This window comes from Psittacula echo (genome assembly GCF_963264785.1).
Source record: "Psittacula echo genome assembly, chromosome: 1".
Classification (NCBI taxonomy): Eukaryota; Metazoa; Chordata; class Aves; order Psittaciformes; family Psittacidae; genus Psittacula; species Psittacula echo.
The window spans coordinates 107,294,271-107,355,218 of record NC_137735.1 but is presented as its reverse complement, the minus strand read 5'-3'; the positions used below and the strand labels follow the sequence as shown (position 1 = coordinate 107,355,218).

Here is a 60,948-nt window from a genome sequence, read left to right as displayed (position 1 = left end):
ATCCATCAAAAATAACCTGAATCCATACAAAAAACACAAGTAACACTAAGGCACAAATAAATTCATACTGAAGTCTGAAATAACATTTAGCTTCAAGGCAGTGTGGAAAAAGCATTTTATTCAATCTCTAGGGAAGAAAAAAAATCGATCCTCATACTTTTTTAAATGAAATTGTAATCAGAAAATCTGTGAATACGTATTTCAAGCAAGAAAGCAGACAAACTGCTTCACAAGCTATACAGACAGTCCAAACAGCATATAAAACTTAACTGACTCAAGTACAGCACTCAAGATGTAATGACTTATAAGCAAGTGTCTTTTAATAATTGAAATAAATCCACACAGACCCATTCTGACTTCAATGTCCTATGTATTTATAAAGAAATGCTTAAATTTGTAGCCCAGTAGAAAATGTCAGCCTTCTGCAAAGTAAAAGGAGGCTGGGTTGTTTGAGACAAGGACAGAGCCTGTGGCAACAGAAAGTAATATTACGCACGCTTCAGAAAACCCAGACCAAAACTGAGAGTCTTTTTGAGTCACATCACGATGGTTCAAACAAACAGTGCTCTTCTAAATAGGAAATGAAGAGCTTGTAACAGTACTTTCATCAAGTGTGTGTTGGTCTTTAATAACTTAACTGGCTGATGGCCATTAAAACTGACACAGCTGCTGCTGCTGCATGAGTGGAATGGCCTTTAGTTTGAAGTGCATACTCTGTCTAAAGAGAAAGAAAAAGGCAGCCAGCTATGTTACTTGTTTAAACCTTCCATACTGAATGAGCTACCAGCACTCTACATCCCAGAAGATGCTCCCTGGTGCCCTACCTCTCTCTCATCAGGGATGAGATTCCTGTGAGCGAATATTCATTAAGAAAACTGCCGGAGCATAAACATGTCTTTTCAGAAATAATTACATTGGAAAGACTAAACCTAGTTCAAAATCTGTTTTTAATTTCAGCCCTAAACCGTCAGCTTTAATGTTTAGCTGAACATTCAGAAGTCTGAATTTACATTCGCTCATTTTAACATTGCTCACCTTATTTTTTATAGAGCTGTTGAGTTTCCTCTACCTCAGCCTTATTACATTTTAGACTATTTTCAAAGTTTTAGGCAACCTGAGATTACTGTAATTAGATGTATCACAAAATAATGGTGACATTGAATATATGGTCTTTCACAGTTCTTCATGTAGTGAAGCAAAGCAAAACCACACACTTTTTAAAGTAGAAAATCATTACATACAGTCTTGTTCTACTGTAGTAATATCTGTATTGATGTTCCAAGATGATAGACACCTTACAGACACAAGACACTGTTAACAGTTACGTTTTTTTCCTGGTCTTCCAGATGAGTGGATGAGTGAAAATGTATTTGGGAGAGGGTTGACGTTTGGGTTTTGTTGTTGCTGGTGGTTGGTTGGGCAGGATGGGGTTTGGGGCTTTTGGTGTTTTGTGGGTGTTTTTTTAAATAATGTTTTAATAATATTCAGTACTGAGGTAGAAATGTACCACGTAACTGACCTGCTTCAGAATACTTTCCATTCTGCATTCTATTTAACTGAAAAACCATTTATCCTATGCAGGCATCAGTTCTACCAGCTACAGCCCAATTGCATTTTGTGCTTAACAATGGAAGAAAGCTGAATGCTCTGGCTTGCACAGAATACACTCAGCATAAGGTCTCATCCCAATTAAGTTAAAATCATCCAAGAGCACTGCAGTTGCTAACAGCGACGTTGCACTGTTTTCATATAACACACATTCAAGTACACTATTTCAAAAACCTTTCTGTGGTAGAGAAGCTGTGTAAAAGTCCTCCTGAAAAGAATTGTTACCGCTGTGGCTGCCAAGCTCCATCCCTTTTAAAAACAAGACAAGAATGGTAGAGCAGACCTACAATCCCGTACACTCAAATTCTGTAATTTTAGGATGATTTTCTGATGTTATCCTCATACAAAGCTCAGGATGATCTCCCAAACATCTGCCCAACTTCTTAATATTCCCATGAAGGAGTACATTTTTTTTTCCCCTGAAACATCACAAGGGATGTTTTCATTTGAGTAACTGCTCAAGCACCCCAGAGGAGGGAGACCCAACCTGAGCCCACTTACTTTTCTGTGGACCTGTGCGTTTTATTGCACACGGAAGAGGAAGACTCTGAATGCCTCCCTCAAGGAGCACAACATGGACAGCAAGTTCAACACAGATGCCCAACAAAACCAACAGGTATTTTTGAAGGGAAGTACGTATCAAACATTAGTTGCTACATGTCTGCAGAGGTTTCCATTGGCAGCAAGTACAGAACTGTATTAAAAACAGCAAAAAGCAACCCAAACATACTTATGTTGAGGCACGCTTCTGTATTATTGAGGTCAGCATTGTATTTTATTTTTAAATCAAATAGTTCTGCTCTTAACAGCATGGCAGCAAAACTGCCCCATGCGTTCTAACGACCTCGCAGCTTCCTCTTCCACCTTCCCCAAAGCTCCCTAACAGCTTACTCATTAACAGTACCTAATACCACCAGATCTCCCTATATAAAGAGCATTTTCGACTTTTTAATGTAAGTGGAACAGCTCCAAGAAATCACCATCTTAGAACTGGTGATACAAGTACTCGCCCTGCTTCTGACACATCACTGCTACCTTCCCAATGGCTTAGCACCAAGGCTGTACAGCCATTGTCCCCAAAAGCCCTCCTCTCCTCCCTCGGCTTCCTTTAGCCTCTTGAGATGACTGAAGAAACTGTGCTTCCAGTGGCATTTGCATCCTCAGCACTGTTCACATAAAATCAGAGTTCACAAGCACATGGGTGCATTTCAGGTGTGCTATCTGGAAGTATTTATCACCATCTTACTGTCCCTAAAGCTGCACATGGCTATAAAAGCAAGAACACCTTCACTACACGATAGGTAAAGTGACTTCCAAAACTATCCATTTAAGGAAATACCATGCTTCTGAATCACAGATATGACTGCAGGCCATCCTTGCACCCTTTATCCTTTCACAGATGTACTCAGGACAGACATGCAATCAGCCAAGAGAATTGCTTCAGATCTGTCCAGAGCTGTTCTGCCACAGAGTCTGCTTAGCAGGACAGCAGCTTCTAGTAGGATTCTGATCTCTATTTTTTTCATGCCTCTGCAACAAATTTTCAATGGGGATATATTAATCACATCAATATTCTATAGAAGTAACAGTTGTAATCCCAGGGAATACAGGAATACTTTATATACTGTAATAGCTTTTGTGCACTTGTTATATGTTCTAAGGAAATGTTATTTGCAACAGAGGTAGGGAAACAGTGACCCAGATAAAGGCTCACGTAACATAGTTTTTCTCCCTTTATCCTTACTGGACAATCCTCCTCTGTGTGATACAGCATGATCTGTCAGCAGATGTGCCTGAAAGGCCTCTTCAGCCTTCAGCATTTCCCCAATTCATCCCTTAATTTCTCATACGGATCACAGTTCTCTCAAAACTTACTTGTGGACGAGGTGGTTCTTGGTGTGCAGCCTGAGGCCAAGGCTTTCTGTAGGCTTGCTCAACTCAGGAAGATGACTATGCCCTCTAAAACTGATACTTGCTTAGGGTGCTCTTGTGTAATATTAAAGTATTACACTTGAGCAGCCTTTAGTAACAAACGTGCACAAAAGAGTTCTTAAGGCCATAAAATACATCTAATTTTATCAAAAGGACCAAAAAAATCTTCAAACTACTGGAGAAGATCCTAACAGCATTTTGATATCTAAACATTCCCCTTAAAAATACTTTCATATGTCAAAATGTAGATAGTGCTGGAGAAAAACTAGTAACATCTGTTGATATTCTTAACATAGCGCCATGTTTTATCTCATAACAACAACAAAACATCAGAAAGTATTTGTTAAACATGAATTTGATACAGTAGCTGTTAGAGACATGCACTGAAAAAGATTTTTCATATTAAAGTTTGTTATTTTTAATAGACCTGACTTCTGTCATTCCCACAGTTTTGTTTCGAACATCTGTGAGCCTTTACAAGAAGGTAAGCATGTTTACCCAGGTGGAGCTCTGCAAAACTAGGCGGAAGTTTCTAGACTTTGTATTTTAGAAAGTGAGTTATCAAAAGATTTAATTACTGTCCTACAGCAACATCAATATATACCAATGCTGAAGCAATGTATAAAACTGTGCTTTCTTTAAAGAGGGTGGGGTCCCAGTGCTAACTTGACTCGGAACAAGATATCGTGGCAGTCCTGGTAGCATTCAGCAAAGTAGCCTGCCAGTTATGTCCAAATCTGTGTCTTTACCACAGTAGAAGAAACCAGGTGTGTAATAGCTTGTGTATTTCTGTTCTACTCTTCCAGAATCTTCTTTGTATTACGATTTTAAATTTACTAACACTTAATAACAAAAAACGTGAATTCAGTTGCAGGGAAAGTGGACTCGAGGTTCAGATTCTCTTAGGATTGACAACTTGGGATTAAGACATATAAAATAATTAGCATGTAACTACCTTCAAAGACTATTTTTTAGGACTACTATTGAGTTAGTCTGACCTTATAGAAACTGGAATATATGCCAGCTGATAAAGTAGGAGGTCACTTTTAAGTGTAATCAGCAACTAAAGAAATCAGTAGATCAGCATGCCTCTCACACAAAATCAGACAAGGCAGCATCACGTGATCACGTATATACATCCCTTTTTGCAACTGCTACAAAAAGATCTGTTCCAAAGACCCAAATCAATGGTTTCGCTGAGAGCATCAAAACACTCAAAACCACTGCAGAGTTGAGAACTCTGAATCTTTCAAAGGCATTCTTGAATTTTAGTATTTACTGTGCTAGACAGCCAACTTGAACTTTTACAGTATGCAATTCAGATTGTAGAAGGCATTTAAATATAGATGATTTACAACAGTGAAATAGGGCAGATTTACATTAGATTTTAGGAAGAAGTTCTTTCCTGTGAGGGTGCTGAAGCGCTGGCAAAGGTTGCCCAGAGAAGGTGTGGCTGCCCCATCTCTGGCAGTGTTCAAGTCCAGGTTGGACGGGGTTTTGAGCAACCTGCTCTAGTAGAAGGTGTCCCTGCTCATGGCAGGAGGGTTTAACTAGATGATCTTTAAGGTCTCTTCAAACCCAAATCATTCTATGACTCTAAGATATTCAAATCAGAACATTTAAGTTCACTCACAACCACTACTTGTGTAAAATATTTTTTGATGAGTAATAGAATTTTTTCAGGGTCACTTGCTCACAGAAGTTATGATGGAGGAAAACTGCTCCCGCTCAACTTCCACTTTTAGCCATACTCACACTTGGTTGTCCCAACACTTGTGAGACTTGTGGCTGGAAGAGTGAAGACTATGCAGACCAATGACAACTCTAATCATGTGAACTGTATCCAAGAACCAATTCCTGACACAAATTTTTAAACTAATACTTAAAAGCTTTAACTTAAAGTAGCTAGAATCCTACAAACACTCTCCCATCTTTGATAAGAATCAGAAGTACAATGAACCTTTACAGCATAATTCTTTAATGCAGTTTCTTGTGGAGCCTGAGGTAAATCACCCAGATGTGTACTGTTTTTCAAAAGTATCAAGCTCTATTATAGTCTTGATTTCAGTTACAGAGCACAATTTCATATACTGATGTAAAATGTTTCTGTATTATAGAAATCTGATTCCTGCTCCAAACTGAACACCATCACATATCCTGAAAAGAAACAAGTAATAAATAACGTAAGTGACATATAAAATACTGATGAAGTTAAAATCAATTCTCCCTATCCGCAAATTTCCAAGGTTTTAAAGCTTTGGAAAGTAACAATTCAAATTTTAGCTGATAAAGGCTTTTTAAGTAAATGCTTTGCCACTGCATCAATCATACAGAGCATTTACGTTTGCAATATCAAGCCCATAATTTTCACATTGCTGTTATTAATTCACATTTCATATGAATGAGAAATAAAAACATAGTCCAACTCCTGTACCAAATACAGTTTCTCACATAGCCTTCACAGGTAACAGCAGGCCCCCTGAAGCTTTCTTATTGCTTGATGTAGGATAATTCATTGCTAACAAATTAATTTGTTCTCCCTTTCTCTTTACCTATAGTTAAACTTGTTTTCATCTTTCAAGCAGACATTAAACTCGGTATTTATCCACTCATTTGTTTTCGGAAGACTTGAGAAAATACCATGATCTGTTTGAGCGATCATTTCCCATAAAAAAATAAAACCTGCTGCACAGCTATTCATACATGTCAACAGCTGATTTCAGTGATGTTTGAAACTCGAGAAACAAAGTCTTCAATCAAGAAGTACTGTGAAACCAGTATGAATATAGCAAGCAGAAAGAAGAGCATCCAAGTGTTGAAATATCTCTGAACTGGCACAGAATAAACAAAATTAAAGGGCAGCAAGTCTCTCTGACAAAACTAGATATAAGCGCAGTAACCTTTAAAAACAGTTACTACTAAAGGATTTGGTGTAAAAAACAAACCTGTCACCAGACTGTACTCCCATGGGGAAACAGTAGTTAAGTTCTAATCTAGCAATGTTTCCAAGTCGGAGCACTATTCCAGCACCGTAAGACCATCGGATATACTCTGCTAGCTTCTGCAAGTGAGCTCTGGGACCATCACCTAAAAGCAAAAGAGCAGGAGAAGAAGAATCAAAGTAAGCTGTCGAGGTGGTCAGCAGCTAACTGGATTTTCAGAGCTAGAAGCCAGACCATTTAGGAGCTCCACCTGCAGGCTCAAAACTTATTTACTACCCGCAACTCTCATAAACTCCAACTGTCTCAGACTCAAACTACTACGATTTTAATTGGATTGCTGGTTGATCTTCATTTCCCACTATAGGGTATCTATCTGCATGAATATGGAAGTGAATACTAAAGACTTAAATGTCTTTAGTAGGTCTCTTATAATCAGTTAACCTGCTCTTCAATTGCGCATAAAGTGTCTCACTGCCATATGGATGCTGCTTCTCTTCCATCAAGTGAGGCAGGCATCAAGTATCACTATACCCCCAAATTGATTAAAATGATATTGAAAAGTCATACACTGATACACTGAAATACATCTTGAAAAAAGTTGGGAATGGGAGAGGGAAAAAAAGTCATATCAGCTACTGCACCCTCACCTACACTCATGCCACCACTTTTTATTTAGTTCATCCAAGGAAACATTAGAATCCCACTAGAACATCATCTTCCAGTCTCCCTCCAGAACAGTGCACAATAGCAGGTGTTAATCAATTACCACATTAGTCTGAGAATATCAACTATTCACAGATATTACTGTTACCATTCCAGCTCTCTTCTGTACAAGTTGTGCTTGAATTTATGCAAAGAGCTAAAAAAAATTACTGGCAATCTGTCAAATATACAAGTTAATAGCAGTAGCTTTTTACAGGCACCAAAATATACACAGTAAACAAACTGCTTCTGTGTAAACAGACACCGAAAAGCTCTCCTTTTTGCTTTCATATATATAGAAGAATTATACATAGTTCTACTGAGTCTTACCATAGTTCAGATTGCAGAGGTTTCCGGCATTAAGGAAGAAATGTGTTCGGAAAAGGTCTCCAAACCCTCCCCTGCCTGGCCGGAAAGGGAGAGGGGTGTATAGATGCAAGCCTCCAGCCCAGTAGGCTTCTCCTCCCAAGTAATCACCTGTTTTGGTAAAATGTTAGAGTAAAAGCATATACTGTAGAATGTATTCAAAGAACCAGTTATTAAAGGTACAAGAACACATCCTTAAGTTGCTTTAGGTCGCACTTCTACCCTTTCCAACTCTTGCCATTCTCTTCTAGCTCTCTCCAACCTCACCGTTACCAAGTAAAGAAATTAGCACTTACACAATTCTTTAAACTTTCCAAGTGAAAAGCCCTTTTTCTTCTCTCCCTCACCAGGACAGCCTGAGACATGCACCCACTTGTGTTTCATCAGAGACTACCTCCTGAACACTGAAACACCACTGAAATACCTGCCTTAGTTCTAAAAATGGGAAATTGATAAAATTAAACAATTAGCTTTAAAATATACTGAATACTGAATCCACTGATAACAGCAAGTCAATAGCAATAAAACTGAGGAAGCTCCTGGCTCTCAAAACACCTTTGTTGATCAGATTACCTTTCCCCTAGGCTACCTGAATATACACCATAGCAAACAGATTTAATGTGGATGTTGCTATAACCATCTTTTGGGATCCTATTCAGCTTGAAGGTTGCTTACTAATTAAATTGACATACTGGAAGTGTGCAAGTTGGAACACACAGTTGGTTTATAAAATTAGCTAATGGCCTTACTTAGAACTACCAGGCTGTATTCCATTGTGAACTAATATATAATGACATAACACTTCTCAGATTCAAAATGCAGAGTGGGAGCAATTATTTTTAAGCCATGCAAAACTTAAGGCCAGAATCTGACTCTTTGTTACACACTAGTATTTACAGTATTGTCAGAGGAGTGGGATTTAAGCATGTCAGACCTTCACTCTGGGGTCCGATGCTGTACATACTGAATCCACGCACGCTTGTTGGTCCACCAAGGTAAAACCTAGTGAATACAGTCAAATTCAATTTAAAGCTTCCGTTGAAAGGATGCCTTTGAAAATATCTAGCCAAAATTCTGTCATTGCTTTTCAGAGTTACAGGTAACTTTGTAACTGGTTTAGTAAAGTGTATTTAAAGAAATACAAGAAATGATATTTAAATCCTGATGCATTTGATAGAATTTTCAAAATAAATGGGAGTATTAACAATAAAAATAAGTCTTCCATCAGTTACAAAAATCAAAACAGAAGTATCCCCAGCACTAAAGAAGAATCAGAATACTGATTCTGTCTGTTGTAATAATTTTGATAGAAATACTATAGTTAAGATCTATCATATGTGACGTTAACACTCAGTATTTAGTATTTATTGCAAACAAATTTAAGTCTAAATGGCTTCTGCTAGAGATATTTAAACACAGGTGTTAAGAGAGCAAAACTGCCTAAAAAGTCAACACTTACAATACAGCTTTATGTCTAAAAATATCTACAGTGTTACCTATGCCTGACAGAAAATTTTGAGACGATAAGTATCATTTTACAACAATAAATATTGGCAGGCAGAGCTACTACATACTATCCCAACATGAAAATCAAAACCAGAAGGTACAGCTTGAGCACTAACATGCGATTAAAGCTAACTAGAAACGTTTTATTCTCCTCCGAAACCGAACTACTATGGCTTTGCTCTTCTACTATAGTTTTCTATGCTACCTATAGAAAGAAATTAAGAACCATCTAAAAACTTGCCTGTCAGCTATACTGGATGGCTTGTCTCCAATAGGTACTAGCATTCCACCCCAAAGTGATGCTGAAAAAGCCTTTGGAGAGAATAAGAAGTTGTTTATTAATACATGCTACTTAATTTCCCTAAAAACAGTATTAGCAAAATTTAATTGCTCAGTAACAGGCAGAGCTCCCCTTAGTCTGACAGAAACTAACAGATAATCCCCGTGTATGCATAGGTATCAACAGCAGCAACGGCATTTTCACGGAACTCTTGATCACTGCTGCCCTCTTTCGTTTATTCAGCGCTACACCTTGAAAAAGTTGACAATAGCACATCTCCAAGGACTAGTTTTACTATTGCTAAATAAAACACTCATCCAGCTCCTGTTTTCTGATGAATTTTCATGTCTTGAAGTAAGACAACACTGCTGCCATAAACTAGACCTGTCAATTTTAAATCCATACAGGCTAAGTCAAACAAATAACTAGCAAAAATGTACAATTACTACCTGTCTTTAAATTAGCCTTAGAATTAAATGAAACCACTTTCTGCAACTCACTATACTGACATCAAACACACATACAGCATTACTGCTGATATGCTGTATACTGCTATACAGTAATTCTTGGGAGACAAATCATTATAATAAATAGATTCAATGATTTAATCATCTGCTTGGTGTCTGTGTACCAAGTAGAAGTACTACTGCCAGATATCTGGTGAGATCTTTTGGCAATACCTAGGCTAAAGGTGTTGGATAATATCTCTAATTTTACAGCACACTCCTGCTACCTTCTGCCCCGAGTGTCCCCAGATGCTTCCCCTGCCATATTCAGGCAGTACACATGCGTCTGGTTACACAACACACAGCAGACGCAAAAGCCAGCTGCATGCCAAATCTACATTCATGAACAATGGGTGATATAAAACTATGTACACCACATGATGAGATACACTTCACTTCCATTCACAATGTAGGCATATTAGCAGTCATGGGTAAGAACAAGTCCTCTTTGGGCAGCCATGAAGCCATTAAATTACTTCATAGGGGAATACACTGTCTTTCTCAGCTAAAGGTCAGCAAATAAATGTAAGATGATTAGAAGTGCACTCATCAGGCAATGCCTTTTCTCCTACCACATGGAAGGTGCAAATGTAATAATGTAATAAGAAAGGGATACAGAAAATAGCCTTAAAATGTCCTTCTATGTTGGCTTCACTGGTCAAACCAAGTTCCTCAAATTAAAAGCTTTTTCATTCTGGTCTGGGTTTGGTTTTTTTCTTTTGGTATGTTGGGATGCAAATTATTGTAACCTCTGATTTTTAAATCTTCATAATAGAAGTTTCTGTTTAATTTCCCGTTCAGCTATGCAACTGTAAAGCTGCCTGCATCTTAAAATCTCTATGCTCTCATAAAGTTCATTAAACATGAACAATGCTGTTTCCTCTGAAGGAAATTGAGTTGGGATACACAAGAACAGCTCTGCTAACCAAACCAAGACTTTAAGTGATGATGATATAGGAATTTCATTTCAAAACCACACAGTGACTCTAAACCACAATACTACTACTACAGACACTGCACCATAAAACCTGTGATGTGCACTGCCTATGGTGTGGCAGACTAGGGTCTCATGTAAACTTCTCATGGCAGGACATGCTTTTCTTATTGGAACTTAAATTGTTCATTGAGCACAAAATGTTTAGTGTAGGCTTAGCGCTGCAGTGAAATTAAGTCTTCCTATTCTTTCCCAATAATTTTACATAGAAGAAATAATTACATGCCATGATATCAAAATTAACAGTCAAATATTCATAATTTACCATGACAAAAGAAAAACTAACCCAAGATTATTCAGAATATTCATAATCAGGTGAAAGAGACAGAACAAAGGCTGTCTTCAGGTTTTGAAAAATCACTCTTTATAAAGATCACAAAGAACAGACATGCCCAACATTACTTCTGACAGGAGAACAGTTCACATCGTTAACTGTCAGACTAGCCATTCTTTCCAAAATGCCCACTTCTCAAGTGACTCTACATGGCCGGAATGTCAGGTTAAAAGTAAGAGTATCTCACTTTCAAAGAAACAAATCAAAGCCATCCACCTTTCACTTCTACAATCATCTTCTTATCCATGGTGAAAAATCATCGTAAGACACAGACAGACTCAATAACCTCATTTGCTAAGCCAGATCAATTACTAAAATATCTTTAAAAAAATTACCGAATCCCAGATAAGTTGCTTATTGAACTGAAATTCAAAATCCTCTTTTAGAAAGCTCACGTCTCCACCTGTATAGCCAGCCAACTCCTGCAAAGACATAAGTTTATGAAAGTTGTAATGGATATTACATGTTTCTTCCTTCTAAAAGTTCATCATGTCTGCATCAGCACAAGCAATGCTTTCTGTACAAGAAATACACTGGTATGGAGAGAAAACTGAATTTTGGACCAAAAAAACCCCATGCATGACCCTTAGAACAATGAATGGCATTTTTTTCCTCCATATATTAAATCAAGGTACTGCTTTCTAAGTCATTGTTGCAAATGATGGCAAAATAGAATGAAGCTGGAAAATTCAACACCCAAAATCAGAACTCTCACTGTATTTACCTAGACCTGAAAAGATTTCATATGCACTAAGGCAGCGCTGAAGAACCAGCCAGCCTATTGCATTACACCAATGCAAGTTGAAAATAACAAGTTACTTGAATCAGTGTTAGAGGCAGCACCTAACAAATGGTATGTTAACAAAACCCCGAATTATGACCGCCTTTTTCACTCAGAAACAGAATAGTCCCCTGCTGCTTACAGAAACAGTAGTACTTCTACTTCCAGTGGCATTTCAAAGCAATCTGCTTCTAAACCATTGCAGAAGCTAATGCTTCTGAAGTTGTAACTCATACACCAGAAAAGCCAGCTTTTCTGAAAGCTCTGAAAGTAACAAGAGTGAAAACCATTTTCTGTGTTAAAATGATACCTGTGTATGACTTTGAGAGTTAGTTTTACTCAGTCTTCCATTTTTAAATCTAAGATTTACAGACTTTGTAAGTAGCAACAAGACCACAGTCTGGTAGTCTTACATGACAGCATTAGAAAGGAAGGACTAATACCTACTGTAAAGTGTAGTCAGGGATAATGTATCTCAGCTAGTAAAATAATTTAATGCTAATGGCGAGACAAAATGGCTGTGCTGTTTTAGACCAATGGTCTTAAAATGAAAATTTGCCATCATAAAAACAGTTTCATGATTTTAAAAAGCACACATTATAAAAGTAAATACTGGTCATCACTGTCTCCTGGTCAATTTATGATTAATTTTAACTTTGTAGACATTTTTAACATGAACATCAATTAGGTGAAGACTTATTCAAATACACTTACAGATAAAATCCAATAATAGCGTTAAGTGATTTAATACTACCTGATTAATTTTCAGCAAAGCACCTCGCCTTGGCAAGATTGAGGAGTTCCGGGAATCAATTACCATGGCATGCTGAAAAGAATCAAAAAAAGTATTTTCAGGTTCTTATATCTGCTGAATGCCCCCGAGTCACTGTATTATTTTCTTTCAAAAACTGTGCAAACAGCAGAAGACAACCACAGCTCCAGCTAGGGCTACCATAGCTCCATGGACGTGGGAACAATGCACCTACAGACTAACTTAGTTCTGAATTTAGAGGCCACACTAAATGCACACATTTGTATCTTTTGGCCACGGTACACACCAGAAACATAGCAGCAACAATGTTCTAGTGTAAATCACCAAGCCTATGACAGAGGGAGGCCCTGCAGAAAGAACAAGCTGGCCTATGCAACAGTCAACTATGAAAATATGTTCTCTCTTTGGACCTCCTGGATGACTCTGTGTGAATGAGCAAACACAGCAAGAGATGTCTGAAGTAAAACACAGAACCTGCTAAGACAAAAAGCTCCTTTGATGTAATTTGTAACTATTAGATGACTCAAAATAATGTGTTTTAAAAAAAATATCATGAAAAAGCCTTACAGAGAGAGAAGATTTAAGAGAGTGTCCACTTTCTTCTCGAACAGAAAAGGATGCTGTTCTAGCAAGGCAGCCAAGCTCTCTCCACACACCCTCCCACTTCAGTGTGTGATTGGTCTTCCAGATTGGAAACTACAAATAAAGAATTGAGTATAACATGAAAAACTTTGCTACAAAATGAAAATCATAGAATCATGGAATAGTTAGGGTTGGAAATAAACATTTCCCTGAAAAATCTTTCTAATGAAAGTTGTTTTACACGTAAGTATGGTTTTTCCTTTTCAAATTGCTTGGATCAGAGAGAAATCCATTTTCAGGGAGCTCCTGCACCAGCCAAGAGAGTTTCTCCCAGTAGGTGCACATGACTTACTCCATCCCAAATGAGAAATATCTTCAATTGGGTTGATATAGAGAGCTAAGGAGCCAGCCACCTCTCTGAAATGACACTTTAAAGATTTAAAACTTGGAGAAAAATTCACTGGTATTTTTATACAGCCAAAATAAAACTGAATTCTAACAAGACTAAGGTTTATTATCTCCATCATTTTAAAATCTTTGACCTCTTTCAAAAAATGACAAATTATCCCTGTGCACAAGTGTTTCAATCATTAAAAAAGTAAACTAAATATTTGCAAAAGCCAACTGCGACTTGAATTACATGTAAATGAAGCATGACTTCCACAAACACTTGTGCTGAACTTACATTGAATTCTGTTGACATCCCTCTATCAGTTTCACGAAGAGAGCTCCAAGGGAATTGTCCAGTTACTTTGTACAGGTTAATTGAAAAGCTGAAACACAACATTATTGGTAGGTTTGAAAGTGAAACTAAGTAGGTGGAATTTTCAATTCTCAAAAAAACTTAAGAAACCAGCTCTGCCACATTATTAACAGATCCCCAGGAAATGAATATATTTAATTATTACTCAATGAAAGATCTTATTATATTCCTTCAACTAAAAGAAAAGGTAGTCAAAAATGTATCCCCTACTTTCTTTCAAAGCTTCCAGGCTGTGGTTTGAAGAGTGACAGGCCATACGAAGTTTCCTTTGTCCCATAGGAGAACTGGAAGGTTACCTTTTCTGCACGACCAAAGAGATTTGGGAACTTGAGACCAAGTACCTATGGAAAATTAAAAACAAAACAAAACAACCCTCACACTTCATATAGTTTGCAGTCATGCATCTTAATCATATGCTGAAGACAAGCATATCTATGATGAGAATGAGAAAGAAAGACAATATAGTTGTAACTGAATGTGTTTTTTCTTTTAAATTAGATTTCTCTTTGTAGTGTTAGAAAAAGCCATCACAATAGCACAAGTTACAGTTAATCATCCAATTGTTATTGCTGGCCAGTAGTGGCTGACTTAATCTCTATTCTCACTGTACCATCAGTACAGCTATTACTTCGAGCACCATCTCCCAGCGAGTTTCGAAGCCCAGGAGAGTAAATCTTTGGCATAAGCAGCTGCTCTACAGCTACAGACTTTTAGCTGATCATCAGGTAGGGTTCACTGAAACCACAGCAATAAGCCAATGGAAAATTATTAATACAGAGCCACTTTCCTGTATTTTTGTTTTGAGCAACAAGATACTTTTGCAATCAGTCCTAATGGCAGTATGACATTAGCATTACAGTTCTCCAGAAACTAGTTAAACACTTTTGCCTGTTCTGGCACAAATACCTTTGGCAGCGCTTGGTTCTTTGGCACAAAGGATGGAGCAGGTTTCCTCCAAGCACAGACACTACCTGTGCTAGGACTGTTCTACTCTTGTGTGTTCTATTTTAAAAGTATGTGAAAAAGCTATAAAATGCTGATTGCCTTTGTCTAACAGCTATTGGAAACAAATCAGTCACCTGAACTTTGTGATGATGGCTACAACGCAATTATCCAACTAACCAGAAACTTTAGTACAAAATGTTAGACCTATAGGCTTCAGATGAGTTTAAGGGATTAGAATAAATGTCAAATCTATTCAACTTTTAAGGGAACAATCTCTGCTGTCAATACCAGCATCATGCCTTTGTATCATTCAAACATTTTGCTTCTCCACAACGAATTAAAATCAAATAAAAGCTGAGTACAAAAAGAGAAACCAAAGTAGCTTTCAGACTGTTTCCAAAGGCACTAGAACCAACATGGATTTCCTACTGGTTTTATTCAGACGAGAACATCTGGACACTGCTCTTGGGAGAGGAGCTGCATAAGCAGCTCTCAACTCACTGAATTCCTATTCATCTTGCACTTGCAAAACAGCATCACCTGAGTCGTACACTATTTCATCCATGTTAAAAATATCCCTAAGAAGAAAAGGATGAGTCCCTTGATCTGGCTTATCTACCAGCCCCAGGCACAGCTGCACTGTGCACGTAAGACAGAAAGGGTGCAGGAATGAGCACCTGAGAGCACGATGTACTTAACACCAGCACTTCTGTTAACAAGACATTAGTAGAAAATAATACAGCTGTTACTTTTTGTGTCAGCTGATAAATATTTTTCACGCAAGATTTTAATTTGATCCATCCTTAACTGAATCAAATGGAAACAAGTTCCACAATTTATATGGTTCCGGAAAACCTTGCATTTTGCAGCCCGGATTAAGTGGTACTGGGCTAAAATAGTAAAACCCAAGAACAATTTCTAAGTTAAATATAAAGCATTTCAACTGAGAAGAAAAACACTCTAAACAGATCTCACAGAAACGAAATGCCAAACTCCTTACAAGCCTCTCCACTAGATAAAGCATCTTAAATACTATAAAAAAATAATTTACTTAATTTTAAGAATTAAAAGATTAACAGACTGAGTTGGAAGCTATAGCATTCTTCCCTAGCTCAAAATAGGCTTTTACTGAATGAAAGCCTGACTAATACAAAGACTCTTTAGAGACAAAGGTCTGGCAAAGCCTTAGTAAAGCTGGATCAAGAAAATAATTTGGCTTTGATCCCCAAATTCCTTGCTAGGTTTGAAACAAGAAAGAGGAATATCAAAAGGAATTAATAAATTATTGGAAATAATCCATACCATACTGCCTTCATTGTTGCCAACCATAGTGTTATAGCTTCCGGTTAGTCTTCTCAATTCTGTTACCTCAAAGGTTACATCTAAACCATTTGGAAGGGCATCATCTCCTACATAAACAAATAAACAAAGAAACAAATCTATGTTGTCTCCAAAAAGCTATTATAAAAACCCGGAGACATAAGAGGCCTTGAATTATCTGAAAACTGGTTGAATTAAATGATAACGTAAGTCCACATTACAAAGAAAAATGCTTGAGAAAAAGATGTCTTTTGGATATGAGCGCAGAATTTGGTTCAATTGCAGCATGACTAGCTTTAATTATCAACATGTTAGTTTAATTATGAAACGGTAACATTTGTTTGTTACCTACCACTAAAAACAAAGATGTATGTAAATTCTTACATTAAAATAATCAGAAATTAAAGTGGTCCTGACATAGCAAGAAGAACATCATCACTAGGGCAGAGCTCCCAGCATTCTATAGTCAAGTGCTGAACAGCAGAAGCTGCTCAGTAGCCTCAGGGCTCTGGCTACAGCAGCTGTTTGAAAACACAGCTGTCAAGGGTACCTAACTCTGCTTGAAGTAAATGTGACAGCAACCTGTGGGACTGCTCTGCACTTCCTTCTCAATAACACAACTTTCCTTTGCTGAAGAGAACAGCAACGAGTTTGAAAACCAACCTCCAGTCCAAGAATGCAAACTGAGCCTTACTTTGAAATCTGCACACATTCAGCTGTCCCACATATACTATAAGCTAATTTTTAATCACAAGCACTGATACAATTACTAGCATTTCCTCAAGCACCAGGAATGTGCTGATATAATATCAGTTATGTGATGTGTAATACGCGGAAGTACAAGACACATTTTCAAGCTTTTCTTCAAGTGTTCCTCTGATACTTTGTATGAAGGAATATGTACTGTAATTATTATAGTGCTGGAAAGTCTCATTTTTGCATGTATACAAGTGCTATTTATATATACACACATACATCTACAGACACATACACTTGTATATATAGCACACCTACGTGTACATCTAAAATACATAAAGGTATATGAGAGAGTAAGTTTTATACACAGAAAAGTCCAACCTATTACACAGGAAAATATACATTATAGGTATGCATGTATATATATATATATATATAGGTCTACATTTGTATGAGGAAAAAAAGTGAGGATTAAGGAGACAATACATACCTTGACAGGTATCAATCAGAACATCCACCTGTCTAAAGATTCCTAGACGAAGCAACTTTTCACGAGCTTCATGTGATTTCCTCATCACCTACAGGATGAAATAAGTAGTTTAGTCACAGAACCATAGAGTCATAGAATAGTTTGGATTGGAAGGGACCTCCAGAGATCCTCTGGTCCATTTGAAGCTTTCAGGTCACCAAAACCCAGCTAGGATAAAAAAGTTAAAATGCAAGTAAGTCATACAATATTCACAGATTTTGTATACAGACACATATATGCGCCTTCAAAAACGGATCACAAACACTTTAACACTTCAATCTGTAAAGAAATAAATTAAACACAGTGCATTTAGCTCATTGCCTACCTTTTGATAGTTTGCTTCCTGCTATAAATATTTAAACCTATTATTCAATTATTAAGTTTCAGTAGTTAAAATTTACACATTTATGGGGCCTATGCTTTTGGCAAAAACCTCAAACACCTTAATCTGTTTAAATTTAGATCAATTTACAGGTCTAATTGCCAGCCATACTCCAGAAATAATCACCACTTATGAGTGCAAGGGCATACAACCCAACTCTCACTTTGATCCATTGTGGAGATTGGCATCAGTTATCTGTGCCAAGATACAATAACTTATCTTAAAGAAGTTAACTGAAAGTGTCACCTATCCAGTTAGCAATTCTCACATAGGAAGACTGAAGCTGAAAAAATATCTGAGAGTACCCTTTGCCGTCTCACAACATCTTTGAGCTGAATACATTAGAAAATATAGTACCTGCCTGTATTTCATGTTTAAGTTTAGCTTCCATATCACAAGATCATAATCATCGTAAAACTTGACAAAGTTGCCCCGTATTTGAAAGGAGTAGCCGAAAGCAGGAAAAAGAAAATCATACTCTGTATTTTTAAACAGTAGGTCTGTTACTACAGTACTTACATCAATGAGATTTTTAGCCTTGAAAACATCAGCGATTTCATACATGATAATGTCATCTTTGGTCCTTCCAAGTCCATCGAAGTGCACATGCTGAACCACCACCTAAACAGAACAGACGTTTAAACACAAGTGCTGAATTTGCATCTAACAGTATCAAAATAACCAGTGCACAAAACAATATTATTGTCCAAGTGGAAAATCCTGAAGATTCTTAGGTTTTACTGCTCACCAACATTACCAGAAATCAGTGCTATCTACAATTCTGGAAAGTTGTTCCCTTAACTCGAAAATTAAAGAAAACAGAACTCTAATAGCAAAGTTAATACTGGTCATAGCACAAGAGACAGTAACACATTGTAGCTTCTGGGATTTTAGTTTTAAGTGTTGTACAGACAAATAAGTCACTGCAGAAATCACACCGAGATAGTAAGACACGTAAAACAAAACCTGTAGTTTGTTGTAGTTAGTTATTTCTTGTATCAGCCACACATAAGCAAAGAGTTAAAAGAAAAAACAAACCTACTAGCCCTACTCACTACTACAGTGTGTTAGAAATACAGGGGTAAGTGTAACAAACAACAGTCTGCAAATGCTTCATGTGTTCGCATATAATAAAACAGCATGAGAGCCACCCAGCAATACTGCAAATTGCCTTCAGAAAACCCTATCAGAATATATACATAATGACCTCAATAAAATCCAAATGTTACTGCCCAGCTTCTAGAGAAGATGACTCTTAATACCACAACTGAAAGGAAAATCGTAATAAAAACTAAGATAATGCATGGTATCTCAGCCATTCAGCATGACTAAACGTATTATGGGCAAAGACAGACATGATCTTATAAGTGAAATGTTAAAAAACCCAAATGTTACCATCCTCTGCTGAAGTTAGTGTTTTGCTTAGCAACATAATTCACGTGGTGGTGTTTTACCCTAACTTGGCTAATACTGCACTCTAGCAGATCAAGGACAGTTGCTTGGTTTTCTCCCAAGCAGTGATGTCTTATGAGAGAGGGGAAAGCAGCATCTGGAGACAGGTCTACTAGCTCAGAGCTGAATTTTAGTAATTGTTGTGGTAGGTTAAAGAACACAGGAACTAGACAACACCAGATTCAACTCACAGTACTATATTTAATTCTTTCACATCTAAAACCAAAGTTTAGAAAGTTCCCTTGGGAACTTTTCCCTTGGGAAAAACAAGTAAGGTGCCATGACATTTCTTTTAAGAGAAAAAATTCTGATGTTTTTCATGTACTTACATCTTTGTTTTCAAGAATTTCCTGCTTGGGCTCAGGTTCAACTTCAACCAGCTCAGCTTCCTCTCCCAAGGCACCAAAGTCTGGGCCACCCATTGGAAGAGGCTCCAAACTCTGAAAGCATAAAACTGCATTTAATATGGCACACCGATTTGTGAATTATGCTTTCTGCAAAGGAAAACCAAACAGTTCTTGACACTGCGCTCATCAGATTCTAAGGGAAAAAGCAAAAGGGAAGAACTAAAATGAGGGAAATTACCAGCACACTTGTTACCTACCTGCTTTCTCAAACTTTTAATGAAAGCTGTGAATAGCTTCCATGTTGAACCATTTCTCTAAAGTACTCTGCACTCTTCCAAAAAACACCCCTTATTATTAAGACATGCTTCCTGTTCTAAAGATGAATTCTAACTCCTTAAAATAAAAAAATCTAAAAAAAAAAATAAATCAGTGTTACTACTTATTTTGGGGTTTTGAGAGGGAGAGAAATGTGAACAATTTTTTAAAAAGGGTGTCTGCATTTTGTTACTTTTTAATATATTTCTACAAATCCATGTTTTAATTTTTTTTTAAAAAGTAACCTTCCGAGTAATGCTTAAGAACTTCAGGCCTTATGGATCAGAGGTGAAAAGTTTAATTAAAATGTCTTCCAGCACAGTGGGGCTTCATTTCCTACACCTTAAAGAGTCCTAAAATAACACTTATCAGAAGGTAACAGATGCAAGCATGAGAGAATAGCGGGTTACCTGCAAAAGCAGAGGTCAGGACAGGATAACTCAGTAAATCTACTTTTAGTCTTAAGTCACTAATACAGTATTTGCTGCATTATTTAAGGATAGCTGTTTTGCTGGAATAGGAAATTGCTGTTACGTATCAGAATCCAGCTAAATGAAAACAGAATCCTCTCTTTCAGCAATTTTCAGGCAAGCACGAGACACTCCACATCCACCCAATATTGTGTATCAGCTTATACTACAGATGGATACAAAACCAAGAATACAAGGAAAAAAAAACTGAAACAGAAATTAAATTAGGCTTGGTAATGAGACACTCTGGAGCCCTAACGGCCCGTAGCAGCTGTTCCTCAGTCTAAAAACACTACAGAGAAACCTGCCGGTTTTCAAAAGGCTTTTGAAGAGTTGTTATTCTACCTGGGATCTTGAGGAATCATCCAGTCTATTCTTAGCCCCCAAATAAGTCAGTCGCTCATTAATCACACCTGAATTATCCACAACAGTTTTCGCCCTGTGGTTGCTTTAAGAGGAAAACAGTTTAAGCCAAATTCACAAGGACTTGACATTTGCTTTGTGATTCTTCTGCTTTACAGCGTATGGCACCACCAGCCTTTTCACTGGTATTCTTACAGCTTGACTTTCTCATAACCTGTCTCACACAGCTCTTACACTTTTCCGTACAGCAGACTGCTCAGGAGTGGACTGCTTACCTAGAACATCTCGAGATGCTTCTCTAATGAAGCCTTGAGGCATGGACAGTTCATTGCCTTCCTGAAGTATTTCAGAACCTACAGAACGTATTCTTTGAAATTATTTTCTGACAACTAAGGCAGACTTCTTCCTGTTGCCATAACAGCCACTACTTCTTGTTTGACCACAACAAACACTTAAATCTTTATACTCCTTTTTCAAACAATGCTATATATAGATTTATGCATCTGCTCACGAAGGCCTCCAAGTGCTGTGGATGTGTGAGACATATGTCTCTCTGTAAGCAATGCTTTACCAGGGAAGTGCATACCCCCCACCTCCACTCTCACCGTACAGGCTGCACGTGTAGGTCAGTTTCTCTTTCGTAGTTTGTTTTTTTGGGTTTGTTCGTTTTAATATTTTCATTTACGCAGCCTTGCTCTTGCCAGCCCCTGCGGCAAGGTCAACCCCGACCGCCGCCAGGGAGAAAGCAAAGACCCGGGGAGGTACGGAAAGCTGCTTCCGAGCACCGGGACGGTGGCAGTGACAGGGGCCCTCTCCGTTCTCCTACCCCTCACCCCTTTCCCTATCTCCTCCCCCCATCCCTGGCAACACGGCGGTCACGGGCCCGGCTGCCCCCGGAGGCGCTGGGCAGGGAGCCCGGGGTGCCGCCGCGCTGGCCTGCACGGAGACCTTGAGGCACGGCCCAGCAGGGTGGCCCGACCCTGCTGCCAGTCGCATCCCCGACCCGAGCTGCACCCGGCGGAGAAAGGCGGCTGGCGCTTGCCCCCGTCCGGGCCCGGCCCGAAGGTCGAGGAGTGGAGAGCACGACCCGCGGCCGCTGGACCGTCCCGCTGCGGCCCCGTCCCCTGCGCGCCTCTTACCCGTGCGTGCACGGTGCCCATGGCGGCCAAGAGTAGTCGGCGGGCAAGGATAGCGAGACTGCACGGCGGGCACCGCGGGCGATCAAGGCCGCAGCACGGGGGCGGCCATGACAGGGAGCCCCGCCCCGGCTCCCATTGGGCGGAGGGGCGGGAAGAGGCGGGGCGGAGCTGGTGCTGCCGGGAAGCTTCCGCGCGGGAGACGGGGACCGGAGATGGAGGGACTTCGGGGTGTGAGAGTCAAAGCTCAGTGTCAGGTTCAGGTGTACCCCTATACGGTAGCAGTAGGCGCTGCTGGCTGCTGGAGGTGGGTCTGAGGGGCGACAAGACATGAATCGATGTGGCAGCAACTACTGTAGCAACAGCACACTGGACCCCCGCCGACTGTACACTGGTCATCTTAAACTGACATTAAACCGTGTTTTTAAAGTGCGCAGAACAGTTACACAGTGCTGGTACCTGTACTAACGAAGGAGACAATGCCCAGGTTGTGCAAGTAACAACTTTGTCCAGGTTTGAAAGGTTTCTGTTTGAATCCCAAACATTATTCGCAAACTAGTGGGATTGCAAAGAAAGTAGGGCTTAAATTGAGATGCAGCTGGAACACGGACATTTCTCAAACTTCAGCATAGTAACCTAAGTCACTACTCTTAACGATCTCATAACTATTTAGTGAAATAAACACACCTCCTAGGCGAATTGTACGCAAGAAAGCTGAGACAACACAGTAATAGAAGAGATTGTCTTTTTATTTTAGAAAAAGGAGACAAAACTGGAGCTGTGCACAGCAGGACAAGTGGTTAAAGTTGATTTAAATGTACGCAATAGAACACTTCCAACACACAAAAGAAGGAAAACTCGGCATTCCTGCCTCACTCCTAACACATACTGTTAAAACCAACATTTTGCAGAACATTATGAAATTATAGAAAGTTTTAAAGTTATAAATGAAGACAATATAAAACCGAACTTGTGTATTTTAATTGTAGTTAGAGTAACATTTCAAACTTTTCTTGCAAATTTGAAAAGACATATATATACGCACACAGACGAAATTAACAAAAGAGCCGAAGTAAAACACCATCCTTTTGTGGTAGGGAAACAGACAGCTTGACACTTTCTCCCCTCCCCCACCATCCTAAAATCAATCATAATGTTGCAAAATTTAGCACTCCAAGCTTAAGGAAATCACAACTCAGAAACTGCTTAAAGGCTGGTCCAACTGATAAATGCTACATTTTGCTTTTTGACAGACTTCTGGATCACAAAGCTCAGACTCCAAACTTCCCTCTCCCGAGCATCTCAACATCATTGCCACTTCTTGCACAAGCTACTTCCAGCAAGCATCCGTAGTCTCTTCCCTGGGCTGCCCCCAGCTTGCACGCAATTCACGTTCTTCAATGAGAAGGTTTCGAATGTTCAAGCCTACCCCCAAACACATACACAAACTCCATTTTAAACCCATCGTTGATTCTTTCTACTCGAAAAAAATTGTCCACGGTAACAAAACATGAAGAGAGTGGTTCATCTTACTAGTTATTTACTTCTCCAGCACTAATGTGCTGTCTTCATTAAAACAATGCAGAACCTTTGTAGTGCAAAGTGTTTAAAATGCTCATCAACTAAATACAGATTTGGCCGACTTTCAACCCATTATCTGACACCTGTGCACAGGTCCCTGGATATTGATACTCCCACCAAGTCTTACACATTTGCTTCCTCTAACAACTGGTCTTGGAAAACTTGCACTGGGCTATCATACCTCACTGAGACAGAAGGGACCCTTTTTTTCTTCCTTCCTTTAGCAAGAGGAAAGTGAAAGAAGGGAAGAAAAAAACCCAAGTCGGTGGGGGTGGGGGAGAAGGGGAATAAATTGTGAATGATTGGGCAGCAATTAAGAGATGAGACCAAAACATCGTTCCCCATTTGCTATAAGGTGATTTCTTTTGTTAACATCTTCTGTGAAGTTTAACACCCTTCTCAGATTACTGTTTACTACTAATCAGTCACTATTTTACCTACTTTTCAATACTTCGTCAAGTATTAAGTTCTTATATTCAAAAAAATAAAAACAGAAAAATCACTGAAACTGTACCTGCTTACACTTCAGGGGAATGCATCCCATTTACTACGTCTTTTCCCCTTGAAGTATTTGAAGAGCCATAGAGGAGAAATAATGTGAACTATGGAATACATACAGTAACCCAGAATATTACTGTTCCTAAAGTATCTCATGCAGACAATTTTTCAGTGAACACAACAGTATGTTTAAACATAAGGCAAATGGACACTGGAGGCCACTGAAAAAGCTCCTTTGTGTATTTCCCTTTATGCTGTAAAAGTCCAATTTTATTTAAGTGCTATAAAATTAATCCTAACACATATTATTGTTAAGAATTATATTTTTAAAAAGGTTTTGTTATCGGTGCCTGTTTGTCTAAATCTGTTTACAGAATTTACATTTTTATTCTGAAAGTAGATTTTAAAAGAACTTATTTCCAGAGAAACACTGTTTACTACAAGTCTTCTACAGTTGATTGAGCTGGTGCTTTGACAGAACTGCAGTCTGTTTCTTAGTATAGCAGCCACTGTTTTTATAATCCTTACAACAATAGGATTCCCAAGGCAGATTTGTTAGGAAGCTGTAAACAAATTTTCCAAGACTTACTGGCAATAATCAAAGTGATCTTTAGGAAATAAATTTCTCTGCCAAATTGGAATTTTGGAAACTCTGGAAGCTACTTCCAAGTTAATACTCTGGAGCAGTTTGGAAACTTGACTCTGAGGACGAGTCAAAATCTATTTCCAACCCAGACTCATCAGGATTTGGGGGAAAATTAGGATAGGAGTTTATGTCTGAATGCTCCTGTACACTAGCAGAAGTGTTTTTCATAACTGACTGCATGAAGCATGAAGATTCCCAGAGCCAGGTTTCAAGGTCTGCAGAAGAGTGAGGCATTTTAAGGTGGCAGTATGAAGAATGAAATTCCATAGTAGATGGAACAGTTTGACATTTTCTTAGTGATGTGTATCTGTCTTTCCTGTTTAAAAAAAAAAAAGAGAGAAAGATTATTAGTGTTTCAGTTACTATTTTTATTACTGTTCAGATGTCTTACAGGGAATCTTCACATAAGGAAGAAGGCTAGAGGAAAATGGTTAATTTTAAATGCAATTTAACTCGCTAGGATATGGGACAACAGGAAAAGGATCTTGAAACCATCATAGGGGCAACTCTATGTGTTGTCCTCAGAAGTAAGTATAAAATACTTACATTCAAAGTCACACTGTTCTGATGAGCTCAGAAGGGTAGACCCAGTTTGTACATTACCTCTTAATTAGCCCTATCTCCCCCCTTCCCAGCTACCCACTTGGAATATTTGCTGATTTACCAGTCACAGCACTAACTGAAAATTAACAAGAACAGTCTCAACATTTACAATTTGATAACCAAATACAGTTGTTCAGCTTCTTAAGTGCCATCTCTGCATTCAACTTTACAATCAGCCAATTATGACCCACCTGGAACAGAAATTTTCTACACTCTACACCAGCACCTGAATCACCAGGTTAATTTTTCAATTTGAAAAACAAGAAACTGAAGTTGTTACCAAGAACAAACCAGGTTTTTTCTTTAGACTTTCCTGTAACAACCTGCAGTGCCCCCTCTCATGCACAAAACCCCCCAACTTGCAACACACACTTCAACACCAGTTTCCATACCTGAGTTTAGGTGCACTAGAAGATACCATCCACCAGGTTAAGTTTCCTAAAAGGATTTTCAAACCATAAACACCTCAAATTTTCATGAGATTTAAGTCTGATTCTAAAACAGAAGCTAGATCTGATGACATAAGGGGAAAAACTTGGAAAAAAAAGTTGTGTACAGGTTACTTTCTTCAAAAGCAGCAGTAAGTTCTTGGTGGATGCTGAAACAAAGTATAAGCCCTCAAAGAGCCCACCTGTAGAACACAACGTAGGATTGTACAGAGTCTTGGGACCTCTCTACCTGAAGAGAAAATCTACTTAAAAGAAGGCTTAAGAAAACTTTGAAGTTTGAGAGTGTAAACAGTTTAGTGGGAGCTGATCCCCTTTGAAGATACCATAAAAGCACAAAGGAAAAGCCACAACCACCAAGTTCTGTTTAAGGCCAAGAGCTTCTCTTTCCACAAGAGAAACAATGTTCCTTGTTAATCATGACTCAATGACCAAATAACCCCTCTTGGAGGTTAGATATGACACAGTGTTTTGGTATTGTGCCTTTCAAACGCCTGTGTCAGATGTAGAGCCTCACAGTTGGTAAGACTGGAGTACGAGCAACATCAAGAAGCTGTTCAATAAGAGTAAAAGCAGGAAGATTACTATACACATATTTCTTGTGGAAAGAAATCAGAAATATCATTGAGAAAGAAAGAAGTAGACACTAGATTACATGTGGTATCAAATAAATGAAGAGATGACACTCAGATGATAGCAAATATATATATATATCTCAAGGATTACATTTTTGCTCAGAGAGCTGGCCTCAAAAGCCATCTAGTGTTATACAAGGAAAGGCTTTAACAGATTTCAGAAACGGAGAAGAGAGGGTATTTGTACACAGAAATTAAATGCTTCTGAATTCTGGATAAAACTGAATATTATAAAAAACATAATATGAAAGCCAGCATCTAATACTTCCAAAGGGGGAAGGAGACCCAAGCTTCATCCTCATTAAGTCTTCCATTAAGCCAGAGCCTTTAACAGTAAGTTTGACTACTCTGTACTTCTAAGGGATGAAGCATATCAATTGGATCTTTCACAATACCCATCCAGAACCTGGCAAAGCTTTTTATAAGGAAGTAGGACCAAGCAGTTCTCAGACATATGAATCCTGCACTTCTAATGGTTCACTGTATAGCATTGCCAGGGGTAGAAAGAGCATCTTTGATCTTCCTCCTTATCTTTGTTACTAAAAACAGGAAAACAAAAGCTCAAGGACTCCTGGCTCAAATAAAAATTTATTTTTCATTGTAATTTAAGAACGTTCTGTATGTAAAACATGGCAATGTTCTAACTGAAATAACTGCTGCATTTAGGAGTCTCCAGTGCTACAGCTATCTCTTGGAAGCTTTTATGAAGAATTTAAGAATTATGTTCAACCCTAATAGTTTCTCAGGCTAATTTCTCTTCCCCTTCTACCTTCCACCTAGCAACTGCAGGCATTGAGACAATCATCAGAAAACTTACAGTAAAGTAGGATTTACAGAGTAGGTCATATCTTTCTCAGACCAAATCTTAGGAGACTTCATATTTATTAGCATTTGAACCTCGAAGAGAATTTACGTTTCTCTACTTGCTCTACAGAGCACTGCTCTGACACAGCTGTGTAACTCTGTTCCAGCAACAAGTCCATTTATAGCAGGAAAATCTAAGCTGAGTATCTGACATTCATTCTGTGAAAGTTTGAAGTGCTCCTTAGGCAAATGCTACACTCCCCATGAAAAAGCAAAACTGTAATGGTATTCTTAGATTCATATTGAAGTGAATTGTCACTGATTCCTCCATTCACATAGTGCTACAAAACTTTACAGAAGTAAAATGTCTAAAAGGCTAAATCTTAGACCAGCTTGGCAAGAGAAGCATAATGAACCCACTTACAACCAGGTTCAAGTGGAGGTTCTTCTTCCACAGAAAGAGGTTCCTAAAAATTTTCCACATGTCTTATTTTAATTCTTCCCAACTATCTTACAAGCCTGTCCTTCATATTAATCTACTTTTTAACATACAATCTTTCCTGTCCAGACTCCTAAGAATGTAGTCTTTCTCCCAACATCTTCCAGTTCCTACACGCTACAGATGCTCATTTAGAACATCTTGGGCCACCTTTTCTTTTCTTTCTGATTGCTCCAGGTACTGTGGAGCAGAAGAAAAAAGGTCTCTGTTCTCAGTCCAATGCCTGCTCTATAACCCATCTCTATCCCCAAAAACCATAAGCCTACCAACAGGCAAGCAGCTCTTCATCTACAGCATGTAGCAGTCATTCATCAGTTATAAACAAGAAGCACCAGAAAAATATACTTCAGAAACAATGCGAAGGATGAGAAGCAGAGAGAACTGTTCTGTGTTACCTTTGAGAAAATTATTAAACCCTGTTTTAAGAGAGAAACTTGTTGAAGCTCTGATAAAAGAGAAAGCATTTATAAAAATGCATCATTTGCATGCAGCAGCACTCCACTTTACCTGGATATACAGAACAGCTTGCTTTTAGCCTGGGAATAAACTGTAGCAGCAATCTGACAAAGCTGTTCTTGCATCCATCGAATATCAGCAGGCATGTCAGGAAACCAGTTTACTAATCTACAATCAAAACCAAGTTGTTATGTAAGCAGTAGATCTAATTCACGGATTTTTACATACAACCTCAAAAAACACCCCCACAACTTTCATTTCCCCAAGTTAACCCCCCACCAAGGTCACCAGGTCCTCCCAACCTCCCGTTAATTCCCACCTAGCCCACTCTTCTCTACAAGCTAAAAGGGGCAGCACAGACCGTTCATCTCTGATCTGCTGAGTGGCTGACCAGTATATGTGCATTCCACACCCTGTGACCAACATTTAGGAAGCCTGCAAAATACTCCTCTTTCTGAGACCTCTTTCTCTGCAGTGGGAATTTTCTAGTCAGTTTAAAGTTAGGTGGATGAGGAAGGAAGAACAAAAAAACCAAACGCACAATAGAAGAATGAATAGAAGGCAGAAACAGAACTATGTCACAAATGTTTTTTTTTTTTCCTTATGAAGCTATTAACTGAAGTCACACCAGAGGGGAAAAAGGGAAAAAACCCACATAAAAACTCTGTTGAAACTTGCTTCCTCCCATCCACCACAAAATGGCACAGAAATACCACATTAAAATAAAAAAAAATCACTGGACTTCTATTTGGCTCCATTTACAGAGCATTTGATTTTTTTTTAGTATTTTCTAAAGACATTAATGACATCTACTGCTCAAGGACTGGAATTCTCTTTAGCAAGCACAAAGCTCAGGATTCATGGTGCATTCATTTACTGTAATTTCTCATTTATGAGAATCAAAAGACATAAAATTAAGTCTGTTTCAAGAGCACAACTTTCAGTCAACCTAAACATTTTTGCGAGTAAACACTGAATTCCACTCCTGACTTTAGAGAGAAGCTGAAGCACATGAACTATCTGGAGAGAGTTCAAATACCACTGCAGAATATACTAACAGTAATAAAATTGTGCTTCTGGAAATGCAAATTAGGGTGCTTCTTTTGAACAAGACAGCTACTAGTAATAAAAGCAATTTGTTTATTTGTCTAGCCTTAGACTATACAGACTTTCGGAGGATGCATCACGTAGGTAGAAATAACAGTCTTTGGACAGTTGCCACTTGGAATTTTAGAGTACCAGAATGCCTATGACACTGAATAAACTTTCAGTGAGTAAATGTCCAAAAGTATAATAATTCTAAAATGGTTCCTTACCGTAAAGCAACGGAGTAAGCAGACTCCACTGGTAGTGTATATGGTAGCATCAGATAGGATATCACTCGCATAGGGAAGAGCTTAGAGAACTGAGCGTAGAATCCATTCTGTTCTTTACAAGCTTCCTGCAGTGCTTAATAATAATTATTTTTGAAAAAGATGTTAGACTATTTGAAAACAGTTTAAATAATTCAAAGTTCGGCAATCTTCAGTCAAAATTGTAAAGTGTCATTGAATAGGCTCAGAAAGAAAATGGAAGAAGTAATCCCCTTAAACCTTCTCTATGCAACTTTAAAATATGAGAAACACAGACTCATACCACAGGGATAAAAGGCATTACCCAGAACTTTTAAACAGTAAGTTTAAGAATTAATTTATAATAAGAGGATTTAAGAGGATGTGAAGTTCACCTCTTCAAAAATACTTATGTATTTTAGATACCATTTCTGTCTTTTTAGAGACTCAATAACTCTAAGGACTTTGCTTAAATCCCAGAGTTGTGCATATTCCAGTTGTTACACACAGTTGTAAGAAATTCACTTCAAATTTTGATCTCCTGGGTCACTAGGATGACAAGCTTCAGATCTTGTAAATACCAATCAGCATTCACAAGAAAAATGCAGGTGAAAGTTATAGATTAAAGAAATATCAGACGTGGTTTCAGTCTATTAACAGCTTATTAATAAGACAGGAGAAACAGAGAATTGGAAATCTACAGAAGTCTGTTTTAAAAATGAGATGGAGACAACTAGCGTTTGGATTTGATGTTCAACTTTGGTGTGAAATATACGCTTACAAAAATACCGTGCACATACAAAGTTTATTCAAAACAAAATGAGAATTCAATTCATAACTCTGCAGTGCTGAAAGTAGCTCCTTCCTCCTGCTTCAATCTAAATCAAAATGTACATGTTCACATTTAATAAATAAAGAACCTTTTTTTTTTTTTTGATTGAGCTAGTCTAATATCACAGGCAATTATAAGATTAAATTAAAGCATCTTAGGAAAATTGTAAGAGAAGGCAGGGGAAAAATAAATTAAAATTTGCCATTCATAGTTGCAGGAAACACTCTCAAGCATGCACCTTTACGAAGTCTAGGAGGTAGACTTTCAAATATGCTCTTCTCCAAAGGCCAAGGATTTTGCTTCAGCTGGTCACTGAGTGCTTCCATTTTCAAAGTTTCTACTCCATTATTTTCTGTCAGTCCTTTTTTCTTTGTATGGTCAATGTGTTGCGCAGCCTCATGAGGATTTCTTTTCGTGAAGGACAAGTGGATATAAATTGAGTCATTCAGAATACCTGAAAGAGTCAAGAGCTTCCACTTAGGCTTGATCTGCAGGCCTTCAGAGTGCCTGTGCAGTACCTGAAGTCTGCGTATCTGTACAAAGGCCTACCCTGAGGGAACATAATCTACCCAACATCAAATACACTTGCTGTTATAATCCCACAAATGTTTGATCACACTGATGAATACTCTTGCACATTTAGGTCTTACTTTCAAACAGGTTCTAAAGAAACAAGAAAGTGAACAATTAACTGGAACAGCACTGGAAATATACAGTCATTTACCGAGTTGCTTCCCAGCAAGAAAGCAAATAATTCAAAATGAGAGAAGGAAAACTGATTTAATACTTATTTGAAAGAACACACCTAAAACACATTAGACATTTGGGAAATTTGACGGGGCAGGTATCACATGAGTACTTCAAGGCATTGCTAAAACAGGGTGGAGAAGGAAACTGAGTAGGGTACAAGATATACCCAAAGTACAGATCTAAATCAACACTGGTTGCCTTGCAAAACTGATGCCAGTTAGGAAATAGAACTGGTAATTACCTTAAAAACAAGCACTAGATAATAAGCACAAATGAAAAACACAGAAGGGTATTTATCTTTGGTTTCCAGAAAGTCATTACGAAGTTCTTTAGACTCAAAGACTATCAAATTTTATTGGGATGCATACCTACATACAACAGAATCTGTATCCTACTTACAACTATTCCTAAAAAACAGATGTCAAAAGAATATACAGAGAATTTAGGAAAAAAATAAAAAAGTTATAAGAAGTGCTACAGATTAGGGGGAAAATTAACTCCTACAGTTGAAATAACAAGAAAAGAGATGTATAATGAATGAGTTTGAAAAGGTTATAGTTATCACTAAGCTTGAAGCAAGACAAATCTGCAGCAGAGTAAGAACAAAGGTGATCACAGGATCAGTAGTGTGAAAAGGAGGACAGTAGTGCAATACACAGAGGACATGGGGGAAAGGACAGCTCCTCCTCCAAGGAGGAGCTGCAAGGAATCTTGAGTATTAACGTCAGATGGAAACATGCACAGGAAACTTATGGGTGCAGTACAGCAACAAAACCCATCTTAGTACAGACAAACACAAATTATAGGCTCTTTGTACAGCTTGTGCTTTCAATCACCTAGTAAAAGGTATAAAGCAGGACATTCTCATTAATGTTTAATATTATTACTTTAAAATCAAACTCCGAAGCAGAACTATGACATTCTTTAAGAAAATTGTTCCAAGAAACTTGAATATTTAATGTTTAGTTATAACAGTATAAGCAGTGAGCACATCAATCTGACTGCATTACAGTACTGTAGCTGATACTATCTGCAATAGTGCTAACATCATATTTACATTTCCATTCCTCGAAACTGACCTAGTACCCATTTGCTTCTCCAACCAGACTACAGGGATTAGGCGTATTTAACATGTTTAACTTTGTGCCAATATCAAGTTACTGTCTTTAACTTGTTTGTCTCAAAGTGTGCAGACCATTAACATTTTAATATAAAATACATTACTAGAATTCTAGGAGTGGAACATAGCAACCTTCAAGTCTTCTTCCTAGACTTATCTGTGTCCCGACAACTGCCACATTACAAGTGGTCTTCTTCTAAAGCCTTTCATGATACAGAGTAAGAATTTGTCTGTGATTGAGTTTATATTGTTATCCAGTTCTAGACTGGCTAGGCTTTACCTAGAAATTCACTTGGCTGATAGCAGACAGGAGGTATTACAACAATACAGGTTTCACAGGAGTGGGAAAAAATAGCTTATTCCTATCCTTCATGACTAACACAGAAAAAAATAATAATGACTTCCCTAGAATTGGAATTCTTTGGTAATTGCACTTAACAGTACCTTAACATTCACTGCACACAAATTTGACAAAACCCCAGAAATTCAATTTCTGTGCGTCAGCACAACTTACCTCAAGTGAATAGTTACTACAACTGTGTGATTGCTGCAAGAAATAAACTTAACCACGATCCCTTTGAAAACCTCAGACCTAGCCCATTCTTAGCTACATAAAACCCCCCTCACCCTTTTATTTTTTTTGTAAGCTCAGGTTAAGACCACCTCATCAGTAATAATCCACAAGTGTAACGTACCATTCTCTTTCAAGAATTTAAGAGCATCTGAATATCCTTGCTCACAGATCTCTCCTAGTACCTGCAAGCATAGAGTAAATGAGTCAGACAAATAAAAGGAGAGTCAACTTAAGATCAACAGGTTGCAGAAGGAAAAGCCACTTCCGTTCACCCTCCATTCGTTTAAGAAATATTACATGAACAATTGCTGTAATTCAACAGATCCCGGTTAATATATCTATGCATATCATAGTAATGCACACAGGATCATGCATACATGAACTTATTTTTCAGCTATTATAGACACGCTGAATTGTTCACCTAAAGAATAGCATTCAGACAGTTTGCAAGATTTCCTCTCCTTTTGTTTCATTGACTAGCTTTTCAGCAGATGCAAGCAACAGTGAAACAGGGTGGCTTGGGATATGCCGATGCCCCTGCTTCCCACTTTCCAAAACTATGAAAAGTCAGCTGTGCAATTCTCATGCACAAACTCAGACTTAATCTTCCACATGAAAACATCTTTCACAAGATGCAACACCAGCTCACCTACACAGTACTCCTAGACAGAAGAAAATAAACATAAAATGAGAATTAAAACCTACACGAGTTGAATTTAATACTTTTCTCCAAGTGGTCAAAAGCCCTCAATTAAAATAAACCCAAATATCTGTAGCAGTCAGGAACATTAATTCTCCTCTGCAGTATATCCCAATCCAATTCACAAGGTCTGCTTTCATTTTTTTTCAGCTTCCACAACAGCAATTAAAGAGCATTTCCCTTACCAGATCTGCAATTAACAGATCTGCGCTTAGCCAAGTTTAATGGCAACTTGCCTGTGTGAAGTACTGATTGAGAACTTCACAAAACCACAAAGCTTTAGAACTTCTAAGTTCTGAAGCACCTGGTTAGCAGGTAAACATGAAAGGACCACAAACTAACAGGTACTAATTTACCAATGTTGATATCATGATAGAATCATGTGCTGAAAGCCAATAGCAGGACATGCATTCTCAGTCCAACTGAGACTAAAAATAAGGAGAATGGATAAAAAAAAAAAAAAGGAACAAGAAATGTTACCAAAAAAGTTTATATGACTAAATGAAATGCTAAGATTACTGCTGCTTTCTGCAAAAGCAAGGCTTTTATATGGAAAGATGTTTTAGTGATGACATGAAGGCAGTGACTTACCTTAGGTTCTGGTGGAAAGAGCGCTTGTGTTAAACGATAAAGGTTCCCCAGACTGAACTGAATGCTGGTGTTGGTCACATTCATTTCATGGAAATTGGCAGAATTCCCCTTTGGACAGATATCACACTCCCCAGCGAAAGGCGAAACCGTGATGGTATTCTTTGATTCATACTGAGGTAAGTTGTCACTGATTCCTCCATCCACATAGCGCTACAAAAATTAACAGAAATAAGAAGTCTCAAAGGCTGAAAACTTCTAACTAGCATTATTTCCCATGCAAGAATTAAGTAGTATTTAAGACTGCAACAACAGTGAGTAACCTGCCTTTAATGCCAATTATAACACATTGCTACCTATAGTTCCAAAGATAGCGCAAGAATACTCTATTTGGGATATTTCTGCATGTTTAAGAAAGAGGAAGTCCATTTCAAAGATCATAATCCTACACAACATGCAGATTAAAAATTGTGGAAGTGTCTCCTTTTCCTCACGAGAGCAGCACCAACTGAAGAGCTAACAGGGCAGTACTTCAGAAAAAATACAAGTAAAATAATAGCTCTACCTTTCAAAGCTAAAGTTCTGTGATACTAAACCATTCAGTTAGAATAAGAGTAAGTTACTCTCAGTAATTAGCATTTGATATAAAAGCATATTTGGACATAAAGAAACTGCATGTAAAAGGCAGACAATGCTTCAGAAATCTTGCCAACATTCACGGTATCTATTCTGCTTTGAGTGCAAGTTTATAAGCTGTTACAGGTTATGCTTTTGTCTCCTTTGTGCTGGACTGCCCACTTCAGTAGTGTCAGTGCCTCACCATCTCAGACATTTTAAGATCAAAGAACTGAGGAGCTCTGTATCAGGGCAACTAATCTATAGTGCAGCAGCTGCTGTGGCTGAAAACATCTCCTCCATTCACTCACAACATCCATGTTTCCAGTGGGGTCAAACAAGTCACAGCTAGTTTGATCTGACAGTGGCAAAAGAGCACAAGCTTTGCTGGTTTAGTGGCTGCATTTCCCTTCTTCCTAACCAGGCATATGACATGACCCATAGGTCCTTGTAAAATGTAAATGTTTACAGAGTAGGTGATTTGAGCAGGAGCAACCTGGATTATCAGTTTTATCTACCTTGAAACTCACTCCCCCACCATTCTGAGAAACAAATCAGGAATTAGGAAGATGACAGCTCAGAGCAATTTGTCCAAAATACTCTTGTAGAGCAGCCCATTCCTACCTGGCAGCTTTCCTGAACACTCTAGATCCACCAGCAAGCTGCCATTGACAAACTTCCTATAGGTGTGTAATGCAATCACTAAAGTACATGTGTGATCACCAAGTACAACACAACAGGTTTCTCAAAGGAGGAGCCACAGCACACAGCCTTCTTATGAAATTATTAAAAGATGTAAGTACACAACTGAGTCACTGTTCTACAGAGGTAAATGGCTTTAATTACTTGGAGTATCTGCCTATCTCTTCCCCCTGGTAATTTTGTAACCTAAAAACCATTGCTGTATTTGAAAGGGTTAAAAAAACCAACCAACCAACCAAAACCCACCACACCCAAAAGCTTCACAACTGGTAGTTAAGTATACCTACTGAGAGTTATCCTTCTATCTTTTTGTTTTAAAGTATACATGCCTGAAGCACCAAGTCAGTAAAAAGCAAGATGCTACAAAGTTTACACACTTGACATTTTACTGTGTTTAAACCCTACAGGAATCATGGCAAGCATATTCCACTGCGGTGTTCTTACGAAGTTACACCCAAAATGCCTCCTAAATATTAAAATCAGATCAAACCTGCAAATATCAAAAGGAAAAAAAGATTCCTTCCTTCCCTCAAAATAGGACCAAATAAAGCATCACTTGTATGTTTTTGTACTCTGAACTAAGCCTTTTAAAATAACATTGTTGTCTGGTGACAAGAACTGAATAGCCAGATTAGCCTGGATCCACCTAAACCTTGGATTCAGTCCAACGTCCTGTTTTCATAACACATTTAATCTGGAAGAGTTTAAGGAGACATACAAGGTTTAAAAGTACAGATAAAGAAAAATCCCTATACAGCTCTAATCACTTTTGCTTAAATTTCAGCATGAAGAAGAAAATACATTTATGTCTATCCTTGACCTTTTAGCATTTACAAATTGCCTTGAGAACAGTTTTTAATCAACGACTCTTGAAGATGTTTTGAGTTTTCTTTCCGTATTCTTCCCCTCTTCTTGTGTGAGAAACACCAAAGTTGGAGAAAAGCAAATGCAAGTTAATACAACACCGTAACACATGTATGTCTGCTTCCAGACTTGTTAATCAGAACTCCTACATCAAACTACACTAACTTCTCTGCTGCTGTTGCCCCTTTAATGTGGGATTTTAAAAACCCCAGTATAGCCATGAAGTATTAAGAGATTTTGTAACCAACAGTTCCTGTAATGTAATAGAACAAACATGCTGACACTTTACCTTTGTAAAGCAACCTTTCTTACACTAAATACAAATGACAGAGACATTAAAAAGTTCTGTTTATATCTAACTGAACTTTAGTCCTGTTTTAAAGGCAGATGTACCTACAGCAAGAACACAAAGATACACAATAAACTATCTTTCATGGTCTAAACACTATCCCAGCCAAAATCAGGACACTGTCTTACAAGATTTTATTTTTTTTAAATAAACACACAAGTATAAATGATCCTTCCTATCTACCTGTGCAGGTGAATAAGCATCACTTCCTTCAATAAATATTTATCCTTAAGTTAAATATCTACTGCCTTAGAATACCCTCTTTTAATTACTGCATCAGAAAGCAACAGGTTGATGGGGGCAGGAAGGGACAGCATGGAGTGTGTGTGTTTTGCAGAGTGGAGAAGAAATATACATAACAAATCATCCACATATTTAGTGTTTCATTGCTTTTTTGAAAAGTTGTAACACAGCTACAGCACTGGAAGCTATGATGAAGGTATTTATTTTACAGTAGGATAACAAAAAACCTCATATACGTTGTCTCTTAATATTTTTAGAATAGCTAGAACTATTTTTAAATATTAACAATAGAGACTTACCACACCTCGAAATGATGGTGGAATTAGGCCACAATAAATAGGGACAAAGGAACTACAGATTAAAGCCTGTAGGAAAATGAGACCATATGAATTAAACAGTAACTGTTCTATTATTGAAATTATCATTTATTTTTCTCTCTTTAGATGTTTAGCAAAAACAATTGAGCAAGCATCAAAAAAAATCGCCAGCAAGTACATTTGAATAATAAGAAGGGGGGGAGAGAGGAAAGGCTATTATCAAGCATTATTTTAAACAGGGTGAGGGTATTCCAACATTTCTTTTTTAGAATGCAATCACATTCCATCTAAAAAAAATGTCAAGACTCACTAAAAGACCATTTCTGGAGATGCTAATCAGGAAGGCAAAGCTTGTGACCTATCGCTCAAGCTATACATTATCTGAGTGATCACAGTAACTGACTGGGGACACAATTATCAACATTCAGGAATCATATTAAGCTAGCTTTGTAACTGATAATAAGAATGTTAAAGTCCCGTTTTTGACAGCTTTTTGATTGCTGCTTTTGTAAGAATTACCTTAAAAAAAAAAAAATCATCTAATTCATGAAGAATGTATTTTCATTAGATACGCTGAATTGCAAAGACATTTATTCTTTCTACGAATGATCCCTTGTACTTACTCCAACAGTTTGCAGACACATTGGCTGGGAAAACTAGTAAATTAATACAGTGTAATGAAACTTGAATTCACCTTTAATATACTGCAAAGTCACAATATCCTAAACTGTTTAAAATGGAAATCCAATGGATGATGTTAAAATTAAACTTTTAAAAGCTGGCAAAAATAAACATACCTGGACAACTTCTTCTTTAGAGTTAAAATTAGATATCAATGCATTTTTACCATCTGATACTCTGGTCAGTGAAATACACAGTCTGCCTGATGACAACTGGTGAGTGTTTTCTGGAAGATTTCTCATCAGTCCATCTCTTATTATCTTTATCACATTAAAGGAAGGATGAAGAGGACCAAGATTTCGCTTTCTAGCTTCTTTAGCTAATGCCAAGACATCTGCACAAGCTTGAGCTGAAAAAAATTAAAATGCATTTATTTAAGAACAGGACGTATGTCAAAGAAAAAAAAAAAAAAAACATACAAAAACCAAACCCCCACATTTCCAGTAATAAAGCACATCGAGAGCTCCAACCATTCCCTCTGACTGCTAGCATGAAAATTCAAGAACTTTTTGACAGCAAAAATAACTGTCCACTACTTTCTAACAGAGTTTAAGAGTTTTTGGAAGAACAGAGTCACTTGAGACTTAAACAGAACTCCCGGTAAAGACCCAGCCACTAAGTTACTTAAAAGTAATAGATATGTAGACTATAGGTGTGAAATACCCATATAAAGCATGTCCATTAGGAATTATTCATTCAAGAAACACATTCCATAAGAAAAAAAAAAGATGAGTGATCTTCCATAAGCATGCATGCATGCATGAAAATATTCTATATACAACATCCATAAAAACCTAGAGTGTATGAGGCACAGATTTAAGGTCCACAGTAAGTCTGCTGAAGAAGCAGAGCACATGGGCTTGTCACAGCTAGTAACACTTGTTGGACTTTAACCAAACTTAAGGTTTCAGAGCAGCATTTATCTTCATTTAAATACAAACACAACAAAGGGAACATTAAATGTGGATTTATGGTAAGGAACATCAGGAGGAAAGATTTTAAAGCAGTAAGGTAAGGAATATGGATGATATCTGTAACACCTCTCACACAGGTCTCCATCTAAATAGGTGCATTCTTACCAATATGTAACAGACATAAAATTAGTTTTTTCTCCAATTAAATCAGCATTTGGGAACTAAACAAAACGCATACAGAAGACATGACTGTTCCCGAAGGACACTAAAATCATTTTAACAACCACACACCTAGTCATAGCAAGAACAACAGTTCATCCACCTGCAATGTTTTGTTTGAATTTTTAATGCTGTTTCTCCAGGGCATACTTTTAGGAAATTCTCTGATAAGGTTGTCAACTTGGTAAAAGAAAGGGGGTGGAGAGGAAGGTCAAAGTAACAGGTTATTAACCTGCCTGATATGCGGCAAGGTCATCTAAAAATATTTTCAGAACTTGCATTATTTTAACTTACACAGACTCTTTCCAGAATGGAGAGGATTCAACTTACCAAGTTGAATGTGAGCACTGCACTGAAAATAATCCTGCTTAAGCCTTGGAGTTTAGATTAATTAAAAAAATAATAAAATAATAGCATCCTTTTACAATGTTATTCCCTCCACCTGAAATAGGAACACCTAAACCTTTGTCACTCCTAACACAGCAAACCAAGAGTTTACATTCAAAAGAGAAGATCTCAAAAAAGTCCGAGGCACATTCCATTTTTACCACTACAATTTCTTTTTCATTTCACCCTTGCCCTGGGCCATGAATCCACTGATACCAGTAGCCTGATCCCACCTCTCACTCCTGAAGACAGCAAACAACTTAGACACAGCTCATTGTTCACAGTCAAATACATGCTTATGTTAGTAAAACACATTTTACATGCAATTGAAACAATGGCACAAGTCACATTCTTGCAAGTAAAGAAGGTATGTCCAAAACCAGCTATCTAGACGGTTTTATCAGTTCTAATTTTCATGCACTCAGATATAAATTACCACCTCCTTTTTTACTGTTTTTTTTTTTTTTTAATAGACTAATATAGCAATGTTCAATCTTCTAGGCCAAAAAAAACCCCAAACAGACCAAGAGCAGTGGGTGCGTGGACACATGAGCAAATACATACGCTTGCACTTCTCTGACAGGTCTTGATCCTGTTTTTCTAGTTAGCATCCTGTCAAATTGAAGCTCAAGCTATTATTTAAGTTTAAAGCATGGAAACATCTCCACTCATTTGTATTGCAGGCCTGTTTTCGCAGAAAACCAAAGTAAACCAGCGCCCTCTACTAGCCTTGTCTTGTGATGATTTACCTCTCACCATAAAAAATATCAGAAAGTATCAGCTCATTTTACATACCCATTAAAGGCAGCAAAACTTATGACTTTTAACAGCCTAAATCTGAACTCTCATTTCAACTTCCTTTCAGAAAATAACTACCCATCAACGAAAATTTTAAAAGCTGATCATTATTGCTTTAAGTTAGTTGAATTATTCCAACTTATTTTCCTTCTCTCTTCCTTCCTCAACAGGACTAAAATAGTTACCTCTTAGGCTGCCATATTACAAAATGGGATCTTCTCAGAAAGGGGCAGAGGGATAAAGCTCACACACTGGGATTTTAGGTTTTGGAACACAAGAGTGCTAAAGAAATTAATGCCCCTGTTAAATGTGAACTGTTTCTTGTTATCTTTCTACAGTTCTATTTTCAATGGTTAAATAATTGTTAGTTTGTTTCCCACAGAGTAAAATCTGACATCATATTTAGAGCCCTTCCCAAACCTGCTGTCTTTAGTGCCCCACTAGAATGGATGGCCACATCATCACGGAAATATCAGATCTCCAGGACATCCATAGGAAAGATCCAACAAAAGGAGTGCACCTTAACAGTTCCAGTTTAGAATAGCCTGGAATGTACTTCATCCTCAAAAGAACAGTCACCTCTAAGCTCCTCCCTCTACCTTCCACCAAATGCAATAAACACTACTTCTTCCTCAGTCTGGAAAAGCACACTTCCCCATGCCACTGAATGGCTGATATTTACATTTACTCAAACTTTAAATTCTACAAACTCTCAGTTTGCCAACTCAACAGGTAACATGAAACACAAAGAAAAGATGAAAGATGCATGCCAATTTTAATCAAAAGCCCTGTTCATCTATACACATACATGCTCAGTTTGCACCAGCAAGTGTGCTAACTCAGGGCTGAGTTCAATCAAGTCTTTAACACCTCCAAGGACGCAGATGCCCCAACCTCTAAGGGCACCTGTTTCAGCATTTTACTACTCTTACGGTAATTTTCTTTTCCTTATACCTAATCAGAATTTGCCATGCTCCCGCTGGTGCCTGCTGCCTCTTGTCCTTCCATCAGCCATCTCAGAGAAGAGTCTGGGTCTGTCTTTCCACAGTGAAATGCAACTGTGAAAACACACACCAAACTATTCTATGATTCTATGACTTACAACGACAACTGCAAAATAAATACTGCATATTAAAGTGCATCAATGTAAGGGAGGCATACAATATGAACTAATGAAATATATTAAATTATCACAACACAGTGTTTCTTTAGAGCTTATTTACAATCCTCTGATTTCACACAAACTCTAAAAAAAGAAAAAAGCTAAAAAGACAATAAACATGGGAATATTTTCTTAGTTTGATGAATTTACAAGGATTCACAGATTTCAGATATTCTATTAGAGAAAAGCAAAAAATCTCAATTGGCATACGAGAAGGGAAAGACAAAGGAGTAATTTGAAGTCCACAAGTCTCAGGTACTAAAATGCTAAAAATTTTAAAAGCTGTTAATAATACATGCTTTTAGGTAAATAGTTTACATTTTTTTGTGCTTAAGAACACTTCAAATATTTAAAGCGGCTTCCTTCTTAAATCATTTACGACGACTTACGACTTAAAATTGGCTATGTTCAAAAAACAGTTATTGTGGCTAAATAAGATTTGTTTTAAAAGCTGGTGTTAGGTTCATAACGACTCAATTGTGTTATGTTACAACATTACAACAAGCAAACTAAAAAGTTCAAGTAGCACAAGTTTATTGCTACAGCTTTGACAAAATTAAGCACATGCAGTTGAGATCAGTGGCTAAGCAGCAGGGACAAGCATTTCACAGCATTATCCTGTCACACATACCAGCAAGTTCTGTTTGGTTTAGTCAGTGAATTTTTCCCTCAGAAATATAAAAGCAAAACCCAAACCCTCCCCAAATTCAAAGTACTCATTGTTTGCCTTCTCCTTCTGTAAATAAAATGAAATGTGAATTTACAAAATCTTCTGGTTCTAAATCTGTTAAGGGTACCATTATCAAAACTGGTCAGTGCTGAGTAATGAACTAGACAAGCTTTCAGTCAATGGATTTCTCTGGTTGAAAAGGAAAACCATTTTCAGATTTCTTTTACTTCATAACTGCATTCCAGTCACCATTCTGAACACCTAGATATTTTACTTGTATCAAGCTTGCTTTAATGTCTATCATGTCTAATTCACCAGATAAATGTACATTTAGGTTCTCATGAACCCTAAATGGGTAAAAGCAAGGTGTACTTTTCCTACTGCTAGAAAGTAAGCGCTTACTTCACAAGGATTGTGCTTAGCTGCAAACTAACATCTTTTATCCTGTATAAATTCAAAACCAGATCAACTGTTACTTAAATCACTATTATAATCAGTGCTTTTAACCAATCCACTGTTTCTAATCATATACCAAAGTGAGCTATACAATACACACTGTGCATGGATTAAAAAGGAAAAGCATGTTAAAGCTAACCTAAGCCCTGACCTTACCTATCTTAGCCTTACCCCAAGAAAGGAGAGCTTTAAGAAGCAGCAAGTTAAAGCTAACTGAAACTTCATATGCAAAGGTAACTACAGAACAGCTGCATTATTTCCCAATAAAGTGCGTTTTGTTTCAAACTGATGGTAGGGTTAGTCCATTTGCTTTGGCAGTTGCTAGGATCCAGCTACTTCCTAACAGCTTTTAATTCCTCCACTTCATAGTAAGGTAAGAGCAATTGTCATCAACCCTGGTATGTGCAACTCCAGCCACAACTCGTTCAAAGCCAAGAGGCACAGGAACTCCTTAGAGGAACACACACCTGTCCTGGTACCCGGGGTAGTAAACTCAACCATTTGACTATGCAAGTGTTGAAATCAGCTGAGGCACTGTCAAGATCATTTCTTAAGCCTGGAAGGTTGCAAAATATCCACCCGCGGTGCAGACACGCAAACTTTACCACCTGCCTCTTCTCCTGCCCTCAAGGAAACTCATGATTTATGAGTATTTTATACAGAGGCAAGAGGTTGAGACGTAAGGGAACGATCAAAACAGACAGCCTAACACCTACAGGGACAGATAACCGGTTCAGATTTAATGTCATTACAGGTTTCAGGTTCCTCTCTGGGGGCAGAAAACAAGAAAGCTAGAGGAAGAGACGAACTGGAAAGGAACTGGAGGGAAGCCCCGCCGACCCCGCGGCCGTCCCTGCCAGCCCGCAGCGCCAGTGGCGGCGGGCCGGGGCGCTCCCGGGGCCGTGCCTTAGCCGCCCGCCGCCGCCGGCCCGGCCTGACCCACTTGCCGGCTCCCGCAGCCCACCGCCGCCTCACCTTATTTCCCTCCGCTCCCCTCCGCCCCCCAGCCCGCGGTACAGCCGGGCACAGCCGCTGACCCATAGAGCCGCCTCCAACGAGCACGGCGCCGGCGAGCGCGCCGGCGGAGGCGCCGTAGATGCGCCGAGCGTCTCGGATGACGTGCGGTGCGCGCTCCTGCAGGCAGGTAGCGGCGCCGATGTGGTAGACACCCAGGAAGCCGCAGCCGGCGAACGAGACGCTCCAGCCTCCTTCGCGGTCCAACATCGTCAGCGGCGGGAGAAGAGCGGCAGCCGCGCCGCTTACGCGAACCAAGCTCCCACAACACCAGCCACTGCCGAGTGACTGCAGCACAACCGGAGGAGCCGTCCCTCCGCCTTACGCGGCGGCCGCACCCAGCGCCGCCGGCCGGCGCAGCAACCAATCATGTGCTCTGCGCGCCCAGTGGCCCAAGACGCCCCAGCAAATCCAAGCGCAGATGCAGATAAGGCTCCGCCTCCCCCCGCTCGTTTCGCCGGTCTGAGTGGGTATGGCTGCCGTCTGCTTCCCCAGTCCGCACACCCTGTTCATGCCTCTCAGTCAACCTTCCCCCCAGTCCCCTCCGCCGCCTCAGCTTCCCTCAGCCCCGTCAGTCGTCTTACTGCTCTCAGCCGCTTCGCTCAGAGCGGCCCCGCTGGCTCGCAGACCCTCTGAGCCACAGCTTGTGCCCGCTCCCGAACGAATCGGTCCCGCGGAGCTTGTCCCGCACCCCGCAGCCGTAGGCCGCCATACAGGGCCCAAGCTGGTTTAGGTAATAAGAGCCTGGCGGTCGGGTTGTAACGCTGAAACGCGCCCGTTAGTCTTGAGATAAGAAAGAGCTGGCTCTGCCGGTTCCGGTCACGGAGAGGCAGCGAGGCATGGCCCAGCTCCCACAGTCCTTGCCGGCAGCGGGCGATGCGGGTTTAGCACTTCGCCTGATCATCGGAAGGCTCAAAGGGCTGTGTCATGCTAGCATGTGCGATCATATGTATTTCCTGTAAAAGCAAGCACTGGTTAATAATCCTGCAGTGATAGTGAAGAAAATTAACTATAATAATACCAGGCTGAAAAAGGGAAGGTTACAGGATGATCTGCTTTTTTTCTGAGTATCTCAAATCATTAACTTGCACAATTTTGTGCTGATGTTCTATCCACATTTTACAGACAGGAGTAACAGAATAGCTGAATGTCATCTGAAGCCTAGAGCAGTGTCACCCAACAGGGTTTCAATAGCACCCAGCTAATTGATCCATCAAAACCAGGCATTGATCAGGTACTGACGGGCTTTTGGAGGTTTTATAATGGCATCTTTAAGCACCTGAAGACCTCCGGAAAATCTGAAGGACATCGACAGAGTGACTGGCACCAACTGATTAATTTCACTTGCAATTGTCTTTACAGAACTGCTTAATGGAGTGCCCCATCACAATGCCTAGCTTAGCTGGAAACACGCCCATCCGTTTATTAGTACAGCATGTGTGAGATCTGTATTTGATACATAATATGCTTGTATGATGAAGACAGTGCTGTGTTGGTGTCGACTAGCCCTGACTCTTCTCTGCGTCAGTGTAGCAATGCCATCATGCCTTCAGCTCTGCACATGATTTTCCTCTCCACTAGTTCAGGTATTTCTGTGGAGTGCTGCATTGCAGGCCAGAGATGTGCCCTAAATGTTTCTTTGCTCCAGTCCTCTGGAAGTCATAAATTAATCTGAACAAGTCCAGGTAGGGTTTAGCTCCCTGTAACAGTTGCTGGTTTCCTCTAAAAGCTGCGAGAGGAACCGATGTGACCCCTCTCCATCACCACAAATCCAAGAGTTTCCATTACGCTCTTGCTGTACTGCTGGTGGAGATTGAGTGGCTCAGAAGGGAATTCACAACAATTACCTTGCCCAGTGGGGAGCTCCATAGAGCTGGACTAGGAAAAGAAAAGCCAACCCAGAGAACAGCATGTCTGAAATCCTCTAGAATTTAAGTGCCTCACTCAGGACTGCAGAAAACCTTTTCAGCTACTTGCATGCACCGTCATATCCTAACAATGAGATTTAAGAACATCTCAAAAGAGTCCAAGAGGAGCTCATACTTTCCAAATATACCTAGGAGAGGTTGTGTTGTGCAACTTTTTATTTATATAAAGCACATTGCCAGGAAGATAGAGCAGGATTCAAGTTGAAGCTGTAATAACCAACATCTCAATAGTTTTACCAGGGAGCAAGCCTCGGAGAAAACACAATAAGAAACTTGAGATTCTGCCTCTAAGTGAGCACCATAAGCACTGAGCCATACTTCCAGTTTTCCCACATCTAATTCAGCTCTCTAGCCACCTCTGTCTTTTTGGGCCATGCATTTTCATCCATTCAACATCTCATTTCAATGAGCAGAGCAGGGAGTGTCCTAATCCCAATCCTGCCTTGCCACGTGGGTGCTTTTCTTTATTTAGAAAAGAGGAAGGTGTGAGACTTGAAAAGATTTCAGCTCACAGGGAAGGAAGGAGCTGAAAAGGGAGATGAAACCATACCCCATGCTTCCTGGAAGAGTCCTATTTCATTTGAAAGGTGACTGTGACCCCTGTCTCTTCTGATACTCTTCCAAAGGGCCAGCTCTGCTGTATTTTATATTCTGTCCATATATGCTCTCATGCTATTTACTCAGAGCTTAAGTGCAGGAGAGTAAGACATGCCTTTTTTAATACATGTTTTCGGAAAAGAGACACTGAGGTATTCAGAAAGGGACATTTCTCAGCACCTCCAGAGTTTTGTCAAGGACAGCAACTAAATGGCAGGGGAGCAGGGGATTTTCAGACCATTATCCCATTGACAGGTTTTTCAGGGCTAATTTCAATTTTGCCAGTTGAAATCAACCCCAGTAAAAAATATTTTGTATCCCTAAACTGTCACTAGGAGGCTGTTCCTGGGATTCGTTTCTTTAACAGTTAGGAGGAGTCTTTTTTTCCATGTCAAAATGATACATGGCCAGTTCACAACCATCTACTCTTGCACTTTGTCCTTTTACACTAGTACCTGTATGTCTCCCTGACGCTGTTTGAGTGATAAGCCTTATTCCCTCCCAGCCCCCATTCTGTGGTACTTGTGGATCTGAGCCCCTTTAGCTTCCTCTTGTGAGAAAGCTGCTGCAAATGCTCTCTGACCAGTTCTGCAGGGAGTCCTTCAGATGGAATTTCACTAGAGTCTTACACAGTCTTTGCTAGGGAATCTGAATCACTGCTTCTGATTACTTATATTAGGATCAGCTGATAAATCCAGGTCCTTCCCCTCTCAGCTTAGATTTCTTTTTTTTTTTTTACATATACTGCAATTTCCCAGTACACAACACGAAGTTTGATCCCCACACTGGACTCCCCTTCATGTGTATGGCTTCTTTTTTTCAGTACCTGTGTTTGATATACTTGGGCTGCTCCCTAACAGATCTTGCTGTTTCTTCACTACATCATCTCCAGTTTAGCAAATAGTTTCTGATGCAAGAAAAGCAAATTAGCTGAGGTGCATATAGGCAGGATGGATCCCATTTCCTTTCCCAGGAAAAGCAGCTGTCTCATCAAAAAGGTAGATTGGTTTGAAACACTGAACCTTTGGCTAATCACTGTCTATTTCATCTGCCTTTTATCTTCAGGTCTATAAAGATAATTGTCCTTCCTCCCAAAACCTGTTCTAATACCTTATTTCCTTCTCTTTTTTCCTTCACATTTTTCAGTTTATTCATTTAAATCCAATTACAGGTTTAGCTGCCCTGCATGTAGCTGTTTAGGATAAAGATCATGGAGCTACCTCTAAAATCTGGGACATCTGAGAAAGCTGATGCAACCTCGTCACAAGCACTACCAACTAATCCTACTGTGGTTGTACGATACACAATTTGAAGACTGTCCTGTTTATCTTAAGTATCACTACATATACTATACTGCAATCTGTGTTGTAGACATATTCTAAACCCTTTACTGAATCTGGTCTGTGATCATTTCGCCATAACTCCAGGAATATGAAGTAAGGCCTGAAAGGCCACATGATGAAAATCAAATATAGCTTCATGGGGATACAATCTACCAGGAAACCTGTATGCCCCTTATAACCTTCTGTAAATAGACATCAACCCAACCCCATTTTATGTGCTATGACAGAAATAAAATAAACATGACAAATTCAAGTTTTGCCATCTATCCTATCATATAACCACCAAGATCTTATCTCTTAATCCTTTCCATTTAGATACCATGTTAATTATTATATAAGCATGACATTTTCCTAAAATACATATTGAATCAAATCTATTGTAAAAGAAAAGACAAACTGATTGTGCACTTAAAGTGCCTTCAACTCCTTAGAAGAAAGGTACCGTTTAAGTACTAGGCTAGTGGAAGTCATATAATTTATAGTAAAAGGAACCACAGAGGATAGAACACCAGTGAGAGCTCTCCTGGACAGGGGGCAAGTCACCAGGTCTGAGATCTTGGCCAGTCTTCAAAATCTGATGAGAATTTCTGTCACCAGAAAGAAAGGGATATGAGCTCCAAGAGATAATTGCTGAGCCCTCTTGGAAAGAGCAAATGTTTTCTCTATCTTTTCAACTTTCAGGGATTCCTTAGTAATCACTGATCGGTCACTTTACATAGAGCATTTTGGATTGATTTGTCCTCAGCCATTTTCATGAGGAGGTGGAAAGGGACACCTCCAAGTAGTAAAGTTGGCCCACTATTACTTAGCAAGGTCAGTTTAAAAGCTGGGGGAAAAGACTGATTTACTGAGCGCTAAGCCAGATCAATAGCCTTGCACTTCTCCAGAAAGATGACAAAGTACCTACTAGAATTTCTGGAGTCCAGGAAAATTGCCTTAACTTGCTAGTACAGTCTGTTGAGTACTTGTGTGACATTATTCTGTCCTTATTAAATTATAATCTATCTAATCTAAAGCCATCAAGGCTTTGTCTCTGCCTAATAACACCTTTCTGGGAGTGCTGTATTGTGTGAAAACCTTCTGAAGAAACACAAAGCATTTGATGGCACAGTTTAGGTGCCTTTGGTGAATAATGCAACCTTGTCTCATGATAGAAAGCCTTGTTCTCCTCTTCCTAAAACGATCTAAAGGGGAAAACAAAGGGATTGCTTACATTCCCTTTGAGATCTCTTACATGGGATGTTGCAAGTTTACCCCTCTTGTTTCAATGACTGCAGGAGAGAAAGAGTATGAGCTATACTTTGTTATTCAGGTAACTCCTGTTTATGTTTCCCTGAAGATGCCAATTTGTCACAGAAATTATAATCAATAGCAGAGATTGATTCTACCCCTTTTGTATGATCATCCTGTACAATCATCCTACTTGGGCAGACCATACAGGATATCCTATTGGATCAGTGGCCAGAAGACTGTTAAACAGCCTTTACTGTTTAAAATACAAAAAGAGCCCCAGGACAGGAGTGGAGAGTGTTGTGTTACAGAGCGAGGTAAGCTGAGGACAAATACTAATCATAACCTACACAAGGAATCACATTGCATTCCTTGGGCCAAGCCACCACATGCACAATGAGCCACTCTTCTCCAACTTCTGCTGCAGGGCTGCACGCTGGGGAGCAGGGATGAAGAAAGGGTATTTGCATTTGCCTGGCCAAAATATGTTTTCACAGTTTTTGTTTGCAGCACCAACCGAAATACCTTCACTACACCCTACAGTAACCTTCACAGAGAAACTACACTGGGCACAAGCATAATTCTTGTTCCGTTACTGGCTTCCAGTTCTGTTTAAATCAGTGATACCAACCAGCAAAGACACAGGCACTTTGCAGGGATTATTTTCTCTATGCATATCCTATCATGGCCCATTAAGCTTGCAAAGGTCTCAAGTTAATTACTCCTAGGTTTCTTTGGCAAGTCATGGAAAGTAGGTGATTTTAGTGAAAGTTACTGACCTGCTTTTCCGTTTGGCCTGATCTTCCAGCATTTGAGTAAGATTTTGGGTTTTTGATTAACAGTCTGGTGATTATATTTGTGGTTATGGTAGTGTATAATGAAGCTGTTGAAATTTAAGAGTATGCTTTCAAAAGTTAGTTTGTACACATCTAATACCAACAGTTCAAGCAATTTCAGTGCAGCTTCCAAGTTCACATCATAATCCTAATGATGGCTTTGAACTAAGCTAAGAGGTCTGTTCTCTGAGTTTTAGTTGTGAATGTGGACTAACAGGCTCTGGTTTAGGCAAAGGGAAATGAGCTATGGAGATCTGTATGAAAGGAGCAGTACCTGCTCTAAAACCAGGTAGATAAGCAACCTCTGGAGTTTTCTGTAGGCTTCTACCATAAGCTTTTTTAAAGAAAAAAAAAAAAAAGCAAGCATCCATTGCTAGGATCCAGCTCTCACTGTAGAGTCAGACCTTTATTTTTCTCTCTTATGTAGGTGAAGCATGGGGGTAGTAGGGCTAGCTTTTGAAAAAATCTGTTTAATGGGCTCTGTTTCAAGCGGTACACTCTTAGAAGACTGGAAACTTAATTTGGGAGCGATATTGGGAGCACTTTCTCTAGTTACTTTGGCTGGTATCGTGTAAACTATTTTGTTTAACTGTTGCTGAATCTCTAAATATATGGAAGGTTCTTAGATCTAGGTGCATCCCATGTCCTAAAAATTCTGGTTATTGAAGTGCTAGTTCTGCTGCCAACCCTCGCGTACTCCAAATGATGTGGGAGGAAGAAATGTGGTAAGCCAGACTTAGAAAAGATAAAACAACACATGTGTTAACTAACAAAACATGTTAAAAGCATTTGCCTTTGACCAACTTTCAACTTGTTTGTGAGCAGGCCTTTCTCAAGAACACAGCATGTTTTAAATGACAGCACGTAGAGAAGAGCACAGTGCAAGGTGCACAGGCTGCACATCAGGCACTTGGCATCACTGCACTACTGGCAGGGGTATAGTTAATCCACAGTGCATGTAATCCAGTCACCGATAATCAAGAGCTACCCGCTTCATGCTAAAGAAATAAAAGCAGCAACTGAGTTCTGTGACCAGTCTTGCTTTGTCAATTTATTTCTAAAAGCAGGAAAAATCCTCCAGCCCTTATTCTTAGCATGTTTTCATATTGAAGGGTTGCTAGAAACCAGTGTAACTGGTTCTGGTAGGAGAAACAATGAATTTTCATATCTTGAATTCCTTGGTGTGATCTGTGTTTTTCATTCTCAAAGTTAAACAGACAAATCCTAAGAGTTACAATTTGCTTCTCAAGTCTAGTGTCACAACCATTGCCTTTACTCTTCATAATTTCAAAACTATTGCATGGAACAAATAGCTTAATACTATTTTGCATGAAAATGGTCCTTTTTAATATATTTTCACATTATTTTTGTTTTGTAACTTTGTGGCCTGATATGTATGTGGCAACAGTTTATTGCAAAAGATCCCACAAAGCTTTATATATTGTACAAACGAGATACAGCAATGGCCATGCGCGTTGCTAACTTGCAACCTTAAGCTTTTTTTTATTAGTTAATTTGAAGGGTTTGTTATTCTTGAAGACAGAAACTAAGAAAAAAGACTACAGCTTACAAAGAGAGAGAGTGTGTGTGTGTGTGTGTGTGTGTGTGTGTGTGTGTGTGTGGTGGTGATTCAGGTAGCCACCAGAGTTAAGATTTTTTCAAATCCTGTCTTGCAGTTCACAAGTTCCTTTTTCTGTTTGCAATGGGGCTACTGTTTTCTCTCTTAAGCTGTGTCATTTCTACATTAACTATGTTATTATTTTTAATTACAATTACAGATATTACTCTGTCTGGGGAAGTGGTGGAATCATCATCCCTGGAGGTGTTCAAAAACCGTGTAGACGAGGCCGTTAGTGACATGGTTTAATGGTGGACTTGGCAGTCCTGGGGTAATGGTTGAACTTGATGATTTTAAAGGTCTTTTCCAATCGAGTTGATTCTGTGGTAAAGGCTGGGTGGCAAATAATATTGCATCTTAAAGACCTAATATTTTGTCATAAAAAAAGGCCTAATCATTAGCACCTTGCAACAGCTGCTGAGATTCTCAGCAAAGCCTCCTCCTTGGCCTTGACCTAAGAAAATTCTTCAAACCTGTTATTGCTCTAAAGGCTAGATACTGATTTTCCCAACTCTAAGACCAATAATATTTAGAGAATTATTCTAGAGATAGACATGTACATAAGGAACAATTTCTCTGGCAGAATATTTCCTAAGATTTATGATGCATTTTGAATCTTGTCTTACAGCACAATGATACATAAGCCAGGAAATACGCATGAAGATTATTTTATATGCACTAGTTTACAGAGGTTCCCATTCTGCAGAGAAACTGTGGACACAGAAATAGCTGGTCCTTCATTCAGCAACCCTGACAGGTAGAAACTCATGAGAGCAGTGTGGAACTAACATTTCTAAGAAAAGAAAATACTGCTTGTGTAAGTAATAAGCAGAATATAGCTAAAGAAGAAAGGCTGAAACCACCAGAGCTGGCTACAGCTTCATCGATGGGCCAGCCAGCTGTGTTACAAGAGTTGTATATGACCTTCCTCAGCCCGGAGGAGGCTCCTCCAGGAGTTATTATTAGGAGTTAGTTATTTTAATAACTGAATTACAGTGTAACGAGGAGAACCTGGGGAAGGCTCTTTGTTCTATAGCTCTGCTTTAGCAGGAATAGAGGGCTTTTTATTTATAGAGGAAGGATGTTATTTAAGGTCAGTGAGGAAGGCATCTAAGCTATGCGTCTCTCATTGGCCTAAAGTAAACGTCTGTCCTCATCACACTTCTGTCAGTTATTTTAGGCAGCTAACTGTGCAAGAATTCATCATTCTTCCCAAGTTTTGCACAGGATATTTAGGCACAGCCTTAACTCTAGGCTGTCAGTTTTATCCCAGGGGATCAAGAGTTTCAAAAAAGCTAATGAAATGGCAAATATAATAATACCTAATTGCTTTTGTTGGTCTAATTACCGTTTCATTTTCATCTATATGGCAGTAGATGCAATCTAAGTATTTAGTAGGCAAATAATCTATGCAGCAGAAAACAAGAGCCTGTTAAGCTCCCAACTTAACCAGGAATACTACAGAAGTTCACAATCAGCAAGAATATTACTCTAGACTTCCAATTGTTTAAATGCCATTATAAATCAACAACTCCCTATCCACTGGTATTAGGATTTAAAAATAAATGCCAGGTCCAGATCCTGAATTGCTACAAATCCTTGTATTCACATTTCAAATCTGGTGAATTTGCATTTAGTTTCAGAAATCAGTAAACTGCTCTGCTTGAATAACACTTTTACTTTGAGTGGTCCCCCCTTGCTCCAGTGATGCTTTCCAATGAGAAAAATATAAAATTTGAACCAGAAAGACAAAGTATTGTCCTACACCCACAAAACAGGACAGCAGCTTTTAACTGTAAGGAGACATGCCATTGAGAGGTATGGTTGCCTGAACTTCAGCTGAGGAGCAGGGATAACTAGAACAGAGGCTGCATGTAGTTGTGGTATGGTCTGGGATGAGGAGGGAGCTGTGATCCTAAACAAACATGCTACACTAGGAATGACAAGATGGGAACTGCTGCCATTCTCTTCTCCTGCTAAAACATGTCCAGAGAAGGGGGCTCTAGCTCCGTCTTTGATTGAAGAAAACAGCAAAGAGGAGAAACAAATGAAGGGGCAGACAGTGAGAGCAGAAAAAGTCATGTAGTCATATTTGTTGTCTCCTACATGTACAATGCTCAGAAGTTGCCCAATGTCCCCAGTCAGTGACTAGTATGATCAGACCAATGCAACTCTATCAATTTTAAAACAGTTGCATGAAAAGGATTTTCTCATAGTACACCCAAACTCACACTCCAATCTTACAGTGTGTAAGTGAGGTCAGTGAAAGTTTTCCTTTGACTAGAGACCCTGGAGTACATCCTTTAAGTATGGATGTACTCCATAAGGCTTAGGAGAATTAAGGCCTGGGTTTCACACAACAGTGTAGGACATGATGGTGAAGGAGCAGCTAAACAACCATCTCTCTACAAAGTCAGCATTTGTCAGGACTTCATAGAATGGTTAGGGTTGGAAGGCACCTTAAAGATCATCTAGTTCCACTCCCCCTGCTACAGGACTTACCACTTCTCTACTGTTATCCAAAAGTATTATAAGCAACTCAGCAGAACAAATTATTGAGGGATTTGAGAGCACCTAAGATGACAAGTGAAAGATAGATTCTTCCCCCACAGTCCAGCCATTACTGTCTATAATTCAGATATAACTAGGGTTACTTCTTCAGCTAGCAACAGCTTGCATAAGCAATGTTAGCATCAGGGTCTGCATCATTCAAGAAACTTCTGTTGGCCTCCATCAGAAGAGGCTGAAGGAATCATTTAAGCCGCTGCAGTGATGAAAGTTGTCTAAATTGCAGCCCATCCTAAGATTCATCTGCTAAAATACAAGCATCACATTTCCCTGTTCTAACTGAATCATTCTGAAACTAACTCATGTAGCTAATCGAGGAATTTGACATTGTATGTAAAGTAAGTTAATTTTAGAGTTATTTTTATAGGTCAGAGCTGACTGCTACATGATTCTTTCATTGTTTCTCAAGAATAAAATGCATGCACATTCTCATTGTACATTTACGAGTTTTCTACTCCTCAGTCAATCAGTTCAGTCAAATTCATACCACAGGGCCATTGTCCTGTGTTAAATGAATAGCCTATAACAACACACATTTTGTAATACAGATTTTACTTCGATAAGCATATATGGTCAGAATTTGTCATTAGAGAAATAAATTCATACAAAGAGTTTTGACTAAATTCTTGAATTTGGTAATGTTAAAACATATGAACCAAATTACTATTAATATGGAGCTAAAACCAAAGGATTTTAAATATTTTACCTTACTGGACATGAACTGGCTATTAAAGTTAAAAATAAGAGTTGAAGCAATCCTTTTGTTCTTTTATCATGGAAAACTACTGAAACTGTCACATTCCTGTGATTTCTTATTTCCATGAGATTGAGTTTTCTGAAGGAAGAAATTGTTCTATATTGTATGTCTGTAATTTAATTGGAACTGATATAAAACTTCATTTTTACCTGTTCATTCTTCAGCCAAATGTTAAATCACAAGAGTTGGAATAATTCTCCTTTTGATCTTCACTTGTGCTTATAGACAAGGCCAGTGACAATTAAACTGAGGCACATATAAGACATCACAGCCTTTATGCACCTTAAGCCTCACCCTAATAATCGCCATTGGCATCTACAGACACCCACTGTTTTCACAACAGAAATAAGTGACTGGTTTCCTAGGACATATGGGTGGTTTCTTATCACTTCTTGGTCCCTTTTTTGCAATAGCTACTTTGTCCTTTTTCTCAGTGAGATTTGCTCAAACCCCTCCTGTACAGGGACACCCTGTGCTCTGGAACCTTCCTCACTATTTTGTGCTTATTTGTAAGATTTCTTATTTTGAAATAAATACTTATGCAGCTTCTAGTAGATGTTTCTTTGGATCAAGAGTACTGACATCTTTTCCAGCTCTATTTTAATGCAAGACCAAGGGTTCTTCCCAGTACTTCCATATTTTATCCCTTTGCCTCTCGTCACACTCCCAATTTATCTGTTCCTTCCTCCTCTGCTTCCATTTTTGCATGCTCCCCATCTTCCATTCTTTCTCCTGCCACTTCTCTGATCCTAGGCTTAGTCAATTCAATTCACTGAACTCAGAAAGGTGAAAGTGGATAGTTTACTGCATTAGAAAGCTGAATTGGCTACCAGAGGCAGTCTTTCCCTTCTTGGCAGAAGCCAAGAAGGTGAATTGGTTCTGCCTATTGCATAACTTCACCTTAAGATGAGGGTCAATGCAGCAAGGCTGTGGGTGCTGAGCCACATTTATAGACATCTTGTGACTTGTCGAAGCTCCTGCTTCCCTCCCTCAGCTATGTGAGGGACAGAGCACAGCACAGTGGCAGCCAAAGCTTGTTAGTGGGTCAGTCAGTTGCGCCTGGCATGGGAAGACACTGACCTTCACCTCCTCTGCCCTCTGCTATTCCCCCAGAAAAACATGACATGGAAAACGGACTGCTCCTGTATCTGCCTTCAATTCTTTCAGAATTCCAGTCTTTTGCCATTTCTCTCTCTGCTGTGACAAAAGTGGGGTTTTTTTGGCACCCTTCCCCATCTGTTCTTGGTAGACCCCACGCACATACAGATGCTCCCTGATGTACTTCTGATGTCTGTATGTGTGCATTCTAAGGAACGCTGCAGTGAAGCACACAGTTTACATTTCTAACAATCTTAAGTTGTTTTACAAAACAATAATTGTCACCTTCTTGTGCCTTAAGTTCTTGTCCATGTACAATGCACAAATGCACAAAATCCTTTTCTCCCTTTCCCTTCCCTAATCCATACTAATTTACTAATCTAGGCCACTGTGTCACACAATCACATGCTCACCACTCCCCCCACTTCTTTCTCAGCTGCTGAATGCTGGCTTGCAATACGAAATTTGGCTGTGGAGTGACATGTCATTTACGTTGTGAAACAACAAGACTTTGATCTTAATTCCCAGCTGGTACATTCGGAGAAAATCTTAACTTTAACTTTGCCCACAGTGATAGATCTGGCCCTGACTTGTCGTGGGGAATGGATTCTATTACTCCAAAAATAGGAATAAATACAGCAATTGTCCTTTTCCTAACTAAATATTTATTTTAGTCAATGCAAGAAACAAGGTTGGCTTGCTTCAGTCAATTTTAAGAGCAAAGAATAAAGATTAATCTCACTGAAGTCAAGTTCTGGGTAAGAAAATTCCCTACTTCTATCCACTCCTCTTCCAGGGAATGCTGTCACTGTCTGCTAGCTAGGTTGCCCACTGATTTCCAGTTCAGCCCTCCTCAGTGTGCACGCACACCTAGGCAAAGCACAGTCACAAACTCATTACATCTAGCTGAACTGTGCTCCTCACTTCAGCAAAAGATGGTGTTCAGAGTAAGACGCCGCAGTCCTGATAGCTAGCAGATCAACCCCTTCTCTGCCACCCCTAAAAGGGGATGATATGTATCTTACTGTGCAAGAGATGAGGCCAACACTGATTATTCCCAGGAAATACAGCAAGGTCGCAGGGAGGTCATAAGGAGTGCAACATGTGCCAGGCAGAAGATTCACTCTCCTTTAGCAAGCTCTTACATTTTTGCCTCTGAACATAACAGCAGGTTTTTTCCTACCAAACAAAAGTGTTTAATCATTTCTGGATGCTCCATGGGAGAGGGAGATAATTCTAGACTAGCTCAGAAGAAGCACCACTGCTTTCCCCATCACCCAGTCTCAGGCATGCAGCAATATAAGTGAAGATTAACTGGGAGACTAAGAGGAAGAAAGAATACAAGTAGTTGGGATAAGCAATCTTATCTTTAGATGACCTCTTTTAATCTCATTTGTTGCCAAGATCAACATAAGCACAAGTTCTGCATATTCAGAAAACAAAAGGATAGCATGCTTGATAGCTTTAATATTTATCTTGCATTAAGTTTGCCAAGCAGAACTAGAAGCTTAGCATGATTTCATGGGGACATTTCAAAGTTCAGCTATATAATAATGCCTTATGCATGGGAACTTTCAGTGTATCATCATGGTAAGCTGTGTTTCTGGCATAATTTACGGTACATATTTTGATAGCTCTCTACTCAGATAAGACTTCCATGTGGTTTTACCTACCTCCATTGTACCACAAAAAATAATACATATATCTACAGAACAACTAACAGCAGAAACACTGAAATACAATTTTAGATCTTGTCCTGCATCATAGGTTTATAAACTGAGGTGTTACTCTATGACAAACTACTAGCATAAATGGTTTAACTACATGGACACATAAGTGTTTATAGACACTTTCTAACCTTGGTGTCTGCTTACATTTTTTCAGCCTTTTTCTGAGTACCAAGAGAATGCTGTTCTGTGTGGGCCATGGAAATCCTGGACTCAAAAAGCATCATCATAGAATACCAACTTGAAAGGGACCTGAAGGATCATCTGGTCCAACCTTTCTAGGCAAAGCATGACTGAGACTAGATGGCCCAGCACCCTGTCCAGCTGAATCTTATAAGTATCCAACAGTGGGGAGTCCACCATTTCCCTGGGGAGATCATTCCAACAGCTGATTTTTCTCGTTGTGAAAAATTTTGCCTTTGTCAGATTCTCCACAGGAATAAGTTGTGCCCATTACCCCATGTCTTTTCTACATGTCTCCTTGTGAGAAAAGAGTCAGTCTTCTTTGTATCCACCCTTTAAAGAGGTGCATGGTGCAGTCTCTGGAAATACCAAGATTCAGTCATGATTAGCTGCCACAAAGGTGAATCCAGTTGGTCTCAGTCCATGCGCATTAGTTGTTTCTAGGCTGTTCGCTCAATTTTGGAAAATTGCAGACCACAGTGTTTGCTATAGACATACAGGAAACCATACTGGAGTCTACAGCAATTGGTTCTATATCCAAAGCTCTATAAGCATCCATTTAATGGCTGTATTTCACATCTAATAGTTACTGAGGCCGAGGTATATTTAGTAACATAATTAAGACTATAACAGAGAACAACCGAAGTAAAATTCCCCTTTCTATTTGCTATCCAGACATGATGAGAGGTTATTTCTTAAAGAGGTACTTGGCCGCTGTGAGAGTTAAGGCATACTGGTGCCACCTAAGGAGCAAGGAAGCTGGCCTAGGGGCATGTCTAGCTAGACAAAGCTAGACAAGGGACAGGACGAAGATCAGAGAGAAAGACAAAAAGATCACTCTTAGGAGCACTGTTTTGTAGATGCTTGGCTCTGTCCTCTAGGCATAGTAAGCCTGTTGCAACAAAGCAGGGTGACCTAGGTATCTGTACAAGCTGCAGCACCTGCTTAGGAGTCACCAGGTGCTCTGTTCCTGACTCATTACAATGACTGCTAGAAGAGAAGGTGACATCAGGTGGCTTTATGTTACCAGGACTACCATCTTCCTGGCTTTAGGACTGCTACCACTTGAGCTTCTGTGGGTCCTTGACTGCCCTTTTCCTTTTCGCCTTTCTGGGCAGCAGACCCCACACTCTGTTGCTGTTAACACAAGGCAGCACTCCAGCCTTCCTCCAGCAAGTGCTGCAGCTCTGTCCCCCTTAATCTGGCCAAAAGGCTTTTCAAAGTGGAAATACTGGTATACATGGGACTTCCTACCATTGTCAGGGGCAAGAAACCATTTCTTTTCATAGAAAACATCTATTAGCAATGAGTAAGCTATGAAAGCCAGCCCTTGACATCAGTACTCCAAGGATTGTTGGCCCAATGGAAAACGAAAAATCCAGAAAACTTTTCACAGGTGCCTTCTTAAAGAGGCATTAAGAGGTTTATTGAGTCTACAGCTAAAAATATTTTCATGTAGGTCACCACTGATGGGTCAACTGAGATTAGTTATAATTCTATAATTCTTTCAAGGAGTATGCAGAGACAAACCACTCATCCTGGATCAGTTTCTAAATCAGTGGGGTAGAGGTTTAGCTAGTTTGACAGGCTCTTTAGACAGATCTAAAGTTTTCATTTTGTAAAACACAATTTCATATAACTTTAATTCAAATCAAATGTCCAATAGAAAGGGCATGTGGGAATTGTTTTCCCCATAGTTTAATGTGAAGGTCCAGCTAGAAGCTCTTGGTTGTCCAGTTGTTAATCACTTACTGATGAATCCTGGAAATACAAAAGGTCTGGTGTCAGGCACAAAAGATGTGCCTGATGTGCACAGCTTGCCCAGTATGTATCCCAAACAACTCACGAGCACTTTATTCATCCTGAGTTATAGAGACTTCAGTCAGCTCTCAGGCTAAGACCTCAAAAAGCCTTTAAAAATGCAATGAAAACTGATAAACACAACCCTACAAGTCCTAATCTTGTGAGTTAGCCATGATGTCCCCTATTATGGGGATGCATCCGTTCCCTTCCTTGTTACCTGCTAGCTTTAGTGAATCCAGAACTTCAGTCCCAGTCTTCTGCTTAAACCAACACTATCATTCCTTTTCCCCTCATTAGAAATCAAACCAGAGCAAAGCTGTCCTCAAAATTTACCAAGTCTCCTGATTGAAGCCATAACACACTGCTTCCTAGCTCTGAAGAAAGTGTGCATATGTTCAACTCAGCTGCCTAAGAAACACCCACAGAAAATGTGGACAAAACAAACTTATCCCCACACCTCACTGTGATCTTCCAGTTGCAGCTAAGTGACTAATTCCTCAGACCTACACGTCACCTTTAAAAAGAGGAAGAGAGAACTGAATGACCACTTAAATGTTTTCTAAATAAACCTAAGAAAATGTGCTCATCATAGTCATCCTGCTCACCATGTACCACCATTATTGGATTAGAAAATATTTTTATTTTCTTATAATGAAATGGATGTGAGATTATTTCATTTCTGCCAAGTTTTCTCTGTTCTTTTTCATGTGCTGTGGCCCGTCAGTAGTGCACAGACTCTAAGTCAAAGACACAGCACCCTGCAGTACAAATAGGGAATAGTTCTATGTTGTATTGTTCCTAATGCATATTTATTTCTGGTTTTCTTGTTAAGAAAAATCTTACTCTGTATAAATTCTGTATTTCATTCACTGATATTCTGCCAACCAAAAGCCTGACTGTAATATAAAATCATTCTCAGTTAAGCACATACTGTCAACACCTTCACACCTTTTATTTCCTCCTGCTAGTTAAAACTCAACTTACAAAAGACTTCAGCTTATCTTCTCTCATCATATCTCATCATCATGGTCTATTTTGCAAGGTGAATGAGCAGCCACAGCATCAGTCAAAATAACACAACTGAGGAGCTGGCACAGAAGCAAATAAGCAAGAATGAACAGCTGAGGCTGGGGAAAAGGAGGAGACAGGGAAGTAACTGATCATGAGAAAGTATGGTGGAACAGCAGTCTGAAACTGTTCTTTAATGTGATAAGCTTTTTGTGGATCAGGAATACGTGCTGTCATTGCTTCAGAACAGGAATGGTTAAATTCAATGCACACAAAATAGCTGCTTTAATTAAGTTTAAGAGACAGCCCTAATCCTATTTAAAGATTTTATCTTTTGTTTAAAAACATTCTTGAGGTCAAGTAAGCAGCTTCCTGGAATGACAAAATAAGTTAGATCCTCAGAGCAACACTGCAAAACATGAAAATGCAACCAAGCTTGTCAAATGTTCATTTCATGATTAGAAAAAAGAACAACATGAAGAAAGTATAAAACAGCCTACAAATCTTGGAACAGCACCTAAAAAAAATAAGAAAAGAGATTATAGAGCAGAGGAGAACGTTTCATTGCAATAATGTCATTTTCATAAGTTCTTTGAGGCATGTATCCCAAACATATATGAATCTGAAAGTACAATCTATATATTAATGTATATAAAATATCCTTGCTGCAGTTCATAAGATCCAGTTAATATCTCTGAATATTGTTTGACTTATAGTCCATTTGCTGTATTTCAGTAGTTTGATTTCTCTACGTAACAGCAGATTCAAAGGGCAA

General features: G+C 39.0%; 2 protein-coding genes across 2 annotated transcripts; both read right to left on the bottom strand.

The window, feature by feature from the left end:
• Positions 1–5,082: 5,082 nt before the first annotated feature.
• Positions 5,083–22,145, bottom strand: SAMM50 (SAMM50 sorting and assembly machinery component). The gene is made up of 15 exons (XM_080639204.1): positions 22,027–22,145; positions 19,722–19,832; positions 18,460–18,561; positions 17,520–17,607; positions 16,316–16,422; positions 14,279–14,409; positions 13,991–14,078; positions 13,291–13,419; positions 12,706–12,777; positions 11,506–11,592; positions 9,298–9,368; positions 8,485–8,552; positions 7,515–7,661; positions 6,486–6,627; positions 5,083–5,697 (listed from the first exon to the last, which is right to left on the bottom strand). The coding sequence occupies exons 1-15, from the start codon at positions 22,045–22,047 to the stop codon at positions 5,652–5,654; spliced, it is 1,410 nt and encodes a 469-aa protein (XP_080495330.1). The 5' UTR covers positions 22,048–22,145; the 3' UTR covers positions 5,083–5,651.
• A 2,627-nt stretch (positions 22,146–24,772) lies between these two features.
• Positions 24,773–43,687, bottom strand: LOC308232903 (1-acylglycerol-3-phosphate O-acyltransferase Pnpla3-like; the record flags this gene model as incomplete). Its single annotated transcript, XM_080639196.1, has 9 exons — positions 24,773–25,064; positions 28,243–28,359; positions 29,508–29,640; positions 30,593–30,808; positions 32,920–32,980; positions 34,090–34,299; positions 37,159–37,224; positions 37,974–38,206; positions 43,501–43,687. 9 exons carry the CDS (start codon positions 43,685–43,687, stop codon positions 24,773–24,775), a joined length of 1,515 nt encoding a protein of 504 aa, XP_080495322.1.
• Between the last annotated feature and the right edge of the window lie 17,261 nt (positions 43,688–60,948).

What these genes read in the sequence shown, in the direction of transcription:
- SAMM50 (XM_080639204.1), bottom strand. Translation starts at nt 22,047, where the DNA reads ATGGGCACCGTGCACGCACGG. An exon ending in AGGCTAAAAATCTCATTGAT is followed by an intron (nt 17,608 to 18,459) that starts GTAAGTACTGTA and finishes TTCATCCTGTAG; the next exon opens with GTGATGAGGAAATCACATGA. An exon ending in GGAGTACAGTCTGGTGACAG is followed by an intron (nt 5,698 to 6,485) that starts GTTTGTTTTTTA and finishes GTTTCTTTTCAG; the next exon opens with GATATGTGATGGTGTTCAGT.